The 72,089-nt window shown below is 35.5% G+C and overlaps 1 long non-coding RNA gene and 1 other non-coding gene across 2 annotated transcripts; one reads left to right on the top strand and one right to left on the bottom strand.

Moving 5' to 3' along the window:
- The first annotated feature begins 27,229 nt into the window (after positions 1-27,229).
- LOC144304008 (uncharacterized) lies at positions 27,230-46,278 on the top strand. Its single transcript, XR_013370987.1, has 3 exons — positions 27,230-27,313; positions 32,633-32,716; positions 46,191-46,278. It is a non-coding gene; the product is annotated as an uncharacterized LOC144304008 (long non-coding RNA).
- On the bottom strand, positions 37,921-38,027 carry LOC144304418 (U6 spliceosomal RNA). The gene has a single exon (XR_013371331.1). It is a non-coding gene; the product is annotated as a U6 spliceosomal RNA (small nuclear RNA).
- Positions 46,279-72,089: the final 25,811 nt, after the last annotated feature.

Below are 72,089 nucleotides of genomic sequence, written 5' to 3'. Positions count from 1 at the left end.
CCACTAGTTTTTGTGGAAAACAGTATGGAAGTTCCACAAAAAATTAAAAATAGAACTACTCTACTGGGTATTTATCCAAAGAATACCATAAAATACTAATTTGAAAGGATATATGCACTCTTATGTTTATTGCAGCATTGTTTATAATAGACAAACTATGGAAACAGCCTAAGAGTCCATCAATAGATGAACGGATAAAGAAGATGTGATATATATACATGTGTGTATATATATATATGTGTGTGTGTGTGTATACACATATATATACACAGTGGAATTTATTCGGCCATAAGAAAGAATGAAATCTTGCCATTTGCAACATGGATGAAACTAGAGACTATAGTGCTAAGTGAAATAAGTCAGAGAAAGACAAATACCATATGATTTCATTCATATGTAGAATTTAAGAAACAAAACAAATGAGCAAAGGGGAGGGCGGAGGGAAGAGAAGAGAAGCAACCCAGAAACAAACTCTTAACCATAGAAAACAAACTGATGATTCCAAGAAGGAAGGTGGGTAGGAGGAATGGGCAAGATAAACAATGGGAATTAAGCATATACACATATCATGATGAGTGCTGAGTATGTATAGAATTATCAAATCATTATATTGCACACTTGAAACTAATACAACCCTATATGTTAACTCTACTGGAATTAAAATTAATAAAATTTAAAAATGTACATAAGGAGTATAGTTGATCAGTAAGTAATGGATACAAATGAAATAGAAAAAAGTCTAGAGACCCATGGGTGGCTCAGCAGTTGAGCATCTGCCTTTGGCTCAGGGCGTAATCCTGGGGTCCCAGATCAAGTCCCACATCCAGCTCCCTGCAGGGAGCCTGCTTCTCCCTCTGCCTATGTCTCTGTTCTCTGTGTGTGTCTTTCATGAATAAGTACATGAAATATTTTTTTTAAAAAAGAGTCTAAAACAAGGAAAAGAAAGTAAGAAAGAAACAAAAAGAAAAATAGATCGTGATACCAAGATGGGAAATTTAAACACAACCATACTGATAATATTGGGAAGTATAAGTACTCTAAACCAGTTAAAATGCAGAGGTTATACTACTGAATCAAAAACAAGACCTAATTACATGCTTTCTACAAGATTTCCACTTTAAAGATAAAGACTTTGATCAGTAAAAAGGTAAAAAAGGATAGAAAAGATGTATTGTGAGAGTACCATGATAAGGAAACTGGAATGGCTGTATATTAATATCAGATCGAGTATACTTCAGAAAAAAAGAGTATTGCCAGTGATGAAAAGGGACAATTGGCAGTGATAAAAGGTCAATTCATCAAGTATATATAACTATCCTAAATATGTATGTACACAATAATGGAACTTTAAATTGCATGAAGCAAAATTGACAAACTGAAAGGGAAATAGAAAAATTCATAAATGCAATTAGTATATCAACATTCCTTCTCATAAATTGATAGGAAAAATACATAGACTCAGGAATTATATGAAGAACATGGTTAACACTGTCAACTAATATGACTTAATCTATTATGGAAAGTTCCATTCAACAAATAGCAGAATACAAATGTTTTTCAAGTGCATATGAAAAAATCAAAGAAAGCAAGATTTTCCATAGATGTTGGCTAAGTAGTATTAAATATTGTATTTAAATTAAACAATTTTGAAAAGAAATAAAATTGGCAGATTTAAAAGTACAGATTTAAGTACTTAATATAAACCTACAGTAACAGAGTGTGATATTGTCATAAAGATAGATATGTACATTAACAAAGCAGAACTGATTGTCCAGTAGCAGATCCTCTTAATATATGGATTTTTGACTAAGACATCCCAGAAAAGTTTAATGGAACAACTGGATATTCCTTTGGAAAAGAATAATCATGCACAAAAATTCAGTTTAAATGTTTTATAGACCTAAATGTAGCAAGAAAATTGTAAAATTTCTAGAAGAAAATATATAAAAAACCATGACTTTCAGAGAAGCAAAATTTTCTTAGAAGTACACAAAAGCAAAAACCATAAAACAAAATGATTTGCATATTGTATTTCATAAAAATTAACATTTTATTACTCTGAAAAAAACATTAAAAATTTTAAATGCAAATGAAAGGCTGTAAGAATATATTTGGATTCCATATATCTCACAAAGGTTGAAAGAAAGCTTACAACCATCTAATAAGAGGCCAAACAACCCAGTAAAAATGAGCAAAATATTTATGCACATACTTCACAAAAAAAGATATGCAAAGATGTATTCAACAACCAAAACCATCTGAAAAATGATAATTAAAATCCAAATGAGAGGGGTGCCTAGGGGGCTCAGGGGCTGAGCGTCTGTCTTCAGCTCATGTCGTGATCCCAAGGTCCTTGGATCAAGTCCCACATCAAGCTCCACATAAGGAGCTTGATTCTCCCTCTATCTATGCCTCTGCCTCTCTCTGTGTCTTTCATGAATAAATAAATAAAATCTTAAAAAATAAATAAAATCCAGATAAGATATTTTGGAAAGATATATCCACACGAAAACTTGTACACGGAAGCTTATAGAGGGCTTATTCCTAATAGCCAGAAATGGGCCCAAAATGGGGGCAGGGAATTAACATAGCCAAATGTCTACCAACGAATGAATGGATAAACAAACTGATAATTATATAAAAATATATATATAAATATATATATATATATTTATATATAATGCATATGACACAGCTAGGGACTTTGCTTAGTTGGAGCATCTGCTAGACATGTATCTTATCCTCTTTCTGGGACCAGCAAGCTAACCTAGATATATTTTTCTAATGACGAAAGCAGATATTCAAGAAAGAAACAGAAATATGCAAATCTTTCTGAAGCCTAGGTTTGGAACCAACATACTGTCATTTCTGTCTTATTGAACAAAGCAAGTCAATAGCCAAGCTGAATGAGGTTCAAGTAAGTGTGGAAATAGACGCTTTAAGGAAAGGAAACAGAAGGTCACCTGGCAAAGAATTTGAATCAGAGAGCTGCAAACAATTGCGCTCATTAATATATACCAATAGATCTATTTTTTCTATGTTACTCTTGTTTATAGTTTCTTTATTTTTTTATTTTTATTTTTTTTAGTTTCTTTATTTTTTAAATCTAAGTACATCCTAGTGTTGACCTCTACTGTGACTTAAATTATCTTTTTTATTATATTCGCTAGGTTGTTTTTACTCATGATCTAGAATGCTCTTGATTTTGTATGTCAATAGACAATTTTAGTGATTTGATGTTTCTATTTTTCTTACATTTTTTATATAGACAATAATTTTTCTGTTCATAAAAAAGAATTTTCTCATTCTTTTTCCATTTTTACATATGAATCACCTCTTCTTGTACTACTGCTTTGTTTATAACTTTTAATATAATTTTAACTACAATGATAAATAATAGTAATACTTTAAAGGTATGCCCTCTTCCTCATTTTATTTTAACTTGTTTAAAAAAATACAGAAAAATGTTAGTATTGTTTTTTCCACATCAGGTCCCATTTACCAAAATATTTTATCAATTTCTGTATACATTGTTTTTGTATCCAATTACATATCTGTATATTCATTTTTTTCCTTAAATAATGTTTAGTGAAAGTCTCTATGTTATAAATGTATTAGCCTTTATATATTTGAAAATGTCTTCATTTTGCTTTCACTCCTAAAAATACTGAAGCTGGATGCAGAATTACTCTTTGACAGTTTCACTCCTACCTTGCCTTTGAATTTTAAAATATTGTAACCATTGTTTGCTGGCCTCTATTATTATTAATGAGAAGCTCCTTTCCATCTGTCATGTATATTTTCTTGAAAGCAATCTTTTTTTTATAGATTGTATAATAGTTTCCTTATCTATTATGATTTACCATTTCACTGCACTGTTCTGAGTGAACTTTCATTTGTCTTTTATTAATTAAACTAACTCCACATTCAGGACACATTTTCAACCTAAAAAGTAATGACTCTTCAAACCTGGAAAATTATCTGAAGTATTGTTTGTACCTTTTCTTCTTTTGGCAATATTTTAAATGGATTTTGCAATCTCTCAATCTATCCATGTCTCTTAATTATTCTTTTTTTTTTCATTCTCTATTCTGTATTCTGTGTGAATTGGACCACTGTATAATCTTGGTTCAGGAATCTGCCCTTTGACTGCCTTTATTATAGAGTGTATTCACTTATTGTACTTCCCATTCAAGCCACTGTATGTTTTTATATCTAAGATTTCTAATTGAATAATTTGATAGGCCCTAACCTTTCCTCAGTGCCTGATTTTGTTTCAGAATTCTTTTTAAAGGAAATTTTACTTTCATTTATCTTCCTAAACGTTCTCAAAACATTTAATATCTTCAAGATCCTTTGTATAAAAGAAATCACATATGTAATAAGTAATTATTCAGATTGTTGATTTTATTGACTGTTTTAAGAAGTAGGATTTTTTGTTTGTTTTGTTTGTTTGTTTTTAAAAGATTTTATTTATCCATGAGAGACACAGAGAGGCAGAGACATAGGCAGAAGGAGAAGCAGGCTCCATGCAGGGAGCCCGACGTGGGACTCGCTCTTGGGTTTCCAGGATCAGGCCCTGGACTAAAGGTGACGCTAGACCGCTGGGCCACCAGGGCTGCCCAGGATTGTTTTTTCTTTTTTTCTTTTTTTTTTTTTTTTAAGAAATGTTTATTGCTCATTTTGAGCAAAAGATTTTTTTTTTTTCCTCTCATACTGATCAACTTTAACTGCCCAGATGTTTTGTGATTACCTCTTTCCAGGCACTAGTTTCCTGAGTCAGAATCAGCTCTAGTAATTATACCTGGGTGTTATCCTCCCTTGGGGATACGGCAGATCCTATTATACAATCAGTCAGTGATTGACTCATTTCCTGGTATCCTGGTGTCTTTCTAGGATCACAGGTTTTGATAAAGTGGAACTCTTACTAGTGGTCACATCTACTCTCACAAATTCTTTGCATATATTGAGAGAACTACACCCTAGCCTTTGGATTAAAATATTAAGCGTGGCCCTATTTCCTAAATTCATACAAGAAAATTGATTCATTTTAGCTCACAACAGCTAAATAATGGCAGCTCATTATTTGCTTCTGAACACACACATCCACTGGTCTATAGCCTTAGATCTCACTGCTTGTTTCTATTTAGTTTCTGGTTCACAGAAATGTTTTTATTTTGTATTTGAGCCTTGCTGTTATGTTTTCTCCTATACTTTTAAAATTATACATATATATATGTATATATATTATATATATATAATTTCAATAATCTTGTGGAAGAAATGGCTACCAAAGTTTCAAATGAGTGTCCCATTTCAATCCATATAAGCAATATTTTTTTTCTTCATATCTCTGTTAATAACTTTGCACATTTCTAGAGCAAACTGCAGGAATCTTTGGACAAGGATCTACAAAAATCAGGGGAAAGGTAGAAAAGGACAGTTTTGAAAGTGCTTTATCAGAGTTTTTAATGTAAAATTTTTGACAATAATGTACATTCATAAAAGTGCATAACAAATAAAAATAACTCTGAATTTTCACAAAATTAAGGCAAAACTAGCACACAAATCAAGATACAGTCTAATATCTTGCAAATGTAATCTTTTTTGTATCTTTGGCTATTCATTACATCACCCAAAATAATCACTATTTTGATCATGAATTGATTTTCCCCGTTTTTGAGTTTAATAAAAATGTAATTGAATAGTATGCATTTTTAAATTTGGATTCATTCATTCAACACTATGTTGTAGAGTGCATCCATTTATTTACATAGAGTTGTGGCTGTTCACTTTTATTACAAGATAAATTGTATCACATACATTTAACTACATTTGTTTATCCATTCCATTTTAATAGAAATTTAGATTTTCCCAGTTTTTAACTACCATGAATAGTGCCACCAGGAACATTCTTATACATACTTTTGCATTAATATGAATGTTTTTTAGTTTTCTTATACCTAGAAATATGACTTTGATCATTAAGTATGCAAATATTGAGGTTCAATAGGCAATGTGAGAAAGTTATCCAAAGTTGCAGCAAATAGCACCTCAGACATCACTGAGTTCCATTTATTCCACATTATCACCAATATTTAATTTTGTCTAAATTTTTTTCATGTTAGCTATTCTGGTGAAGGTAGTAGTATCACAATGTGCATATGTGTGTGTGCCTGTATGTGTTCATTGATATAAAATTTACATATAATGAAATACAATATCCTTAAATATATAATTCTGAGTTTTGATATATTTACAAGCCTGCGTGATCAACACCCTAATCAAGACATAAAATATTTCCATTATCACAGAAATTCCTCCCTACCTCCTTCCAAACAATCTATACCCTCTGAATCAGCACTCTAAAAAATATTTCACCATAAATTAATTTTAGTTATTTCAGAATGTCATATAAATGGAAACATAAAGTATATGCTCTTTTATATCTAGGTGTCTTTTTGCTCAGCATAATAATTTGAGACTCATCCATAATGCGTATGCCAATAATTCATTCATTTTATTGTTCAACAGGGTTCTATCAATGAATATGTTTTATACATTCTCCATTCACCCTTTACAGTCATTTGGGTTATTCCTAGATTAGGGATTATGAACAAACTGCCCTAAGTATTTTTCTGAGTCACTTTGTAAATAGGTGCTTTCATTATTTCTTGAATAAATACCTAGGAGTAGAATTGTTGTACCATTAGATACATGTCTAACTTTATAGGAAACTGCAAAACGGTTTCCCAAATAGATTATCCCACATCAGACTCTTGTCATCAAATGTGTAAAAGTTCTGAGTGCTCCAAATCCTTGCCAACACAGGTTTCCCTTGCTATCTAAAAGTAGAGCGTTCCTATGAAACCTATCATAAATCGAAACAGCATAATGGCATAAAGACGTAATTACCAGCGACTTATATGGAAAAGTTTTTGAGCATTCTCTGACTCAGAATATAACCTCTTTTTGGCTTTTCTGATATGTTAGGACATACTTTGCTAAAAGATGCACAAAATGAATCAAGATAAAGCACAGATGCTCACAGACCGGTTAAAAGCTATAGCAGCTTGATAGCTAGGTGCTGAGTATAGTTCCTGGGGAAAGGGCTTGGTAGGGCCACTCCTTGTCCAGGTGCTTGCTGCCTCTATAGTGACGCTGCAGAACAAATTCTGAATTCTATTTTTGCTTTTCACTTCTCTTATGGGAGCAAAAATCCTTTTCAGATTTCTTTTGCTTAGGGAAAACAAGGTACTAATGTAGGTCTTGCCTAAAAGCAAAGTGGCATAATGCAAACTTTCAAAACTGGAGAAACACTTGTAATTGGTTTTGTCACACTTTATCATTTTAGTCATTTTCGTAGGTATGAACATACATGCCATCATGGTATTAATTTGCATTTCCCAGTGATCCCTGGGTGGCTCAGTGGTTTAGTGCCTGCCTTTGGCCAAGGGCGTGATCCTGGAATCCTGGGATCGAGTCCCGCATCAGGCTCCCTGCATGGAGCCTGCTTCTCCGTCTGCCTGTGTCTCTGCCTGCCTCTCTCTTTCTCTCTCTCTCTCTCACATGAATAAATAAATAAAATATTTTTAAAATAATTTGCATTTCCCTGATGATTAATACTGTTTATTATCTTTTCACTGTTTTTTTAGTCACTCATTATTTTCATTTAAGTGTCTGCTCAAGCTTTTCCCCCTTCTTAACGGAATTGTTTATCTTTGTAATATTGATTTGTGGAAGTTCTACAAATATTCTCAATACGAGACCTTTGTCTGGTATAGTTATTGGAAATATTTCTCCCTTTCAATTTTTTACCAGTGTTTTGATGAGAAGTTTTTCATTTTAGTTCTGAATTTTGTTCTAAATTCCACTTTGTCCCTTTGTATGGTTATATCTTTTATGGATTAATTGTAAATTCCTTGCTTCCCCTCATGGTCACCAAGCTATTATCCTATTTTTTTGTTTTGTTTTGTTTTAAAGACATTATAGTTCTGGGGCACCTACAACTATAGAACCTATAGCCACCTAGAACCACTGGGTGGCTCAGTGGTTGAGCATCTGCCTTTTGCTCAGGTCATGATCACAGAGTCCTGAGATCGAGTTCCAAATCAGGCTCCCTATAGAGAGCCTGCTTCTCCCTCTGCTTATGTCTCTGTCTCCCTCTCTGTGTCTTTCATAAATAAATAAATAAATAAATAAATAAATAAATAAATAAATGCTTTTAAAAAAGAAGCATCACAGTTCTAACTCTTATGTGTAAGAGTTAGACACATTCTGGACACATCTTGATTTGATTGCATGTATAGTGTGAGATAAATTATGAGGTTAATATTTTTTCTTTTCATTTGTAGTTACTTTAGCATCATTTGTTGGAAAGACTCTCAAAACCCTATTGAATATCTAGGATATCTTTGTTAAAAATCAATTATTCACTTAGATTTGGGTCTATTTCTGACCACTATATGTCAATCTTAGTTTGATTGTTGTAGTATTATGGCAAACACTGAATACCGTGTCAAATAAATGGAAAGTGTGAATGCTCCAAATTTGTTCTGTTTCAAGACTGTTTTCCCTCCTCTTAGGGCCTTTACATTTCCATTTCATTAGAATTAACTACCTCTGACTGCAATGATCATTAGTTTTGACAGAACAGATATTCTTTCTTATTCCCTGGACACAATAAAATGATTGTGCTTCCTGGCTCCTAGTAGTTGAGTGAAGTTCTAAATCTAAATCTAATCTATGAATTGAGTGGAAGCGATGCTGGTATGTTTAATTAGCAAGCTGAGACCTTCAAGAGCTACCACATTTTATTTTGACATAGTTAGCTACTGTTCTGTTGATAGCAGCTCCCTCAGCCTGGGTCCCTAACTGGCTGTGATGACCAGAGTCCCCTTGACCCGAGATGTACATGTTATCAGGAGAAACAAATAAACACTTGCTATGTTAAGTGAGTCACATTTGGGGGTTGTTTGTTACCACAATATCTTGTGTCCAGTATAAACTTAGACTATTTCTTTGCCAAACCTCATTGACATCTACCCTCAAAACAGATTTCACATAATGATTTATAAAAGTCTGGAAAATTATTTATCCTAGGCATTTGGGAGCAGCCAGTTGGTTAGGCGGGTGGGCTTCGGAGCTGCCTTTTCCCTGGAGGCTGGCAAGGGATGGAGGTGGCTGTGCCCCGTTCCCTTCGGGAGAGGCGGTCCCGGGAGTGCAGTTCCAGAAGCACAGGCCCCGGATCCCAGGGCGCCCAGTGGATACAGCCGGCGATCCCATGTTCCCCCCCCCAGGACAGGTGGAGGTGGGGAGGGCACAGGACAGGGAGACTCTTCTGCCACGGGGCACCTCCGAGCTGTACAGGTCAGCGCCCCTGCATCTGCCCCCGGGAGCATCCAGGCCACTTCGGACTGGGAGACTGTGGTAGTTACTGGGGGAGCTGACTCCAGGGATAGAAATCTGGCTACCACCAGTGTTTTTTCTCCTTATTTCACCCTGTGCCTGGGAGGGGCGGGGCCGCCAGGGAACAGAGGCCTCACAACATTTCCCCCTGAGCCGTGCACCTGGCAGGGGGCGAGGCAGCTCCCCCAGGTGCACACACCTGAGAATCAGCACAGCAGGCCCCTCCCAGAGAAGACCAGCTGGAAGGACAGGGGAAGGGCAAGTTCTTGACCCAGCAGCGCTGGAAAGCTCCAGGAATGAGGGAAAATAGTATATAGGACTAGAGGGTCCTTTTTTTTTTTCCTTTCTTTTCTTCTTTTTCCATTAAAACTTGTTTTTATATCAGACTAAAAATTTCAAATATTTTTCCTCTTTTCCCACCTTAACTACAATATTTTACCAACTCTTCATTTTTAAGTATTTTTCCTTTTTGACTTTTGTGTTTCTACAATTACATGTCTTAGATACATTTTTCACTTCTGGATTCCCTTCAGTGTATTCAATTTAATTTTGGTAGATATACAAGATATGGGGTTTTTTTTTCTTCCTCATTTTGTTTTACAGTAGTGAAAGTTAGTACCTCCTAAAATACCATCAATATACACCCAGAACCAAGTGGAATACCGTGTTGGTTCATTCTGTGAGGTTATATTTTTTCTTCCTTCCCATTTTGTCCCCCTCATTTATCTTGTTTATGTTTTTGTGATCAATGTTGGGGCTTTATATAACTATTGCTGGTTTATATAAATTTGGGATTGAACATCTTCTGACACACATAACAAAAAACACTCAAAACCAAGAGGATCACCCTGTAGGACCCCTCAGATAGATTACATTCTCTCTCCACTACCACTTCCTCACCACCACTATCTCTTCTTTCTTTTTCTCTTTTCTTCACTTTTTTTTTCTTTTTTCTTCTTCTTTTTTTTTTTTTAATTTTTATTTATTTATGATAGTTACACACACAGAGAGAGAGAGAGAGGCGCAGAGACACAGGCAGAGGGAGAAGCAGGCTCCATGCACCGGGAGCCTGACGTGGGATTCGATCCCGGGTCTCCAGGATCGCGCCCTGGGCCAAAGGCAGGCGCTAAACCGCTGCGCCACCCAGGGATCCCGCTTTTTTCTTCTTTTTTGTTTTGGTTTTTGGCTTTTTATTTTTACTACTTTGTTTTAAAATTTATTTTTCACTTAGTAGTCTTTTTGTTTTATTTTGTTCTGTTCTCCTTTTTCTTTTAGTTTCTGGTCTCTGACCTCTTTGGAATCATCTAGGGTGTATTTTACTTAGGTCATGGTTGATACTTTTGACTCAGCCTGCCCCCACAGCCACTCTGCCCTGGACAAAATGACTAGAAGGAAGAATTCACCACAAAAGAAAGAACCAGAAACAATACACTCTGCTACAAAGTTACAGAATTTCAATTTAAATACAATGTCAGAAATTCAGTTCAGAAGTACAATTATAAAGCTATTGGTGGCTCTGGAAAAAAGCATAAAGGCCTCTAGAGACTTTGTTACTGCAGAACTGAGATCTAATCAGGCCCAAAATTCAAAATAGATTAAATGAGATGCAATCCAAACTGGCTGCTCTAACTGCTAGGGTTAATGAGGTGGAAGAGAGAGTGAGTGAAATAGAAGACAAGTTGATGGTAAGGAAAGAAGCTGGGGAAAAAAGAGAAAAACAATTAAGAGCCCATGAGGACAGGCTTAGGGAAATAAATGATAGCCTGAGAAGGAAGAATATAAGTCTAATTGGGATTCCAGAGGAGGCTGGCGGCGGGGGGGCGGGGGGGTAACCACAGAGTATATCTGAACAAATCATAGCTGAGAACTTCCCAAATCTGGGGAAGGAAACAGGCATTCAGATCCAAGAGATAGAGAGGACCCCACCCCAAATCAATGAAAACTGTTCAACACCTTGACATTTAATAGTGAAACTTGAAAATTTCAAAAATAAAGACAAAATTCTTAAAGCAGCAAGAGACAAGAGATTCTTAACTTATATGGAGAGAAATATCAGATTAACAGAAGACCTCTTCACAGAGACCTTGCAGGCCAGAAAGAGCTGGCGGGATGTATACAGGGTCCTGTATGAGAAAAACATGCAGCCAAGAATACTTTATACAGCAAGGCTCATTCAGAATAGAAGGAGAGAAAAAGGGCTTCCAGAATAGGCAGAAACTGAAAGAATATGTGACCACCAAACAGGCTCTGCAAGAAATATTAAGGGGGACCCTGTAAAAGAAAGAGGGAGCCCAAATAAACAATCCACAAAAATAGGGACTGAATAGGTAATACAATAACACTAAATTCATATCTTTCAGTAGTTACTCTGAACATGAATGGGCTAAATGATCCCATCAAAAAATGCAAGGTACTGGACTGGATAAAAAAGCAAGACCCATCTATTTTCTGTCTACAAAAGACTCATTTTAGACCTAAGGACACTTACAGCCTGAAAATGAAGGGGTGGAGAACCATTTATCATTTAAATGGGCCTCAAAAGAAGGCTGGAGTAGCCATCCTCATATCAGATAAATTAAAGTTAAGACTGTAGTAAGAGATGAACAGAGACACAACATCATACTTAAAGGGTCTATCTACCAAGAAGACCTAACAATCATGAATATTTATACCCTAATGTGGGAGCCGCCAAGTATATCAATCAATTAATAACCAAAATAAAGAGATATTTAGATAACAATACACTAATAGTAGGAAACTTTAACACGGCACTTTCAGCAAATGACAGATATTCTAAGCACAACATCACTAAAGAGAGAAGGTCCTATTTGGTCCTTAATACTGGACCAAATAGATTTCACAGATATATATAGAACTTTCCACCCGAATGCAACTGAATACACATTCTTCTCAAGTGCACATGGAACTTTCTCTAGAATAGACCACATACTGGGTCACAAATCAGGTCTCAACGGATACCAAAAGATTTGGATTGTCCCCTGCATATTTTTAGACCACAATGCTTTGAAACTAGAACTCAATCACAAGAAGAAATTTGGAAGAAAATCAAACACATGGAGGTTAAAGAGCATCCTACTAAAGATTAATGGGTCAACCAGAAAATTGGAAAAGATTAAAAAGATTCATGGACTCTTAATGAAAATGAAAATACAACCATTCAAAATCTCTGGGATACAGCAAAAGCAGTCCTAAGAGGAAAATACATCGCAATACAAGCCTCCTTCAAAAAATTGGAAAAACTCAAATACACAAGCTAACCTCACACCTAAAAGAATTGGAGAAAGAACAGTAAGTAAAACCTACACCAAGCAGAAGAAGAGAGATTATGAAGATTCGAGCAGAACTCAATGAAATAGAGTTTAGAAGAACTGTAGAACAGATCAACAAAACCGGGAGTTGGTTCTTTGAAAAAATTAATAAGATAGATAAACCCCCAGCCAGCCTTATTAAAAAGAAAAAAGACTCAAATTAATAAAATCACAAATGAAAGAGGAGAGATCACAATCAACACCAAGGAAATACAAACAATTTTTAAAGCATATTATGAGCAGTTATATGCCAACAAATTAGACGATCTAGAAGAAATGGATGAATTTCTGGAAAACCACAAATTACCAAAACTGGAACAGAAAGAAATAGAAAACCTGAGCAGGTCAATAACCAGCAAGGAAATTGAAGCAGTCATCAAAAACCTCCCAAGATACAAAGGTCCAGGGCCAGATGGCTTCCCAGGGGAATTCTATCAAACATTTAAAGAAGAAGTAATACCTATTACACTAAAGCTGTTTCAAATGATAGAAAGGGAGTGAATACTTCCAAACTCATTTTATGAGGCCAGCATTACCTTGATTTCAAAACCAGACAAAGACCCCACCAAAAGAGGATAATTATAGACCAGTATCCCTGTTAAACATGGATGCAAAAATTCTCACCAAGATATTAGCCAATAGGATCCAACAGTACATTAAGAAGATTATTCACCATGACCACATGGGATTTATCCCCATGATGCAAGGGTGGTTCAACATTCATAAAACAATCAATGTAACAGATCACATCAACAAGAGAAAAAAACAAGAACCCTATGATCCTCTCAATAGATACAGAGAAAGTATTTGACAAAATACAGCATCCATTCTGGATTGAAACTCTTCAAAGTGCAGGGATAAAGGGAACATTCCTCAACATCTTTAAAGCCATTTATGAAAGGCCCACAGTGAATATCATTCTCAATGGGGAAAAACTGAGAGCCTTTCCCTTAAGCTCAGGAACATGACAGGGATGTCCACTCTCACTACTGTTATTCAACAAAGTACGAGAAGTTCTGGTCTCAACAATCAGACATCAAAAAGAAATAAAATGCATTCAAATTTACAAAGAAGAAATCACACTCTCTCTCTTTGCAGATGTCATGATACTGTACATAGAAACCCCAAAAGACTCCACCACAAGAATGCTAGAACTGATGCAGCAATTTAGTAATGTGGCAGGATACAAAATCAATGCACAAAAATCAGTTGCATTTCTATACACTAACAATGAATCTGAAGAAAGATAAATTAAGGAATCAGTTCCATTTACAATTGCACCCAAAAGCATAAGATACTTAGGAATAAACCTAACCAAAGAGGTAAAGGATGTATACCCTAAAAACTACAGAACACTTCTGAAAGAAATTGAGGAAGACACAAAAAGATAGAAAAATATTCCATGCTCATGAATTCAAAGAATAAATATTGTGAAAATCCCAATGCTACCCAGGGCAATCTACACGTTCAATGCAATCCCCATCAAAATACCATGGACTTTCTTCAGAGAGTTGGAACAAATAATCTTAAGATTTGTGTGGAATCAGAAAAGACCCTGAATAGCCAGGGGAATACTGAAAAAGAAAACCAATGTCAGGGGTATCACAATGCTGGATTTCAAGTTGTATTACAAAGCTGTGGTCATCAAGACAGTATAGTACTGGCACAAAAATAGACATATATATCAATGGAACAGAATAGAGAACCCAGAAATGGGCTCTTACGTCTATGGTCAACTAATATTCAACAAGGCAGAAAAGAATATCCATTAGAAAAAGGACAGTCTCTTCCATAAATGGTGCTGGGAAAATTGGATAGCCACGTGCAGAAGAATGAAACTAGACCATTCTCTTACACCATACACAAAGATAAACTCTAAATGGATGAAAGATCTAAATGTGGGACAAGAATCCATCAAAATCCTGTAGGAGAACACAGGCAACACCTTTTTGAACTTGGCCACAGCAACTTCTTGCAAGATACATCTATGAAGGCAAGGGGAGCAATAGCAAAAATGAACTACTGGGACTTAATCACTATAAAAAGCTACCACACAGCAAAGGAAACAGTCAACAAAACTAAAAGACAACCTACAGAATGGGAGAAGATATTTGCAAATGACATATCAGACAAAGGGCTAGTATCCAAAATCTATAAAGAACTTATTAAACCCCTCACCCAAGAAACAAACAATCCAATCATGAAATGGGCAAAAGACATGAACAGAAATTTCACAGAGGAAGACATAGACATGGCCAACAAGCACATGAGACAATGCTCCGCATCACTGGCCATCAGGGAAATACAAATCAAAACCACAATGAGATACCACCTCACACCAGTGAGAATGGGGAAAATTAATAAGACAGGAAACAACAAATGTTGGAGAGGATGTGGCGAAAGGGGAATACTCTTCTTGCACTATTGGTGGGAATGTGAACTGGTGCAGCCACTCTGGAAAATTGTGTGGAGGTTCTTCAAAAAGTTAAAAATAGACCTGCCCTATGATCCAGCAATTGCACTTCTGGGTATTTACCCCAAAGATACAGATGCAGTGAAATGGCAGGACACCTGCACCCCAATGTTTATAGCAGCAATGTCCATAATAGCCAATCTGTGGAAGGAGCCTCAGTGTCCGTCGAAAGATGAATGGATAAGGAAGATGTGGTCTATGTATACAATGGAATATTACTCAGCCATTAGAAAGGACGAATACCCACCATTCGCTTCAACGTGGATGGAACTGGAGGGTATTATGCTGAGTGAAGTAAGTCAATTGGAGAAGGACAATCATCATATGGTTTCACTCATACATGGAATATAAGAAATAGGAAAGGGATTATAAAGGAAAAGAGGGGAACTGAGTGGGAAAAATTAGAGATGGAGACAAACCATGAGAGACTCCTAACTCTGGGAAACGAAGAAAGGGTAGTAGTAGGGGAGGTGGGTGGGGTGATGGGGTAACTGGGTGAGGGGCACTGGGGGAGGCATTTGATGGGATAAGCATCGGGTGTTGGCAAATCGAACTTCAATAAAACAAATGCAAAAAAAAAAAAAAAAAAAGGACCAGAAATATCTCTCATTAAAATAAGGGAAAAATAGGTAAACGTCAACTGGCATTCTCTAAGGCTTCTATCTGTGGTACAAGTGGAACCCCATTGGCTGCAACAAAGAAGATCTCTCTGGTTCATCCTTCTTTTATGTCTGCCAGACCTCTCAGGCTTTCTAAGATACTTTCAGGAGGGGATCCCTGGGTGGCTCAGCAGTTTAGCGCCACCTTAACCCCGGGGTGTGACCCTGGAGTCCTGGGATCGAATCCCATGTCAGGCTCCCTGAAGAGAGCCTGCTTCTCCCTCTCCCTGTGTCTCTGCCTCTCTCTCTCTCTTTCTTTTATGAATAAATAATTTTTTTTAAAAAAAAGATACTTTCAGGAAATTCAGTGTGTCACATGTTTTTTCACCACTCATCTCATGTTCTGCTTCAGCCATCCGTACCAACATCCTGAATGAGAAGATAATTTGCTTCCCCAGGTATTGTCTCCAAGTGGCCCCAAAGCTGCAAAGGTGCCAAATGAAATGGCATTCATCATTGCACAGAAATAAGAATTCTCTCTTCCTCAATTCGGTACCATACTGTCACCTATACCCAAAGCAAAACTTGTCACTTGAAGTCTGGGCTTTCCTTCTTGCCAGTTTCATCTTCAATCAGGAAAACTAGTATAGCTCTTTTCTCTGCAAGGCTCAATGCTAGTCACTGGAATGGGGTAGAGGATACATGCCATGTGCTTATGGGTTTGTTCTGTTTTTCGTTTTTATAGATTCCCAGGTACTCAATGCAAGTGTGTCCTCAGCAAGCTCTAGCTCCCCAGTGCCTGCACTCATACAAATAGATGACTAGATGGCCTGGGCTGCCCCATCCTCATCAGACACTATAAATGCCTGAACCTCTGAGGAGTCTGAGCAAGAATGACTACCAACAAGTAAATAAATAAGAGGGGCTGGATGGATAAGCCATCCTTATCCTATGCAGAGATCTGGAGATATAGGTATATCTGAAGATAAATATATAAGGATAAATGTAAATACAACCTCTCTTATCTGTTACATCAGGGAACTCTAGATTGTCTGGCAATTACCATTTTCCTTATGTTTTCAAGTGACCTTTGTGAAAATGGTTATACCACAAGTCAGGGGGATCTGAGTGGGTTAACAACACCCACCCAATAGTAAGAGTTACAAACAGCTTTCATCACAATAGGTATAGATCTGATTCATCACTTTGAATGACTCTTAGTATTCCATTATGTGAATTGGAGAAGGACAATCACATTGATCATGCCCAACAATGAACATTTTGATTGTTTTATATATCTTACTATGATAAAAATAAATATAATCCACAAAAATAAATATTTTTAAACACTGGGATCCTTTTCCTCAGAGTAAATTAGAGATAAGACAGATGGCTTAACATTATGTAGAATTACATTCATATACATACTTTGTCCATATTTTTATTTATATTCCAATATAATGAACTTTCAAAGACAGGGTTGATTATCTTGTTGAGATACAGTCTCATAATATCAACAATGCCTTTGCAGGATACTTACTAACTATGCTTTTGGTGAGTATCATATTAATAATATTAAAAATTTGAAATTTACTGAAATTTTATAGCGAAATGACCTTTGCTTTTTTTAATTCTAAGATTAATTATTCATTCATGAGAGACATACAGAGAGAGTAGAGACATAGGCAGAGGAAGAAGAAGGCTCCCTGCAGGGAACCCAATGCAGGACTCGATCCTGGATCCCAGGATCACAATCTGAGCCAAAGGCAGAGGCTCAACCACTGAGCCATCCAGGTGCCCCTGACCTTTGCTTTTTTTTAACCAAACTAACAAAAATACAAAACCGTTTTGAGAAAATCATTGAAAATCTGGATTAAACTATCATTCTTTCTAGTATAAACTAGAGTGTTTTTTTTTTTTTAAAGATTTTATTTACTTATTCATGAGAGACACACAGAGAGAGAGGCAGAGATACAGGCAGAGGGAGAAGCAGGCTCCATGCAGGGAGACTGATGCGGGACTTGATCCTGGGACTCCAGGATCATGCCCTGGGCCAAAGGCAGGCACTCAACCTCTGAGCCACCCAGGGATCCCTAAACTAGGGTTTTAACCTAATAATATCTAATGGACTTAATCTGCAGTTTGTCTTTTGAATTTGAAAATGCTTTATTTTCTCTTGTTCCCTAGACAGTGTTGTCATTAGCTACAGGATTATGGACCCTGTGGCTTTGCTATCCAATAGAGTACTAAAAATTGCTGATGTGGATATTATTTAATAAGTATGCCCTTGTGTATACGTAAACATACAAAATGTAATTTATGTGCATTTTAATGTGCTAAATCTCAACCCAGTTAAAGTCCCTTTGCTCCAAGGACTGAAGTCCCCGAAGTTAGCACTCTGGGCAGTGCCAAAGGGGCTAGGGACTGTCACAGATTCCTCCAGGACAGAACTCCAGGCCTCTAGATAACAGATCTGTCCATTATGCCCCTGGCTCTGTGACATCCCAATAGAAGACAGCTTCAGAATCAACGTGAGAAGTCAGACCAATTTCCATGCCCAAGAGAGTCGACAGTTAACGCTATGCAGTTTGCAAGGGTGACAGTAATGATTTTTTCATGCAGTGCATTTTATGCCCTCGTAAAATGCATGCATTTTCTAATTCTAACTTTCATGATGCGTACAAGACAGTTCTTATTACCTGAACTTTGTCATGTTTAGGGTGACATTTTCATACATTTGTGACTTAGACTCCTTTGTGAATTCTCTTACTTCTCTGCTACCCAGCCTGTCTCATAAACATTCCTGTCTACAGAAATCAGTTCAGCAAACATTTACTGGTACTAGGGTTCTAGTAAATTAGAAAATATGACCCCACGGAATAAGGAGATGGTCTGTTATGGAGGTTGGCAATTCTGCATCATGACAGAAGTATGTGAAGGGTATTTTTAAAAGTAGTAGTGCTTTGCTGTGGGTAGTGGAAGCATTAAGATAGTCTTTGAAGAAAATAATAATTGAGACAAAGCTTTTAAGAGTGACATGGAAAGTGTGGAAGGTTTTTGAGGCAGACACACAGTGGGTGCAAAGGCATGAAAACATGAAACAGTAAGGTGTAGGGGGAGTCCAAGCATGCTGATGACAAGTTTGAAGTGTAAGGAGGCTCGTCATTTAGGTGGCTCTGAGTCTTTGAGGGCTGCGTATGACAAAGTAGATTTTAAAGCTGTGAAATGTTACTGTATTTGTACTTTAAACAGATTGTGGGGGATCCCTGGGTGGCTCAGCGGTTTAGTGTCTGCCTTCGGCCCAGGGCATGATCCTGGAGTCCTGGGATCGAGTCTCACATCAGGCTCCCTGCATGGAGCCTGCTTCTCCCTCTGTCCGTGTCTCTGCCTCTCTCTCTCTCTCTCTCTCTCTCTCTCATGAATAAATAAATAAATAATCTTAAAAAAATAAAAATAAACAGATTGTGTAATCAGTAGATACTATAGACAATAAGTTGGAGCATGAAACCTTAAGGTTGATGAACTACTGTTAATCAGTAATGATAAAACTTAAAACCAGACGTTTTAAGAATTTCAACAAGGGTGGGCACCTGGGTGATCATTCAGTTAAGTGTCTGACTTTAGCTCAGGTCGTGGCCTCAGTCCTGGGGTTGAGCCCGTGTCTAGTCCATGTCTGGCTCCACACTCAGTAGGGAGCCTGCTTCTCCCTCTCCCTCTGCCCTTCTCCCAGCTTGTGCTCTCTCTGTCTGTCTCTCTGTCAAATAAATAAATAAATAAAATCTTAAAAAAAAAAATCTAAAAAAAAAAAAAAAATCTGAACAAGGGCTGTGGTTCTGAAGCCAGACATAAAGGGGTTATTTTGAGAAATGTTTAGAAGGTAAATCAAAAAGGCTAAATTAGATAGTGTTATGTAGAGATACAGGAAGAGGGTTTGGTGAGGGAGCTATAAAAAAAAATTGAAAATAAAATTCAGAAAGCCTATGGTTGTCCCCCATCCGCACAGACAGCTGCAGGACATGCCGGCTTCCTTGCAAGTCTTTCTGTACATTATACTCCTTCTCCCCAAATACTGCCTATAAATGAAGCTGCAAACTGAATATTTAAATATATCCCAGGTAACTTAACCTCAAAATATCCAATATTCGCTTCAAATATTCTTCGTCTGGTTTCTCTATACTCAGGTTAATAATCTACCCTACTTTGTTTGTGTAACACTCTCTGGAGTCACTGCTCTCTGGCATCATAGGAAGCTCATTTCTTTCAGCCTGACACTTGCAATCAGGCATTTACCACACTTATTGCTCATCTCCTTCCTATTACATTTGCTTGGTATCTTTTTTTTCTTAATCATCCCTCATTTTTGTGTGTCTTTCCCCACTTGATTACAATTCTAGAATTCTGAATTTTTAAATCTTCCCAATGAACTAATCTAATGTGAAACTAAACTAAGAGTCTGCCTTTGGATTTTTTAAATCCTCTCAGTGAAGAAGTCATATCAATTTTTTAAATTATAATTATTTTCTCTGTTTCGCTCACCAACTCTCTTTCATATTTTCTATTCAAATAATAAAAATATCTTCGAACAGTACTTTTTTGGTTTTTTTTTTCTTTTTTTCCTCTGAATTCTCTGAACCCTTCTTGGCATGTCATGAAATAGTTTCTCTGTGTTCCGCTCCCCAAATCTGCCTCATCTCTTTTCCTTCGAGTTTTCAGTTTCTTATTGCATTTTCTAACACATTGTTTTCAATATATTTTTTATTACATGTTAACAATTCCACCAGAAATCTTAGAATATTTCAAAAATAATGAATGTACATCCTGTAGATATTAAGCTAAAGTAACCACAGGTTTCCTCAGTTGGGATCCACGTGGGATACGAACAAATATTATTCACATGCACATAAAATCATGTATACAATAAAAATATTGGAATTCATTGGAATGAAAACTTTCAAATATCTCATATATAACATATGAAATATTTTGTATTTATATCTTATAAATAAAATATTTTGTATATAAATACATATATTTTAATCAACTTTATAAATAATCCCTCTAGCTTGAAAATATTAAAACTTCAACTTTTAAAAGGCTTGTTAATAAAATGCTTCTTTTGTGGATGCTACATAATTTTTTAAACATCTTCACATGCTAAATTTTTTCAAGATTTATTTATTTATTTGAGAGAGAGGGAGAGAGAGTGGGGGCAAGGAGCAGAGTGTGGAGCCTATACGGGACTCAATCCCATGGCCCTGGGATCATGACCTGAGCTGAAACCAAGAGTTGGACACTTACTGACTGCACCACTCAGGCGCCCCCACATGCTGAATTTTATATAACAAAATGATGTATTCAACTCAATCCCGTATAAGAAACTAAGATAGTCTTATTATTGTTTTCTTCGTGTTTATAGCTATCAATGTATCTGACTAAATACTTTTCTTGGAGTTTTGGAAAGGAAGTTATTTTTCTCTGAAGTGTTGCGTTCTCCCTGTTTGTGAACACTTTCTCCTTCTCTTTCCTTCTCCTCTCATTCTTTCATTGTTATAATTCAACTTTCAGACATTTGGAGTACCTCCCCTGTGTCAATCCTCTAATAACAAGAAAAAATATTAATCTGAAATAAGACTAGACAGCATGCTGTTAACAAGGGCACCAGCCTGGAAGTTGTTGAATGACAGAACTAGAAAAAGCTGCTGTCCAGGGGCTATCTGCTAGTCGGGAGCTTTTGAATAGCTGCTTCTACTACCAGGAAACTTAATCAACTCAAGCTCTTTTTTGGAAGCTGCATAAAAATCTCACATCCTTGTGAAGAGAAAAGGAAAAAAAAAATCAAGTTTTGTTCCCCCTCACGCTAAAGAGATTTTTAAATGATGATTAAAATAAGAAGAGCAGGGGCACCTGGGTGGCTCAGTTGGTTAAGTATCTGGGTCTTGATTTTGGCTCAGGTCATGATCTCAAGGTCTTGGGATAGACCCTGGCATTGGGCTCTGTGCTGACTGTAGAGTTTGCTTGTACTTCTCTTTCTGTTCCTCCCTCTGCTCGAGTTCTGTCTCTCAACCTCTCTAATAAATAAATAAATAAAATCTTAAAATTAAAAAAATAAGAAAAGTAATAAATATAAATGCGTCTTTGATCAAGTCTGTATTGGAAGGAAGAATAAGCTACAAAAAACTAAGATGAGCCAAGTTAAAATTTTTTAAATAAAAAATATATTTGGTATTAAAGTACTTGAAAATTAGTAGAAATCCTTAATTATACTCTCTCATATGTGTCAGTCTTCATTCTCAATATTTTCCCTAGCTATTATGGAAGTGGAATAAAATATCTCATGCCTGATAGACAAGTACACATGCATATGCACATGCAAATTCACATATACCTGCAAAATCTACATGAATTTTTCACTTCAGGAAGAATTAACATACATTTTGTAGGGTTATGTTAGGGCATTGGGGATAAGGATGGGAAGTGGGATCACTTATAACCAGTTTCATTATTATTTGCAATGCTAAAGAGCAGTGTTGCCACTAGAGGGCAGGGTTTGACTAGAAATCAAAGAAAAGTGCCTATACCACGTTGCACACAGACCTGTTTTATCCATAGTACACATGGAGTTATCTAGTCAGTAAACAATTTGAGCTTCACCTCTGATCTTACTTAATTTTTTTTTTAACCACAACTAACATTTATTGAGCACCTGCCACGTGTGGGGCAGCCTTTACAACCACCCTTAGAGGTCAGTGCTATCCCTCTACACGTGGGGAAACAGGTTTAGAATGCAGGAAACCTGCCCAGAGCTGCAGAGAGGAAGTGGCACAGCTGGAATTCCCACACAGCCAAGGCAGTACCTTTCATTTGGGGAGGGAAATGTCTTCCTGAGGAAGCTCTTTCTCCACTTCAAGAGGAGCATAAAGGAGGTATCTTCAGACACCTGCAGGCACTGGGTACTTCCTGTCTCCTGGAGATAAAAGGAGAGGCAGCTCTGAAAGCAGCTGCCTCCCTTCTAACCTCACAGCTACTACCCAAGGACACCCAAGGACCCACCGCCATCTCCCCTCATCCCCCAAAGAGAAGGATTTGGAGGTTTTGTACTAGAGGGAAGACTAAGCTAGGTGGTTTCTTTAAGAGACCCCGGGGTGGAAGGGGGCTCTCCTGTCCCTAGGTGGCTGCTATGCATGGGGCCAGGGCTGCACACAAGACTGCATCTGTGCCCTGGCCTAAAGCAAGGGGGACGCGGGAGATCTCCCACAGGCGCCAGGCCAGCTTAGTGGCCTGCTGCACCAGCACGTCTGTGGGGATGACGGATAGGTGGAGGCAGCAACTCATGGCACTTGATAGCCTCAGCGGGGTGGCCCTTGCTAAAGTAGGGCAAGTGCTTCCTGTAGTAGTCTCCTCTCAGCATGCCTGATGGAGGCCGAGTCATCCGAGAGGATGGAAACTTTCAAAGAAGTTTGGTTTGATGCCTATAACATTCAGTGATCCAAAGATGTGGTCCCTGTCAAATCCCTGTAAGATTATAAAGTATGTTTGTTTAGGTAGCTTTATTCCTAGTCTTGAATTCTGCTCTTTTCTCTGAAAGAGGAAAGCACTCCTTGCCTTTGACATTCACTTAAGTTCAATCAAGAAATAAAGACTCAGGTTATTGCTATAAGCCCTACACTTTGAGGTTTTCTTGTATATGTAGGAATGGGATCCGGTCCTTCACCAGAGCTTATGCAACCATGTCTTTCCTTGGGACTTCCTGTGATGGTCCTTACAGATCCTGCTTTGGTCCTGCTACTGTCCATTTCTTCCACCTGAAACTTTTATTTTCAAACTTTATACTTATTGTTAGGAAATTGGTATTCTTATATATTTTAAATATAAATTTAAAATAAATTTAATAATAAGGGCTAATATGAAAATAATATAATATCTGACTCTTCTTAACATGCACTTTCATGTTAGAATTCATTTCTGGAGATGACTAATAATTATACATTTTAATATTTGCATTTGTATTTCATTTGACCACTTCTTATTAGCTAATATTTAAAATTATTTTCTGTATGGCTGTCACTGTAAGTGTAAGGTAATTCTAAATTTAATCCTATGATATAGGCACTACAATTATTTCTAATTTACAGTTGAAATTGGGCCCAAGGGTATATTTCTAACCATTCAGACAGTTAAGAAACATGAGGATCTAGGCTATGGCTTGAGATTATTGGGAAGGTAAGAAGTAGAACTAGTTCTCCTGACTCTAGAGTTGATAATAACTACCTTTCAGGCTTTCTGTAGATATCAACTTAAGAAACCTATATTTGAGGGGAGGCTGAATGGCTCAGTTGGTTAAGCATCAGACTCTTGTTTTCAGCTCAGGTCATGATCTCAGGATTGTGAGATAGAGCGAGCCCTGCATCAAGCTCTGACCTGAGCATGGAGCCTGCTTAAGATTCTCTATCTCAAAAAAAAAAAAAAAAAAGAAAGAAAGAAAAAAAAAAGAAAGAAAGAAAGAAAGAAAGAAATTAAGAAAAGAAAGATTATTTTCCAGCTTTATTGAGGTATAACTGGTATACCACAACTGCACATAATTCATATATAAATTTGGTAAGTTGGAATGAGTATACACTCGTGTTACCATCACCACAAAAGTAATATAAATACCTAGCACCTCCAAAAAACATAGGATTTAGATTTAAATATATTGTTTTAATATTTAGACAATATTGGCTTGTTTTCTGAAACCATGTGTTCTCTTTATCTCTGCAAGTTGCCTCAGTTCAACAGGACAGGAAGTAGGAGGAATCAATCTCTAGAAGATGGGATCTAAAGAAGCTCCTTTGCAATGAAGTACTATCAAAACACCACAGGAGGGAGCCTGAATTCCACACTGGAAAATTGGAAAATTCACTCAGTAGTCACGGATTCCTCAGAGGACAATTTGCAGAGTAGGTCATGTGAACCATCCCTCCAGAGGTTTATTTTTAAGCACTGGAATATATGCTTAGTGATGTCAGGATCCAGATCTCTTCCAACCTGAAACAGTAGCCCTTACATCCCCATGTGAGAGGACTTTTGTTGCAAATATAGAAAAAAAAAAGGGGATTTATTTTTACAAATTTCTCAAGATCAATAATTGTAAATGGCTTTTATATAATGTAATTGCATCCCAAAACAAAACTTAATAATATTTATGAGGATACAAAATATAATCAGTTGCAAAGTCTATTATCCAATCAGATATAACCAAACATTCAAAGAAGAAAATAAATCCATTACAAGGAAAAATTAATCAATAGGAAAAGGCCTGGAAATGGCACAGATGACAGAATTATAAACAATGATATTTTAAAAGTTATAACAACCATATTCCATCTATTTTAAAGCCAGAAGGAAGATTCACATGTTCAGGAGAAATATGGCTAATATAAAATACACAACAATGTAAGAGAAAAATGATTAAAGGCAGATACAGTGCTGCAGAAGAAAATATTAGTGAACTAGAAGAGAGGGTAACAAAACTGTCCAAAATGAAAGGCAGGAAAAAAAAATGATCACAGCAGGAGTAAGCTGTGAGGCAAATTCAAATGACCTAATAAATGTGTAAATGCAGTTGTCGAGGGGGAGATATAATAAAAATATATTTGAATAAATAATGGTTGAAAATTACCCAAATTTTATAAATACCATATGCCTACAGATCCAAGCAGCTTAATAAACTCCAGACCAAAGACAAACATAAATAAAAACATACCAAGGCAAATCATAATCAAAGTACTTAAAACAAATGACAAAGAGATCATCTTAAAACATCCAGGAGAAAATAACACAGTACCTAGAAAAGAACACAATTAGAATGACAACATACTTTTTGATGGGGGCGGTGCATACCAGAAGATATTCTTACCAGTGGAGAAAAATCTTTAAGTATTATAATTTAAGGGCAGCCCAGGCGGCTCAGCAATTTAGCGCTGCCTTCCGCCCAGGACTGATCCTGGGGACCTGGGGTCGAGTCCCACGTTGGGCTCCCTGCATGGAGCCTGCTTCTCCCTCTGCTTGTGTCTCTGCCTCTCTCTCTGTGTCTCTCATGAATAAATAAATAAAATCTTTTAAGAAGTATTATAATTTAAAAACAAAGTAAACAAAAATACTATTACCCTGGACCTCTATGCCACATAGTAATAATAATTAGAAAATCAGTGAAATATAGACTACTTGAACAAAACTATTAACTAATTTCCAAAAGTAAAGTATATAAAACACAACGATGAATGATATTTTATTTTCAAGTATACATAGAGCATGCAGTAAGACAGACGATATTGTGGCCCAAAAAACAAGCTTCATCAAAATAAAAAGATTTCTGTCATACAAAGTGTGTTCCCTGATCACAATGGAATAGGTTAGAAACCAATAATCAAAAAGGTATTCGGAGAATCCTCAATTACTCTGAAGGTAAAAAACATACAAAAACCCTCCAAATCAAAAACAAAAATAAATTTTAAATAACCCAATGGTTCTAGAAAGACACAAAATGAAAATTCGAACACATGTGGGACTGAATGAAAATGAAAACACCACATATCAAAAATTGTGGATGCTAAACCATTACTTCAAGAAAAAATTATAACACTAAGTACCTATATTACAACCAAAGAAATGCAAAAGAATCAATTAATCCATCATCTACCTTAAGAAATTAGAGGAGAAAAAGAGCAAATGAAAGCACGACTAAGCATAAGAAAGGAAATAATAAGGCGCAGATAAAAAATTGATGGAATAGAAACAGAAAGAAAACAGAAAATTAATAAAACTAAGAGCTGGTTCTTTGAGAAAAACAATAAAATTGATAAACCTCTAGCAAAAGTGATCTGGAAAAAAAGGATAGAAGAAACAAATTACCAATATTAGGAAGCCTATATATTCTAGAGATACTAAAATAATAACGAAGCAGTAGTATAAAAAAGCATTATGACAGTAAATTTGGAAGCTTGTATGAGAATGAAAAAGCCCTCAAAATTACAAACTACCAAAACCCACTAAAAAGGTAGAAAAATTTAATATCTCCTTATCTAGTTTTGTCAAATCAAATTTTTAGGTTATAAATATTTTTTTGAAAACCCTTCAGTAACAGATGACTTTACGGTATTAGTCTGCTAGTGGGTGCCCAGCATACGGGATGGCTTAAACTACAGAAATTTTTTCTCTCCCTGAAAGCCAGAAGTCTGAAATCAAGGTGTTGCCAGGGATTAACTAGGAGATGTAGTGGAAGAGAGAGAGAGGCAGATAAACCTGCCTATAAGAGGGCAGCATTAAAAAAAAAAAAAAAAAAAAAAAAAAGGAGGGCAGCATAAGAGATACTTGTGGTGAAAAAATGGTCCATCTGTGACATCAATGCTAATGTGACATCATTATATTCCAGTGGCTATGAGGGAAGGAGCTGTTCCAGGCTCTCTCCTTGGCGAGTAGATGGTCATCTTCTTCCTATGACATCACATCATCTTCTCTCTGTGCAGGTCTCTGTGTTCAAACTTCCCTTTCTCATAAGGACAACAGTCATGTTAGATTAGGGTTCACCCTAATGACCTAATTTTAACTTGATTACCTATGGCAAGGCCCTATCTTTAAATAAGGTCTCATTCTGAGGTGCTGGGGAATAGGTCTTCAACATACGAATTTGAGAAGGGACACAATACAACCTATAATACTTCAGCCTCTGGTCCCCCAAATTCATGGCATTCTCATATGCAAAATATATTCATTCTATTCCAAGATCCCAAATGTCTTAACCCTTTCCAGCATCAACCTTTAGTCCAAAATCTCACCTACTATCACCTAAATCAGCATGAGTGATACTCATGAGTGATTGTTCCCAAGGCAAAGTTCTTCTCTAGCTGTGTACCTGTAAAACCAGACAAATTACTGACTTCCAAAATACAATAATGGGATAAGCATAGGATTGATAGTCCCATCCTAAAAGGGAGAAATTAGAAGGAAGAAAGGGGTCCCAGGTCTCAGGCAAGTCTGAAATCTAGCAGGGGAAATTTCATTGGATTTTAGGCTTGAGAATAATTATCCTTGGGCATCAACAGTATATAAACAAACAATCTAATTAGAAAATAGGCAAAATACATTAATGGATATTTCTTCAAAAAAGATATACACATAAAAACATGCATAATAAAAGGCATTCATCATCATTAGTCATTTAAGAGATGAAAATTAAAACCACAATGTGAAATCACTGTGTACCTGCTAAAATGACTAAAATAAAATATAGTTACATATCAAATATTGGCAAGGATGTGGAGCAAATGGATCACACATACATTGCTGGTAGGAATGTAAAATGGTACAGCCATTCTAGAGGTCAATTTTTGGCAATTTCTTAAAAACCAAACATGTAACTACCATATGGCCCAACAATTGCACTCCTAGACATTTATCACAAAAGATTGAACACTTATAAAAAACCTGCATACAAATGTCTATAGAGGCTTTATTCCCAATAGCTAAAACATGGAAACAACTCATATACCCTTAGTAGGTAAATGCTTAAAAAGATTGTAGATCTTCAATACCACAGAATAGTAATTAGCAATGACAACCAACCAACGGAAACAAACAAATAAACATACACCCCAGATGTTGATACATACAAGGACCTAGATGAATCCCCAATGAATTTTCTCAGTGGAAAAAAAGCCAATCACAAAAGATTACATAGGATACTATTACATTTATATAACATTCTTGCAATAACAAGTTATAGAAATGGGGATCAGGGTACTGATTGCCAGGGATTAACAAGGAGATGTAGTGGAAGAGAAAGAGAGGCAGATGGGCCTATTAAAGGGCAGCATTAAAAAAAAAAAAAAAAAAAAAGGAGGGCAGCATAAGAGATATTTGTGGTGGAAAAAATGGTCCATCTGTGACATTAATGCTAATATCATAGTTGTGATAGAATACTATGGTTCTACAAGATGTTGCCATTGAGAGAAACTGGGTAAAGGATATGTGAGATCTCTCTGTATCATTTTTTATGATTGCATGCAAATCTATAAATATCTTAAAATAAAAAGGTTAATCAAAAATTAAGAGATAACGTACTGGTCTGGATATTTTTTTAAAGATTTTTATTTTATTTATTCATGAGACGTAGAGAGAGAGAGAGAGAGGCAGAGACATAGGCAGAGGGAGAAGCAAGAAGCAGGCTCCATGAAGGAAGCCCCATGTGGGACTCAGTCCCGAGACTCCAGGATCACGACCTGAGCTGAAGTTAGATGCTTAACTGCTGGGCCACCCAGGAATCCCATAGTCTGGATATTTCTTACCAAAACCTCTCCCTTGGTCAAGAGTCATTCACATAAAGATGAAGGCAAGAATTGAAGGAGAGGGTATAGAAAGGGTAGTTCTTGGGGAGCAGATGAGGGGATGATTGCAAATGAGGAAGGGGATATACTATTAAGATAACAGAAGTTTCCAGACTTGACAACCCTTCCTTCAATGGAGGTGACAGGATTTCAGAAGGAATGGTGTCCAGATGCCCATGGGGAAGCTCAGCTTAAGGGCATACGATTACGTATGGCATAGAAAAAAAAACACCAAAAGCTTCACTAGGTCTATGCTTGATCAGACAATACATCTAAGCATGTTAACAAGTACTGCTGTTGCCGAAAAGCAAAATAAATTTCAAGTATCCTCTGGACTCCGTGAAGATCCCAAGTCCAATGCACACATTTTTGGGGTGGGGGGAGGGAAGGAAGGAATGAGAGAAACATTGGATTTTTCAACACTTATCAAGTGATAAGAACTAAGAACCTGATTTTAAATGATTTTAGAAAAATAAAGCAAGCTAATATTTTGTGTTGCTGCTGGAATTGCTGTTATCTCCCAGAAACATGAGTAAAATTCACACCTGCCAATAGATGTCACAAAATCTTTTCTTACTGATGGACTACAGAAAGGAAGTTTTAGATTTACATAATTTCAAGAATCAAATTTCCTTTCCATTCTCTGGAGTAAATGGCCCACATCGCTTTAACAAAATGGCTAGAGGATTTGGGGAGCCAGGATATGCTTACTCACTTTTGATGATGCCAAGTTGAATACTTTTACATTCTAGAAAGAGTGAGGGTTTCTATTTACTGTGTGCTTTCCTTTGAATTCCTTCATAGAGACTGGAATGACCATAAAATTATTAGCAATGGAGCTATGTCTAAAATAATTAGATAAACAGAAGAATTAAAAAGAAATCTGAATGCAGATAATAGGCATCCAAATTGTTATGCCTTACGGAGGTGAAGAGGTATATGTATATTCTAAAGCATTTTTTACTACATCAGTAATTGAATTCAAAATATTTTAATATAAAACCTTTATAAAATACTAACAGAATAAGGTTACCTGATATGTTTTCAGGCACAAGTAAACACTTTCCACGGCTTTTATGGTGAAGCTTATTTTCCCTTTGAAACTAAAATTGCTTTCAAATGGTGGGCACTTTTTCCCACATGGAAGACAAGAAGTTTGCTTATTATTTTTAGTGCCTTAATAACCAGACTTATTTTTCTTGGATTTACCTTGAGAACTGTAGTGGTTTGAATAGAGCCCCTCCAAAAATGTATGTGTACCCAGAACCTCAGAATGTGACCTGATTTGAAAATAGGGTCTTTGCCAATTTAATTATATAAGTAAAGGTCAGGTCATACTGAATTAGCGTGGACCCTAACTCCAATGACTGGTGTCCTTAAAAGAAAGAATAGTCACCCGGAAGAAGACCTTGTGAAGTCAGAGGCAGAGGGTAAAGTGGTGCATCTACAAGCAAGCCAACATCAAGAATTACCAGATATGACCAGAAGCTAGGAAGAAGTAAGGGACAATTCTTCCTGAGAGCCTTCAAAAAGAATATCACTCTGATGGCACCTTTATTTCAAACTCTGGCCTCTAGACCTGTGCAAGAATAAACCTCCGTTGTTTTACATCACCCAGTTTGCAGTAATTTGTTAGGCCTGCCCTAGGAAACTAATACAACAATAAATCTTCAGCTTCTTTTACTGGATGAGAAAATGTTTGGATGTTTGAATCAGGATATTTACTTCTGTTCTCCACAGAACATATTGACTTATTTGGTGCTTTGAGGAACAGCCAAGTGGTTCTCCAGCTGCTTTTGTAGCTAAGTGAAAAAGAAAATGTTAAACTAGTCGACCGTATTTTTAAATCATTCAGGGCCCTTCTTGTTAGAAGAATTGATTTCCTCAACTCTGAACTGCAGCCAGTAATCATTGCTGTTGATTAAGAAGAACATCCTGGTGGACAAAGAGACAATCAGCTGAGACTTACATGAAGATCAAGTATCACTCTATCCATCCTGTTTCCTAGTAATGCTTCTACCTAACTGATTTGTAAAATTGGTAATTCTGGCATTTAAAAAATACTCTGGCAATATTCTATATTTATTCACAGGCTGCCATTTTCTCATTTTTTTGTAGGAGAGGTCAAAAGGAACCAGCCAACGTATTGTAACATTTGTTTTATCAGAAATGATAAGATTTATGGACATTACCATTATATTCTAAAAATAATTCTAAAATATAAATAAGATGAACATGGGAATGGAAATCAAAGGGAGACTTGGGGAAAAAATAGAGTTGGAATTAAGAGGGCTCCTTATATCTTATGATGCATTTTCTCTGGTTTATTTTTGAGTCCATTTATCTTTGCTTAGAAAGAGGTAAATGATTGAGTACCCTTGCCCCTAACCCTTAAGAAAAGTGAGTTTGGTATATGAGTTGTTCTCTGGTAGAAAAGCAGGGGGCAGGCATCATGGTAATTCCACTCAACTCAGCTAGGTCATTCCAAAAAGAAAATAGCAGACAGTTCTCAGCTTGTGGGTACCATGTGTTATTGGAGAGGAAGGTGGAAAAGGAAGCAAGGTTTCTTGGCTCCCTACATCACCATCTTTCCTTACTGCTGCCTGGGGTTTAACACCTCACCAGTTGGCTGCAGAAGGACATAATATTGAGATAATTTTTTCTTGTAAGTCTGCTTCAATTGTGAGATTTTTGCAATCGTTTCTCAAGATTTCTGACATGTCTCATTATGCAATTTCTCTCTGGCCTCCAGAGAGTTAATTCATTTCAAAAAACCCAAAAAGTAAAGAACAACATAAATTATTGAGCTTAGCGTTGTAACACTTTGCATTGCTGAGGAATTAAATATAAATATTTATTTTGTTAGTGTAGAAGATTGGATTCATATTTCTACAAATGAAAAAGAGCTTAAAGTTTATCCCTTCAAGAACAAAGTGTAATTTGATGGAATTATAATATTAAAATTTCATAGAAAGAATACTTTTGTTTATGACTTTACAAATTGTGATTTACACTTTCACATTTGGAACAAATCGCAGAAATGGCCTACTCAGTCACTTTCACAATTCATATGCCCCTCTTCTTTCATCCATGAAAAAAAAATTTTGTTTTTCCAAAAAGCAATACACTTCAAAGAATCTCAAGGGAAAATAAGTCACTTTGAAGGAAATTGTCCATGGAATAAAGTAGTAGAGATTGTGTCCCTAGATATCATTATTTTTTCTGAGGTCTATCAGTGAGAATATGTAATACTTATTATGTCAAGCCATGTGAGAACTTACCTGTATGCTTGTATGTGTGTGTGTGTGTACATATGCATCTATGTTCATATGTGTCTTTGTGTGTGTGCAAAAGAAAGAGAGAATAAGAAAAATTCATTTGTATGAAGAGGGAAAATAAAATATTTGAGCATGTTATTTAATTTTTAATGACTTTTTTTTTTTACTCTCCTCTCCTATTAAGACTCAGGCTCCGTGAAGAGAAGATTCAGTCTGCTTATGTCACTGCTGTAGGCCCAATGAAAAAAAAATGCCTGTGAAATAATAGGTATTTTATAAATATTTGTTTAGCTACTGAAATAAATGAATAAAGGACAGTCTATAATAAAATGTAGCTCAAGGTAAGTACAAATGATATACCATTACTAGAGAAAAGAGTATAACAGTTATAGTTGACAAGATTAGAAAAAGCACATTATTTTATTGAGATGAAATTCGCATGACATAAAATTGTCCTTTTCACCACTTTGCACAATTAGAGGCCTTTAGTACATTCATAATATTATGCTACCATTACCACTATCCAGTTTCAGAACATTTTCATCATTCCTAGCAAAAACCCTGTACCAGTAAGCAATCACGTCTCATCCTCCTCCTCCTAGCAACCACTCCTCTGCTTTATGTCCATTGGAAATGCCTGTTTGGACATCTAACATAAATGTACGTTTCACAGGCTGTGGGGGTTTTGTGAAAGGTAATAGAAGTTTACACTAAAAAGTAAAATACTAATCAAGAGAAGAAGACCTAAACTTCAGTAATGGAGCTTTGTGATCATTAACTTGCCCTGACCCAACACCCTTCAGCCCAGCTCCAGCGTCTAGGGCTACAATAGGAGGTCCTACAGGAAGTAGGGTTCCAGATACCTATCTCATGACTTCCCAGACACACTTATGTCTGTAAGTTTCCTTAATAAATAATTTCTATCAAGCTAATCTTGTTGGCCTTTCTCTTTGGTCTTGTGGATTTTTGGTCTTTGGAGGTCATTTTTCATATACCTCCCGTGGGATACAGTGTTATGTTAGCTTCAGGTGTACAATATAGTGATTTGACAATTCTATACTTTACTCAACACTCACTACAGTAAGTGTGGGCACCATCTGTCACCGTACTCCTCACTACTTTTATAGAGGGACAGGATTTTAGAGTTCTCCACTCCATTAATTTTGTTGATGTCACTCACAAAACTTCTAATTGCTTTTATTTTTAATGTGACATTGATTTCCAAAGATTGAGAACATACTGACTTTTCAATATTTCTGGACATTATCACAAGATAGATTAGATGAGGGAATGGTGGCAAAGCATGTTTTCAAAAGCCAGGTGATTTGTCAATGTGTGAGGCAGTCTAGAAGGAGAAAATAGGGAGTGAAAGTGTTAGTGATTAGCTAGAGAATATGCCTCATGTAAAGAATTTCAAATCCACTGAAAAAAAATTACATCTGGACTGAAATATAAAGAGGATGAATTTTGTCCTTGAATAACCAATTTTTGACACTAGATTGTTGTTAATCTAGTTAACATTTCCCAGTGACTTTTATAATTTAGAAATCATATATAATCTTTTAATATCACTCACTCATAATTATTTTTCTCATTCTAAGTGTAGGTATGGCATTCTAGATTTTTTAGTGTAGTTTGCATGTGACAGTACTTTAAAAATGTTTGTGTTTTATACAATTTAATTTGACAGCTGCACATCTTTTTTTTCTTAAGATTTTATTTAAATTCAAGTTAGTTAACATATAGTGGAGTATTAGTTTCAAGAATACAATTTAGTGATTCATCACTTACAGTTAACATCTAGTGCTCATAACAAGTGCCCATCACATATTTAGTCTAACCCCCACCTCCTTCCAGCAACCCTCAATTTGTTCCCTATAGTCATTCATATATATATATGAATATATATATGAATATATATATATTTTTTCTTTACCAATGAACATTTTTAATTGTGATAAAAATAGCATCAGTATAAGTTGGTTGGGGAATAATGGAAAGGAAGGGCTCAGATGAGGAGATACAGCACATTCATCAGGCGGTGGGGTCTTTAGTCTCCTGCCCCCCCACCCCCAACTTGGCCTTTTACCATGGTATCCAGCACCTGGGAAGAACTTCTCCACACACTATTTCTGCTCAGGCTGTCACTAGTTGACAGGCAGGGAACAGAGAAGCAGCCAGTGGGCCTAACTCTCCTTCCCTTCGACCTTGAAAACTGAAGATGACCGGGCACATAACTCATGGTGGCCTGGTGTCGCTCCACCTCGTTGGGCAGCCACAGAAACCAGCTATACTACAACGGCCTGATTAGAGACCCCATAAATAGCTTTCCCTGGGTCCCTGGCATCAGTCATGTTGGCATTTGGGCCTGTGTCCTAAAAGGAGCTCAAGTTTGCCGGTATCAGTTGATGCTTCTCACTGGCTTCAGATAAAACTTTCATCTAATAAATAGTGTGTTAGCACTGGAGCCTGAATGAGCCCCTCGGGGCCCGGGAAAAAAAAAAAAAAAAATATATATATATATATATATATATATAACCTCTTATTTATCCATTCATCAGTATATGGACATTTGGGCTCTTTCCATAATCTGGCTTTGTTAATAATGTTGCTATAAACATTAAGTGTATATGCCCCTTGGAATCACTATTTTTGTATGCTTTGGATAAATATTTAGTAGTGTAATTGCTGGGTCATAGGGTAGTTCTATTTTTAACTTTTTGAGGAACCTCCATACTATTTTCCAGAATGGCTACACCAGTGTGCATTCCCAACAGTGTTAGAGGGTTCCTCTTTCTCCACAACCTCACCAACATCTGTTGTTTTCTGTGTTGTTAATTTTTAACTATTCTGACCAGTGTGAGGTGGTATCTCATTATGGTTTTGATTTCTATTTGCCTGATGATGAGTGATGGTGAACATTTTTTCATGTGTCTGTTAGTCAATTGTATGTCTTCTTTGGAGAAGTAAATGTTTGTTCATGTCTTCTGCCTGTTTCTTAGCTGGATTTTTTATGTTTGAGGTGTTGGGTTTGATAAGTCCTTTATAGATTTTGGATACTAGCTCTTTATCTGATACGTCATTTGCAAATATCTTCTCTTATCCCATAGGTTGCCTTTTAGTTTTATTGTTTCCTTCACTGTGCAGAAGCTTTTTATCTTTGATGAAGTCCCAATAGTTCATTTTTGCTTTTGTTTCACTTGCCTCCAAAGATATGTCTAGCAAGAAGTTGCTGTGGCCAAGGTCAAAGAAGTTGCTGCTTGTGTTCTCCTCTAGGATTTTGATGGATCCTGTCTCACATTTAGGTATCGTCCAGTTTCACTCTTCTGCATGTTGCTGTCCAATTTTCCCAACACTATTGTTGAAAAGACTGTCTTTTTTTCCATTGGATATTCTTTCCTGCTTTGTTGACCATAAAATTGAGGGTCCATTTCTGGTTTCTCTATTCTTTTCCATTGATTGATGTGTCTGTTTTTGTACCAGCACCACACTGTCTTCATGATTACAGTGTTGTAATACAGCTTGAAGTGTGGAATTGTGATGCCTCCAGCTTTGGTTTTCTTTTTCAGGATTTCATTGTCTATTTGGGGTGTGGTTCCATACAAATTTTAGAATTGTTGGTTATAGCTCTATGAAAAATGCTGGTGTTGTTTTGATGGGATTGCATTAAATGTGTAGATTGTTTTGGGTAATATAGACATTTTAACAATACTGGTTCTTCCAATCCCTGAGCATGGATTTCTTTATGTCTTCCTTAATTTCTTTTATAAGTGTTCTATAGTTTTTAGAGTACAGGTCTTTTACCTCTTTGGCTAGGTTTATTCCTAGGCATCTTATGGGTTTTGGTACAGTTTTAAATGGGATCGTTTCCCTAATTTGCCTTTCTGCTGCTTCATTATTAGTGAGATAGAAATGCAACAGACTTCTGTGTGTTGATTTTATATTGTATGATTTTGCTGGATTCCTGTATCAGTTATAGTAATTTTTTTGGTAGAGTCTTTCCAGTTTCTTACGTACAGTATTGTGTCATCTGTGAAGAGTGAAAGTTTGACCTTGCCAATTTGGATGCCTTTTATTTATTTTTGTTGTCTGATTGCTGAGATGACAACTGCACATCTTTTAGTCTGTTATCTGTCTAGTTATGATAAATACACAAGTTATTCCTTTAAAAATATAGCTCATCTATTTTGATCACAGACTTTCTTAAGTTAAATAAATTAAATAAATTTGGGGTTTCTTTACACAAAGCAATTATTTAAAGGTGCCATACCAAGTCGTGTTTGGTTCAAGAAGTCCAATTAAGGAAAGTACTTGCTCTGTACTTTCTTTAAAAATATAAATACTTCATTTTCAGTACAGTTTTATCTTAACAACAACACTGAGTGGAAAGGACAGTATTCCTATATACCTCCTTGTGTTGCACATTCAGCCTACTCCACCATCAACACCCCACACCAGAGACCTGCATTTGTTTACAAGCAATAAACCAACATTAACACGTCATTATCACTCAAATCCCATTGTTTACATTAGGGTTCACTTCTGGTATACATTATATGGGTTTTGATAAATTCATAAAGACATATATCAAACATTATAGTTATATAAAGAATAGTTTCATTGCCCTAAAAATCCTGTTCCACCTATTTATCCCTTATTTTCCTTATACTCCTACACTCACTGATCTTTTTAGTGTCTCCATAGTTTTGCCTTTTCTAGAAGGCTGTATAATTGGTATCAAACAGTATATAGCCTTCTTAGATTGTCTTCATTCACTTAGTAATACACCTTTATGGTTCTTCCATGCCTTTTCATTGTTTGACAACACATTTCTTTTTTTTTTTTTAAATATTTTATTCATTTATTCTTGAGAAACAGAGAGAGAGAGAGGCAGAAGGAGGAGCAGGCTCCATGCAGGGAGCCCAATGTGTGACTCAATCCTGGGTCTCCAGGATTAGGCCCTGGGCCAAAGGCAGGTGCTAAACTGCTGAGCCACCCGGGCTGCCCCAACAACGTATTTCTTTTTAGCATTGAATAATATTATTGTCTGGATGGGCCACAGTTTACTTACCCATTCACTTACCGAAGGACATCTCAGTTGCTTCTAGGTTTTGGCAATTATAAATAGATACTATAAACATCCATGTGCAAGTTTTTGTGTGGACATAAGTCTTCTACTCATTTGAGTAAATACCAACAAGTGTGATTGTTGGATCATATGGTAAGAATGTGCTTATTTTTGTGAGAAACTGCTAAACAATCTTCCAAAGTAATTGCACCATTTTTCATAGCCACCAGCATGAATGTTGTATTTTATTCTGTTGCTCCACATCCACGCCAGCATTTGATGTTGTCAGTGTTTCGGGCTTTAGTCATTCTACTGTATGTGTAATGGAAACAATTTTATTGTTGCTTTAATTTGCAATTCTTTAATGAGGTATGACGTGGAACATCTTTTCATATGCTTGTTTGAAAAATATGGAATGTGTCACAAACGTGCATGTCCTCCTTGCACAGAGGGCACGCTAATCTTCTCTGTATTATTCCAATTTTATTATTTGTGCTTCCAAAGTGAGGACACTGTCCTTTCTTTTGATTCCCAAGGTAAAGGATGTAATGGGTTAAAGCAAACAACAAAGGTGACATGGAGTATGACATTCATGGAAGAGTCACGTCTATTTCTTTAAAATATAAATAAGACCAGGGCTGTGAATTCAGAGGAGCAAGAGATACCTAGGAATATGGAAGAGAAAAAGTAGTAGAAAGGAGGTATACTTTCAGACAGAACCAGAAAGGCACCACAGGTTCAGTGTATGCAGAAAAAACAGGGCAGATTTTGAGGAGGAATTTTTTTAAAATGGGAAGAGGAGTTACTGGAACTTAATTTTAGAAATACTTAGCAAGTTTTCTCCTAATATCTTATTCTTTCATGTTCTCATCCAGCCCCAGTCCCAGTTTACACAGAGTTAATAAAATTTAAATTTAAAGCATGGGAAAACAGTATGATTCCACACTTATAAAAAATATCAAATTGCTTACAGGGGAATTATTATTTTAGGCTCATAACTGGATACTTATATTTTAAGATGTCTGAGATGCCATACAGTGTATTAGGCTCTGTTTTGGTGCTGGAAAATTTAAAAATGGAACAAAACTAGCTTCCTGTCCCAATTGAATTTATATTCTACTGGCTGAAGATAAAAATGAACAAACAAAAATGCAATTTGTAAAACACAGAGTAAAAAAAAAAGCAGGGTAAATTGGGAAATTACTATTAATGTGGCTCACTATTTTATATAGATTTGCTTGGGAAGATTTTTCTTTTCCTATCATATTTAAGAAGAGTTCTGAAGCAGATGATGGATTTGGCCAGGCTGTAAGAAAGAATATATTTAAAAATATTTGTTTATTTATTTTTAGAGAAAAAGTGTGTGTATGGGTGGGCAGAGAGAGAGGGAAGAAAGATTCTTAAGTAGACTCTACACTCACTGTGGAGCCTGAAGGATCCAGGTGCAGAACTTCTTTGGTATGTTTAGAGAATAGCAAAGAGGTTGCTATGAGTGAATTAATCATAAAGGTAGCTTGTACTTTGAGTTTAAATGGACAAGAAGAAGAGCAATGGAAGTTGAGGTGAGAAAGTAACAGAGGAAACTATAGAGGATTGTATAGGGCTGTATAAAATAAGGTTTTCCTAAGGGTAAGATATGAAAATGAAGTAAATCAATTTGTGCTAATTGGCACTTACAGCACATTCCATTCAAAAGAGCAGAATGTATTTCTATGCACACGCACATAAACCATTACCAAGATTAACCATATTGCATGAAAAAAAATCATTAATTTAAAAGTGTTTGAATGCACACTGAGACATAAGATATCAGATTATGTGAAATGTCACTAAAATGACACTAAGAGAAAATTTTTAGCAGCCTCTAGCTGGCCCTGTCAAAGGACCTGAGTGGAAAAAGAGACTGCAATCAGAAGCAGATTGTGTTAGGTAAGAGTTGAAGACGTTTTTAAGGCTTTTTAATGATACAGCATATCATGCAGTATGGAGATTTGCATTCTTATCATTTACTGAATTTCTAGTAACACTGTGAATTCTGGTATATCAGTTATAGTGCCTGGTTGAGACAAAACAGATCATTGGTAGGAATCATGAAACCCAGAGTGAAATGGTGGGAAATTATTCTAGAAATGGTGTATTGACACTCCTTACAAAATCAAACGTGTTCACAAACACAAATGAATAGCTTCTGGGAATCTCAGAAATACTTGCAAGTTTATAAATGATAGTAGGCAGAAGGCAACTAAAAAGAGCAAAATTTGATGGACTGTTGCGACAGTATCCAAACCTTAAAAGGCTTGGGGAATTTAGTTACAATTCTCTTCTGTAAGTCTTTTAACATCTCTCCTAGGAGAGTTATGAACATGACAAACCTGTATTCAGTCTCTGAATAATAATTGCAACTTATATTGCAATTTTGTTTATCCATTTACAACTTAATGGTCATCTGTATTGCTATCCGTTAGTTAACAGGAATAAGGTTTCTATGAAGACTTGAATACAAATTTTTCTATGGACATATGTCTTTATCCTTTTGGGAAGATACCCATTAGACCCTCTCTTTCCTGCCAGACTCTGAAACAATTGAGGAGTAGATAGAATCAGCATATAAAAATCAAAATGTCTCCCTCATTACTGAAAAATGTTATTGGATAATGTGGCCTTGTGCTGTTAAAAAGTAAAAATTTCATGATTGCACTCCAGAATTATGCAGACTTGTCCATTCTGTCATAGGTAGCACTGGATTACAGTAGATTGTTCTAGTCTGCGAAGTCAGTTTATAGTGTGGAGGAGCAGAGCACAAAGGGGTACTGTGATAATAAGATGTTTGTCCAAATGGAAACCTGAGTGTAAAAATTCAACTAAATGTAGTTTTACAATTTACATACAATCCAGTGATCACACTCTTAGGTGTTTACCCAAGTGTCTTAATCCATCTGTCTTAATTCATCTTCTATAACAAAATGCTATAGACTGTCCACCTTATAAGCAACAAACATTTGCTGGAAGATGAGGATGCCAGCATGATCAGGTTCTGGTGAAGGTCCTTTTCTGTGTTACATACTGTCAACTTCTCAGTGTGGCCTCACATGGTAAGAGAGGCTAAAGAGCTGTGTGGGATTTCTTCTATAAGAGCACTAAACCCTTTCATGCTCTCATGACCTAATGACCTCCCAAAAGTTCCATCTTCTAATACCATCACATAAACCTTTAAGATTCCAACATCTGAATTTGGGGAAAATACAAACATTCAAATCATAGCACCCAAGTGTTGAAAACGTATATCCATACAAAAACCTGCACATGCCAGTTTAAACAGATTTATTCATAATGCTTCTAAAAAATTAGAAGCAAAGGAGATGTCCTTCAATAAGTGAATGGACAAGAAAACTGTAGTAACATCCACATGAAAGAATATTATTCAGTGACAAAGAGAAATGAACTATCAAACTATGAAAAGACATGGAAGGATCTCAAATGCGTATTGCTAAATGAAAAAAGTCAGTTTGAAAAGGCTCTACATTGTATGATTCCAATTACAGGACATTCCGGAAAAGGCAAAAGTATAGCAATAGTAAAAAAGGTCAGTGTTTGCCAGGGGCTTGGGAGAAAAGGAAGAAAATTGAATAGATGAAGTACAGTTGTTTTTTTAGGGTGATGAAACTGTTCTGTATTATATAATTTTGGATAGATAAAGGTATGTATTTGTCAAAACTCATAGAAAATTATAGCACAAAGAGTAAATCTTAGAGCATGAAAGTTTTAAAAGAATCATTTAGGATGTCAGATTTCAGGATGGAACACATTCTTCATTGACAAGAGCATCCACTGTTTTATTAATGTATGAATTAACTTCACTGAAGAGGGGTAAAAAGTTACTAATCTAAGTAATTTTGGAAATAAATAGATTTGGTAAATACTGGAATTGAGCAATTAAGTAAATAAATGTCAATTGGTTGAAAGGAGGTTTCTCACTGGTAAAGAGTAGGTGTACAGAAAAGCAGGGGTAGGAGTCTAGAATAATCTACGTGGTAATGGATTAGAATTAGGAACATCAGTGTGAGCTCATGGTTACCCTGATGTAGGTAAACGGTCACACACACACACACACACACACACAGATTTGTATATACACATATAGTTCCTTGTTCCTTCCTCTGTCAAATGAGAAAACCTAGAAACAACGATATTCTAGGGCACAAAATTCATACACAAATGTAAACATCCCTCTCACATGTATGCCTAGCTGGTTACTTACCTTCCCAGGAAGTGATCATGGTTCATTTCCTGTGCCCCGTCTAATATGCATATGTAACAACTCTGCAAATAAGGTGAACATAAAGATGCACCCTGACTTTCTTGCATGATGACTGTTCTGTGTCCTTTCATATGGGGCTGATGTTTTACCTGCTGAATAAATTTCACTGGATGGAAAAAAAATTAAAAACCCAAATACTTTACAAATTATCAATGTATAGTATTTTGTTATCATTCATAATTACAAGTGAAAATTCCACTCAATGTGTAAATTTGAGCAGTAGGTTTTAATATAATAGACTATATACAAAAAGTTAACTTATATTCTTTCAAATTACACATTTTAATTAACATTTCAGATGTTACCTATTGTTAACTTTTGTATAGAATCAAAGAAGAATATTTATAATTATCTGAAAAGGATATCAAAATGCTAATATCTCCTATACTTTCCATCTACAAAACTGTATGAGGTCAGATTTTCTTCATATATCCTTCATGTATTTCAAACCAACACAATATATTGCAAGAGATTAGAATGTAGAAGCAGATATAAGAATCCAATTCTAATTAATTAAGCCAGATGTTGAAATGTTTATAAAAAATATAAAACAATGCTGCTTTTCTTATTATATTTTTATTTTAGAAAATACAATTACTTTTCATAAAAATATTTATGTCAACATGTGGTGGAACACATATTAAAACACAGCTATTTCAGTATTTTCAAAATATCTATTTATTTTAAAATACAGTAATCATTGATGATTTAGTTTATGTAAGCAAAGTTTTGTTGTGCACTCAATGATTTTTAAGAAGGTGAAGGAGTCTGGAGACCAAAGCTTTGAGAAATACTGGACTAGTATATGTGTGGCCCAAGACTTTGAAATAAGGTCCATGGATCCTAGCTAGGTTCTGCCTTTAATAAGCCAGACTGTTTCACTCTTGTATTTGCATTTATTTTGGTGGTCTTCTACCTTTATAAAGCTAGTTAAAAGCTTTAGCTGTGTGAATGAGTTCCATGGGAAGTGTGTTATCTATGACAAAGCCAGAGCTTTTGAAAGTCATGCCTGTGGTGAGGATTTAGAAGTGGTATTTGGGATGAGAAAACCTTATGCTGAGTGAAGTAAGCCAGTCGGAGAAGGACAAACATTATATGTTCTCATTCCTTTGGGGAATATAAATAATAGTGGAAGGGAATATAAGGGAAGGGGGAAGAAATGTGTGGGAAATATCAGAAAGGGAGACAGAACGTAAAGACTGCTAACTCTGGGAAACGAACTAGGGGTGGTGGAAGGGGAGGAGGGCGGGGGGTGGGGGTGAATGGGTGACGGGCACTGGGGGTTATTCTGTATGTTAGTAAATTGAACACCAATAAAAAATAATAATAATAATAAAAAAAGAAAAAAAAAAAGAAAACCTTGAGAGAAGGTTAAAAAAAAAAACTTGGGAGACACTCTTAGGGCTGCTTAATCCAACTATCCATCTTCCCAGCTTAAGTTTCATTTTCTAATTTCAATAGTTTGTTCTTAAATAAGGAATTAGTATATAGATGGAGTTATGGTCAATACTTTACTTTTCATGATACTTTTATTAGGCCTTTCACAAAATTTATAAGATATAAAAAATATTTCATCTATTTTTCCAGTAAATATGCCCACATACCTCCACTTGACACTTAGTCTGTTAACTGATGCACATCAGGTAGTCCATCAGCTTTTCTTCATAGGAAGAGGAAGTACTATATTATCAGATAAAAACATAGCAATAATTCTCACTGGGAAAGAGCTAGTGCTTAAGGCTGATGTTTCTTCCTAGCTGTATACTAAACCATAAGGAACATTTACAAGTTTTTAAGACAAGAAAATATGTATCACACACAGAGGAATTTATGATTTTTATTTGCATAAGATAAAACCTAGAGGGAAAGAATGTTTAGAACTTTTAGTATATTCAAAATAATGTGACTTTCAAGAATGAGAGATGACATAAATTTAAGAATCTTCAAATAAATCTTCAAATAATTTTCATCAAAATGTTTTATTCTACTCAAATTTGATCACATTATAGTAGTCAACTATTGATGAATGAGCATGTGATGCAAAGAGAAAGGCCTTGACTCAGTAGACTGTTATTAATTAGTTTGATTTGGTTAAACACTGTCACCATCAAGAAAATTAATGGTAATTGAGAGGAAATAAATGAGCAGATGGGTGGCTACCATATGCTCATGCCACACTCTAAATTGATAATAATTAAGTAATTATGGATGGAAAAATATTTATTCAAATGTCTATGGCATTTGAAATGCCTGTTTATAAAACCGTGTCATTTTTAATGGATACTGTTCCACTTGACCTCTGAATTAGCAAGAAGTATTAGGGCAAAGGGAAGAAATCACTCCAGTGCTTTCTAACCCAACCTCATTTATTAAACAGTTTTTAATATGTGCTCTCAAAGGGCAAATAAGGAATTAAGAAATATAAACTTTATTTTCTTATTCTTGATACCAAGACAGAAAGATATGCTCATTGTCTTGGGGTATTAACTATTGAGATGTCTGTGGATGGTGTTGGATGTGATTGTTAGCACCTCCTGGAATGTGGCTTGACTACTTTTGGTCCTCAATCTTCAGTTGCTTGTTCTAATAGGAAAATTAAGGGTCTGATTTCAAAGCATCATTCACAAATTTTGTCTTTTTGTTTCTCTTTTCCCCAGCCTAGTCTTGTATTTTTTCACTGAAAACATATGCCTTCTTTGCTCATTAACTCTCTCAAGAATTTTGTCTCACATAAGAAGACTGTTTCCTTACTATTTACTCAACAATTAGAAATATGAGCCTTCTTATTATCTAACTAGCTTGCTTCTTTTAGTGAAAAAGCAGCAGCAGCCAGCTAGTAACACTAAGAATTGCAGTGATCTTTAAAATGTTATTTTAACTGTTATTTTACTTTCTATCACAGTTCCTGCCCTGCATAAATAAACTTGACATTGATCTTCCTCAATCTTTTTTTTTTTTTATGGTGAGATAATGAATTAGACTAGAATTTAGAGAAATTCCTACTCAGATACAGTATTGATTCCTCAGACAGTAAATGAATTTCTAGTACTGGATAAAATTCAAAAACCTAGTGTCAAAGAATACCAATGTTTATCTCATTAAAGTATGTAAATAAAGTACATTTCTAATATCACAAGATGTGTCCTTGAGGCATAAAAACTTATTAGCCTCCCTCACCTGAATTTCATTAAAGATTCTGAAATGCTGTGACAGGTAATGTACTATCTAATAAACAAGCTCAGAAAATATTTCCTGCATTTGTTTGTTAAGGCTGCCATAGTAGAGTACCACAGACTGGATGATTTAAACAACATAAATTTATTTTCTCAAAGTTTTGGAGGATAAAAGTTCTAGATTTAGGGGACAGTCAGGCTTCTCTCTAGGCTTAGAGATGGCTATCTTCTCTCTATGTCTTCACAGATCTTTGCCCTATCTTTGTGTACAACTTTCCTCTTCTTATAAGGACACCAGGAGATTGGATTAGGGCCCACCCTAATGACTCCATTCTAACTTGATAGCTCCTTGCAGGTTTTATCTCCAAATAAAGTCATATCCTGAGGTACTGTAGTTTAGAGCTTCAGCATATCAGTTTTAGGATACAATCAACCCATAACATGAACTATAAGATTAAAACATTTAGGTAGGCAATTTTTACTTTAAAATATTCTTAAAAAATACAATACAATAAAATAAAATAAAATAAAATAAAATAAAATAAAGTATTCTTATATACAATTATATTCGGACACATGCAATAAATAAATAAATAAATAAATAAATAAATAAATAAATAAACAGTGATCTTACTCATTTGAGCTGTCACATGTGACTCCTCATGGATAACTATTTCACAGGATGTACACCCATCTGAGGAAGCAAGCTCATTCATGTTAGAATATTAATGCTCTGGGGCACCTGGATAGCTCAGTGGTTGAGTGTCTGCCTTCAACTCAGGCTGTTATCCTCGGGTCCTGGGATTGAGTCCTGCATCAGGCTCCCAGGAGGGAGCCTGCTTCTCCCTCTGTCTATGTCTCTGCCTCTCTGTGTGTCTCTCATGAATAAATAAATAACACCTAAAAAAAGAGATGATTAATGCTTCATGTTACACTGTTGTTGATCAATTTTGCGTTTCCTCCACATAGTTGCCTGACCTTCATCCTATATGGCTGAAGAAGGGTAGTAAATGGCTTGCTTGTTAAGATACATCTGATTCACTGAGGCTACTCAGTTTATTTAGAAATTGCAACTTGGGCTTTTTCAGTTTAGTAAAATGACAGCAAATTTACAAATATAACTCTTTGAGAGACGAAGACAAAACTCAATACTTGCTTCTAATACATTTTTTTTTCCTGCCAGGTTTCCCCAAATCTGCATTAAGAAGATCCAGTGAAAAATTTCTTTCTAAGTAACATGTTGACCGGGAATGGACTTGCTAGATATCAAAATAAGTATCCTTTATGTCTTATTTTATTTAAAAACATAAGTCAGCATAGTATTTTATAGTATTACCTCCATTTGGCATAATAAAAATCCAAAACTTAAGAGTTTACATAATTTTCCAAAGATTAACAAAAAGTAGTAAGTATAGAATTTGATTTCAAACTTAGGTAACATGACCCCATGGCCATTTTCTGAAGGTCCACATGCTACTGCTTCCACTAGTAATTAAAATCCCATCACAAATTCTAGAAGAAAGCATTCTTAAGTGTGATCTTAGTTTCAGATTTTTATTTTATGTCCTTTATCAGACTGAGAAAAATATATTTTATTACTACTTTGCTGAAGGTTTTTTCATAAATGTTATATTAAACTTTGTCAAATCCTTCTTTTCTATTAAAATAATCATACACTTTTTTCTTTTTTTTAATAAGGTGAATTATATTGAATGGTTTGCAGATGCTGAGTGACCTTGCATTCCTGAGGTAAATGCCACTATCAAAATTCATTATCAATTTGATCCTGATTGTTTTATCCTTGCATTCAAAACCAAACTTTCATTGATTTTCTGTGTCTATGTATGTTCATAAGGAATAGAGATCTATATCACTTTTTTCTTCCAGGTAATGTTCTATCTGGTTTTGGTATATGAATTAATGCTGGCCTTATGAAATGAGTGAGGAAATATTTCTTTTTTTTTTTTTCTTTGAAGGACTTTGCATAGTTTTTTCTTAAATATTTGATAGAAGTTACCATCCATGGCACTTGATCCTGGAGATTACTCAACCACCTTCTCTCTCAAACTCTGCATTTAGTTTAACATATATTCATTATTCTTGACAACAATTTTTAAATCTAATTAATTCAGGATACTAGTAGTAAACCTTATTTTAACCAAAGTTTATTTTCTTCCCTTAATATAAAATCTTACCTAAACAAAACATCACTAGATTATATTTAGTGAAATTACTATGTATTGAACACATTATGATACTTTACATGAATTATCCCATTTAATTATTACATTTACAAAATTAAAAACTTGAACAAAATCATTGCATACAAAGACATAGGCTCATTTTTTTCAATATGATGGTCATTACTCTTACTGAGGTTCATATTGCAAACATATAAATTTGTATCTTCATGCTAAGTCAATTAGAGAATTTCAACCACATCAGAGAATACTATTTGCAAGAATAGAAATCATCCTCCAGCAATGTGTATGGCACTTAAGCTAAAAAGTGGCATTTTTAACATATTTTAATAAAAATTTTTCTCTTCAATTTAAATATTCTTAGATCAATTAATTCTGATATAATAAAAATACTATATAGTTGATACTCATTTTTTCTTGTTATTTTAGATTCATACATTTAAGCCTGTTCTAAATCATTTGTCAGCAGGGAAATGAAATTAAAAATAATGAGATACCACCACACAACTATTAAAATGGCCCAAATGCAGAACAACAATAGCACGAAATGCTGGTTAGGATGTGGAGCAACAGGTACTTTTATTCCCTGCTTATTCACTCCTAACCATAGTTATTTAATAGTTCTTATAAAACGAAACATGCTCCTATTATATAACCCAGCAGTCATGCTCCTTGGTATTTACCCAAAATAGTTAAAAACTAAAAACTTATGTCCACATAAAAATCTGCACATGGTTGTTTACAGCAGTTTTACTCATGACTGTCAAAACTTGTAAGCAACTAAGATGTCCTTTAGTATGTGCATGGATAGATAAGCTGTGGTACATCCAGACAATGGAATATTATTTAATGCTAAAATAAATGAGTTATTGAGCCATGAAAAGACATGAGGGAATATTAAATGTACGTTACGAAGTGAAGGGAGTCAATCTGAAAAGGCTACATACTCGAAGATGCCAACTATACAGCAGTTTGGAGAAGGCAAAACCACGGAGAAAGCAAAGATCAATGGTTGCAAGTTTAGAGGGGAAAGTATGAATAGGCTGCTCACAGAGGGCCGTGAAAATATATTGTGTGGTACTATAATGAAAGATACATGTCATTATACGTGTCCAAGCCTATACATGTGTGTACAACTCCATAAGTGAACTATGGACTTTGGGCAATCATCATGTGTTGGTGTAGGTTCATCAGTTGTAACAAATGTTCCACTGGTGGTGAAGGATATTGGTAAAGAGCAAAGTCATGTAGAGCATATGGGTGGGAGCATATGGGAAATCTTTATACCTTCCCTCAATTTTTCTGTGAATTTAAGACTGCTCTAAAAAATGTGTCTTAATAAAAACAAAAGCAGAAACAAATATGTGAAATTGAGCTCTGGAATTTAAATTACAATGTTCACAATCATAGTTTTCTGAATCTAAGAATTATCCAAACTTAAAATTAATTACATGTTAACTTAAGGGTTACAATTTATATTACAATGTATTAGATGGTCCATATCTATTGTCCTTCCTTTGTTTCATGAATTGCTGTGGATCCTTCATGTCAACATCTCAAGCTTGTCTTTTTGCAAAATTCATGTCATCTTATAACCAGGAATTTATAATCATGCCTGAATCATCTATCTTCTATTTATGTAAAACTTCCTCACTTTATCATGTCCACTTTATTTTTTTCATTTTGCAGCCCAAAAGAGATTTTTAATTTTAAATTTAGTAGAAATTAGTGTTTACATCATGACCTTGATAAGAAATACAATACTTTATGTACAATGATGTTGTAGAAAAAGCTATATATGTTAAAAACAGATTCCTAGATCATGAAGATGAAATGCGACAGAAAAAACTTCAGTGTTTGAATTCGGTTTATTTTTTGTTTAAAATTGTTAACTCAGGGCACCTGCATGGATCAGTCAGCTAAGCACCTGCCTTTTGATTTTGGCTCAGATCATGATCTCAGGGTGGTGAGATCAAGCCCTGTCTCAGGCTTCTTGTTGGGCATGAGTCTGCTGAGGATTGTCTCTCTCTGGCTCCTGCTGTTCCCACCACCCACCACCACCACTCATGTGCTCTTTCTCTCTCCCTCTCTCTCAAAAAAAAAGAATTGTTGACCCAAAAATAGTCTCAAAATACTGTCATATAGCTTAGCATCATTTGTTTAAAGGAACTAGAATGTTTAGTAATTAGGAATATGAGCTAAAAACCTGATCTTAGAAGAAACTTTCAATAGCTGCATGTTAATATTTGGTGCTGTTAAATTTAGTAAAATTCTTCCATGTTATCATTTCCACTCATTTATTTTCATAGTTACATGGCATATATGATTGCTACACTATGTTTTTTGAATAGGTCATAAATAATACCGGGCAAAGCCTGAGTACCTTAAAAGTGATAACTTCATTGATTTAGTCCGTTGATACATGCTTGTTCATCATTTAACACTTTTTGTATCATCTGCTAAGGACCATATACGAACAATGGTAATGTAGTGATTTAAAGAAGGAAATAGTCACCATGGAGCTGGGTGGTCAGGGCATGTTTCTTTGAGAAAATGGGACTAGATATTCAAAGAAGGCAAATTCTTCATATCGCATTGTCTTCTAACACTTCTAACACTTTAGAAACCTAGTTGTCCAATTTTATGTTTTTCAATAACTTCATGTGGAACCATAAAATTTATATCAGAAGTATTTTTAAAACTTGTTCACTCTTCTTAACTACCTCTTTCTTCTAATTAATCTGCTCATCTTTTTTCTTGCCAAGCTCCAGTCTGTTCACCCCACAGAAGTAATGTAGGCAAGGAATTCATTTGAAATACAAATACGATCATGTTATAAGCATGTATGCATACACACATTTAAATGCTTTTCCGTCATTCTTATCATAAAAACTTTTTAGCAGAGTCAACAAAACCCTACATAATTTGACCTTCCTTTTTCTCTTTTATCTTCCTACAGGCTCCCTTCCCATTCCTTTTTTTTTTTCTGCCCAAGAAACCTTAAATTCATTTTATTCCACAGTATTTGACCCTTCCCCTTATCCCCAGAAGACATTTCCCCACTTTACCCCCAGTTAATGTTTGCTCACCCCAAAAGTTTCAGCTCATGAGCACTTCTTTCAGGGATATTTTCCCGACAACAGTACTGTGTCATAGGTAAAAACCATGCAATAGTAAGCTAGAAGACTTTATTCTTGAGCTATTTATTCAGTGCTTATTATGCATTAGACACTTACCTTTTCATGTACAAATTATTTTAATTTTCAAAATAATCCTATGAAGCTATCAGAGTTTTAATTTAAAAAAGGTCTTATCAAGGTAGTAAAAAGTCATAGAAATAAGTTTTTTCCCTTTATTATATACCAAGCATCTAGCACGTATAGTATTTGTTGAATTGAAGAACGAATGAATGAGTAATGGCTAAATAAATACATAGCAATAGCTCCTGAACGCTTTCTGATGTCGTCATTGAATTGTTTTTTGATGTTATTTTTTTAAAGATCTTAACAATGCTATAAGCAGCCTGAACTCTTTCTGAAGTTGACATTTAATTGCTATTTGATTTTTTTTAAGATCTTAACGGTGCCATAAGCATCTTTGTAAGTTTTAAAAACAAAGACTTTGGAATATTAAAGATATTATATAATTTTAAATTGTTATTTTAAAAATAAGATTATATATTAGAACATTAGACACTTATCAAGGTTTCAGGAATAAACAAAATGGTAATAAAAACCTTCTTAATGTTCAATCTACTCATAATATTCTATCATTCTAATGAAATGTTCTAATAAAAGAGTTCTCAGTTTTTTACATAAAATGTAAAGTTTTATTTCTCCCAATCATGAGTTGACACTTTGCAAAGGAAAGTTATTAGCTTATATTTAGTCTGAAATAATTAAATATTTATAGACTACCTATCAGTCAAGCACTATAATTCAAATAGTTTTGAGAAACATTTTATATTTATCCTCCCATAAAATTTGTGGTAAAGACTGAGTCATCACTGTCATAATAATAAAATATTCAATGATCACCTTTATTACATGTCCTTCTAGGTAAAGGGAAACATATCATCAAAAAATACAGGATGAATTGTGCTTATAATCAGCTTATAATCAGCTTATAATCATTTAGTAATTCAAGGATAATGCATAAAAACAATTAGAAAAAGAATAAATAGATTGCATAATTTTATGAACTTGTTGAAAACTAACACTAAGAATTTAGATTTCAGAAAACTTGAATAGTTTAATGTAATTGAAGTTTCCTCTCAAAAGAGAAGACTTAGACTAGACCTGGAAAAGAGAGTATTTGAATGATCAGAGGAATACAGAAGATAGAAGGCAGAGACACATAAAAAGAGCTCACTGACATGTGTTCAGGGGAGTGTAGGAAAAGGAAGTGGAGTGTATTCCAAGACAGGCAAGAACTGGTGATTGGCACATGTGGGGAATAAAATAGGAAAGTGGTTTTAAATAAACTAAATTTCAGACTATTGATGACAAAAAAAAAAAATCTTCAAGGAGATAGTTTATGCTAAAAAGCTAGTTATCTAGAGCTGGGAGTTTATAGTAAAGTTTGATGGGAAAGAAAAAGACAAAATAGATGAGCTTGAAAACCCTGAAAAGTTGCTACAAGAATTGTTGGGTGTAACTGTCCCCATATTTAAAATTCTTTAAATCAAACTTCAGTTCACCCAATAATGGTTCAACTTATACTAATACATCTTCTCCACAAAAGGAGAAGGAATCTTGTCTTTGGATTCCAGCTCTGGGTATAATTTTAGTACAGAAAAGAATGAATGTCTGGGCATTTATTGTGACATGCATGAATGAGACGGACTTTCATGAGAAAGGACTTTCTTTTTATTTTCCTCCTCCTTTCATGAGATGGACTTTCTTTTTATTTTCCTCCTCCTTTCTTTTTAAAAGCCTGTTGGGTTGGGGTTTTTTTAAAGATTTTATTTATTTATTCATGAGAGAGAGAGAGAGAGAGAGAAAGGAAAAAGAAAAAGAAAGAAGAAAGAAAGAAGAAAGAAAAGAAAGAAAGAAAGAAAGAAAGAAAGAAAGAAAGAAAGAAAGAAAGAAAGACTAAAAAAAGAAGAAAGAAATTTTCCCAGAGTTATAGCTCCCCTGGGTATGTATCCTTTTCTCTTAAAATAATGTGAAGCTCTTCTTAACATCGGATTGCTTAAAATGATTTAGGGCATTCTCTGGCTCACTAAAGTGCAGGAAAGCATTATTGTCATTACTATACCTGGAAGACAATTTGTCTGACATTCTACCTAGATCTAAGAAGGAGTTAAAGTATAATACTAATGAAAAAGTTTTTATGAAAGTATTTCTTCTACTTCAAGAGAATTATATTGTTTATTTAATTCCCTACAAAATATTTTATAGGTGTTTTTTAAAAGATTATTTTTATCATAATAGAGACAAGGAGTTAAATTAATAAGAATTATAGAGCAAAGCTGAGCTATAGAATAACAAATGAACTTAGCAGGGTGTGCTAAGGCGCCATCAGCCTTTTTCTCTTTTCCTTTTCTCCTTCTTTTTTTTAATAGCACTAATTATAGCACTCATAATTAGAAACAATGCTATATATTCTGATTGTCAAGATTATATAAATGCCTATATGCATAGAAATTTTAAACCACTATAATTTCATTCTGGATTTTGATTACTATAATTATAGTATACTAAAATAACTAACATGAGAAAATAATATCAAAGCAGATGAGTTATTGTTTTTGGTGTTAAGGTAAGTAGAGTCATAATTAATTAGGATTATAAAGTTTTTGATTGAAATTTCCCTTTTATCTTTGGTTCTCTTTTACACAAAAAGTGTGATAAAATGTGAATATGAGGAATGAGTTTAGGGTTCATAGGTCAATGTTCTTGCATTTTGTGTCTATCCTAGTTTTTCCCTACTTTCTTCAATGGGAGAAAAGCTCCCCCAAAAATGGATTTTCCAAATTAATTAATCAGATTAACTTCTTTCTATTGTATTTTGTTTCCTTTTTCTGCCTTCTCTACTTATTTATAGTATTATTAATATTTTTCAATGGATGACCTCTTTGGGGGGTGTGTATGTGTGTGTTTTATGGTTCTTATTAGATCATAAATAAACTCAGAAGCTCAGAAGAGCTCGACTCTTGAGAAAATATGAACAAAGTAGTGAATAGTACATTATAATATGTGAATAGTAATAGAAGCACCAACAAAAAAGTTTATATGGTTTGAATGATCCAATTTATGAAAATTTTCTAGTGTTTGATGTAAGGGAGCCTGGAAAATAGTATGAAGGTTATAGGAAGAGCATGAAGAGCAAGAAGGAAAGTCAAATTAAAAATTAGCTTTGACTCCATATAAGGATAACTTTTGATCATCCATAAAGGAATACAGGGCAGCCCAGGTGGCTCAGCAGTTTAGCGCCACCTTCAGTCCAGGGCATGATCCTGGAGACCGGGGATCGAGTCCCACGTCGGGCTCCCTGCATGGAGCCTGCTTCTCCCTCTGCCTCTCTCTTTCTCTGTGTGTCTCTTATGAATAAATAAATAAAATCTTAACAAGAAAGAAAGGAATACAATGCTGCCAAGTGGCTTCCTGCTCTTTACAAGGGAGCCATTTGGGAACTAAGGGTGAACCATTGCCCATGCACAAGTAGTGGAGGAGTTTGGTGAGAGGAAGGAGACATGTGTTGAGTATATATTTAGTCTCTATCCCTAAAAATTTGGCTACTTGCTTAATAAAAACAATATTAAGCAAGTCCTGAGATGGTAGAGAAATAACATGTATGTGTCAGTAGAGAAATAACATGTATGTGTCAATAATCAAACAGGAAAAAGAAAGAACTCTAGGTGTTTCAAGGAGAAAAGGATCTAAAACAGGAAAATAGATGCCTATAAAATCACTTAAAAAAAAGAGGAAAGAAAGTTGAGGCATTAACTGGACTGCTGAATTTGGGGCTATATCTTTGGTCCTGCAATCTGGAAGTGCTACTCTACTGTTCCTCCAATACAACTACCAAACATTCACGAAGTTGTTGAGTAAGCATTGAAACATGGAGTCTCACCACTGCAGACTTGCCTGTCTGTGAGAAGTCACCTGTCTACACCACAGTTATCAAAAGATAACTTCTACCTCACTTCTATCACAAATCTGTGTCTCCTGGACAGAATTAAACTTTCGTCAACAATCTTAAATTTTAAGGATTATGAAACATGTAAAATTTGTCCTTCTAAATCTTGTGATAAGGAACAAATATTGAAGAGGTTGAAGAGAGATTCCATGCAACAACGGGCAATATCTAACACAGGAGGCTGACTTGAAAACAGGTGAGTTATCCTTTCTATCCCTCTGTGAGGTCTTGTGGACAAGCATTCATGTTAAACACAGTTATTTTCATGCTCTGGGATTGGTCCAAATGCTTCTCCCACACACCTCTTTACCAGATCTTGTCACAAATATCCTCATCTTTTAACTATGTGAGTTTTGACATACTAATAATACATGATTATACTCATTTTATCAGAAGATCTTTATCTCTGTCCATCTATTCCATGAAAAGTGAACAATAAAATGGTCATTTAGGAAGGATTTTTCTTCTCCATTTCTAACTATTGACATTACGTCATGCAGGGCCATCTCAAAGTTAGGTCCTTATTTTTTCATACTCTTAGAAGTTGTTTTGTAATCATTTCATGGGGTCATTCGTATGTGTTGGTTGAAAGAGAGATGACAGTGAGTAGGTTCAGGCATGCCAGGATTATGAACAATAATCTTGCATAATTTGTATGTGATCCCAGATCCTATTCAAGCTAGCTCTGAATATAACATTATCATTATCACTTGATGCTGTCAGATTTGCTTGACTTTCTATCTAGGAAGATGAAATCATATCCAGTTAATCTTGGGTAGTTTTGAGTTGCATAGTTACTTCCTGGTGTTTCAAAATCAGGTACAGCCTATTTCAAAGGTTATTATCTAACCAGCAGCAATTTATCTAAGAACAAGTTGTATAGTTAAAAGGTGCAAAAGACTTTTGTTTCAAGAACCTGAAAATCTGTGATGTGAGTCTTCTATGTCAAAGCAGGGCCTTCCATAGGCTCTTTGAGATACCCTGACCCAGCACAGATATTTTGAAAGTATTAGATCTGCTATTATATAAAGGCCAAATGACAGGCTGCCTAAGTTGTAGCATATACCAAGATAAGTCAAATTCATAGCTGGAAGTTCTGAGTTACATAATAAATGCTTTGGAAACCCAAATGTAGCAGGCATTGCCCTAGAGAAGTTTCCTGATAATGAACAGCCCAAGATGGGTTGCCCCTTATTTTGTTAAAAACTAGGAGAAACTCTGAGCATAGATTTATTAACTAGTATTGCATACATAGAGGGCAGCAGGAAGTTCACTATTGACATAGCATAGATTGTAAGACTGAGAGTTAAGAAACTAATAGATACCAGTCAAGTTGATCTTGATAACATACTTAGGAATTGAAACTCCATTTGATAGGAGAGCAAGGCCTGTGCTGTGGAGGTTAATTCCAATAGGCTTTAACTCATTCTTATTTCAGTAAAAATTATAAATGTACTTGCTTGACACTGACCTGCAATCAGCATGAAACATATTGATTAATAGTGTTGCTTGGTAGCCATAAGTCTTAGAAGTTGCAGGGAAGTTTGTACCAACATCTACATATCATTTGATAACAATGAAACAAGTGATTTGCCCCTGTTTTCTTGGTAAAACCCCTGTATTATGTATCAAGGATACGCCTGCATGACCAGTAGGGTATAAGGAACTCCAACTGGGACTGAATTTGGGGTCCTCTTATTGTGAAGAGTTGGAACCAACTCTTATTGGTTCCAATTTATTGGAACTTATCAACTGGTCACAGTTGGTTGTTTCTTAGTCAAGAAATTTGTTATGGGAGTCCCTTACAGATGGAGGATGGCAGGAGCTCACTCATACCTGCCCTCTCCAGATATTTTGCTGTGAAGCAGCCGTGCCTGTGATGCAAACTCTTATTTTAATGCTGTGACTTCTCTACTGTACCTTTTTTTTTTTCTGCAGAAAACTGAGGATTTGTCAGTCTTGTCATTTTGGTCCTATGAATCTTTCTTAGGAATCATAATCTGCATAACTGTTACATTAGTGCCAGCCACCTGAAATTATCAATGAATGGTATATTGTTGGATGTAGGTATCAGGGAGATAATTCACATGTTTCTGGTTTGGATGAGTATAGATAGAAGTAGAGTTAGTTAATAGCCACAAAGGGGGCAAAATCCCAATTAGAAGTTTGGATGTTATTTTATCAGAGCTTAAATTCACTAGGATTTGGAAAATAGGGTTGTCTACTGAGTAATTGTAATCAGAAATTGAATGGATATTACTTTAAAATTCAAATAGATTATCATGTATCAATATTTGCTAATTTCCATAGAGTGTTCAGCACTATACTTGAACACTCAAATTTTGCTTATAAGCATACTTTAGAAAACAGTTTCCCTATCTCACTGAAAAGATTGTCTATTTATTAACTTGATGCTGTGAGATACAGATCAATCCTTTTATAGTGGAGTTTCTGCTATGCCAATGCTTAGGTCAGTGCATGGCTGGCTGGCCTGTGTTAGGTGTTCCTAACAAGATGTGAATAAAGGGTTCTTGGCTCTGACAGTCAGTAAAGACCCTCTTGAGCATCACTAGGGACAAGTTATAGGAAATCAAGAACTTCCTAATTTATACCTAGACTCTATAAAATCCTAGATGATTTTTTTAAAAAATTAAGTAACTATTGGCTTACTCTTCTCTGATTGCAAGACTGAAGCTTCTGGCTTCTCCAAACTGTCTCACTAGTCATTCATTTGCAAGGTTGATGGGGAGCTCTTAAGTTAGTTTAACTTCTCCAACAGTAAGTAGCAGCAACTTATTCTTTAAACTTCTCAATTTACAGGAGGGTTTATTCCAGTCCTAACTGTCTATATGTTAGACCTTTATTCCATCATTGTTGACAATATAGGGCATTCCCAGACATTCCTCACTCTGTTCAAATAAAGAATTCACTTACATTGTGACCCCTGGGATTTGGGGATGAAGGAACGGTATGGAATAGAATATTTCATTCAGAGACCAACCATGATTCACTGGGTCTCTGCACAGATGAACAAATTGTTCCAGAGAAGTTTGGAGAATTGAATTAGATCTCCGATATGTGCAGGTGGCAGAAAGTCTGAACTCAACTACAACGCTGTTTTCTTATGGTTTCCATTCTCTACTTGTATTACCAGAAATGAGAGATTTGGAAATTTAATTTTTTCATTACTTAGAAATATTTTCTCCCTTTCTTCTGGTAACACAGCTTTTCTAGAAAGGACTAATTTGATATGGTTTGCATGAGCTCCCCCTGCTCTCCACAACCCCCAACACACACACTCTAGATGTGAACTGGACATGTGACCCAGGCCTAATTAATCAGAATACGCATTACCCTGACCACGATGTTGAACATATGATTTAAAGCGCATCACACACACACAAAAAAAGTGGATCAGAATTTCCCTTAAAACTTTTAAAATGTACACTGGGAGAGAGGTGTTCTCTGGAACACTAAGCTGCTGATCACCTTTATTGTAGATGGGCAGAGCTCACACACAGATGGTCCCCTCAGAAACAACTGGGGGACTGGAGATGAGTGCAGTCAAGATGCTATCATATGGCACATAAAGGCATCATATTGTGCACAAGGAAGGGAAGAAAGGGAAAGGGGTCTAAGTCACTCAACACTTTACATCCCTAGTTAAAACTAAGAGGTTTGAAAGAGGTAGTCAATGCCTGGGAGGTAACTGATGACAGAAATAAAACAAGACAATTCAATGCATTGTACACTCAAATTGACATTCTTCTCTTTATCATACTTGTCTTACTCATGCCTATATTTTTACACTAATTTTTATAACATCTCTTTGAATTGAGAGGGAACCAGCATCATGCTTCCAGTTCTGCAGATGATTAGTGTAGGTTGAATTGAACTGTTTGATAGTTCGGAATAGGAAGGAGAAAGACATGTCTGCCTAGGAGCAAAAATTACTTAAATCCGTAATATTACCATTACTTATTTGTAAATACTATGTATGTGATGACTGATACATTGAGATGTTGATTTTAAGGCCACCCTCAAATAGATCCTATTTTTATTTTGGAAAGGATAATCCTGTAAGTGCTAAAAACTAAAATTTTGTTTCATCACATCAGAATCTAAGTTTTGAGGGAAGTCCATGAACAACTGTGTGAGTGCTATAGTACTTTTGATCAGTATAATACAAAAGAAATCTAACACAGTTGTTAAAAACAACAGCAACAAAAACAGAGCATTTATTGAATGCTTGGTATTCACCTCACAATGGGTTCTGCTGTGAGGAAATAGTAAACATAACACAAGAAATGGCAGCAATACATCACTTAGAGTTGAGATGTCTCTAGGTAGAATCTGGACAAAGTTGTTAAATACAATAGATGTTTTATGTTGCAGTATGTTTCACAATCTTCAGAGAGTGTGACATAAGCAGCAATTCAAGCTTAGGTTACAGTCTTAAGGACTCAACAAAAGCAACTATTAAAAATTTTATTTTCAATATTCCTACTTCTAATTTTATACCATTCCCAGTGAGTTTACAATTAAATTCAAAGGTTGGACAGAAGTTTAAAACACAAAACAAAAAAGAAATGAAAAGCTTTGACTGATAATGAAAATGAGTATTGAGTACTGAGTGTAAGGAAAATAATAAGACTTGTAATTTTTTTTTTTGAGGTTACTATGTTAACTTGAAATTCGAAGAATCTATTTTTATACTAGCTATGTGATTTTGGACATACTAGAGTTTTTTTTTTTCCTCAATTTTGTTTCCTTGGTTAGAAAATAATAAAAATTATATAGTTTATTATCTCATAAGACTTTATAGTAATCAAATAAAATAACTTGAAAGTATTTCACACATCCTATAAAGTACAATAAATACATAAGACAATTTTTTATGGTGGTGGTGGTTTTGATTGGTTTTGTTAAATAAATATCATTTTTGAGTAGAAAAGTTGACACAATGTCAAAATGAAATGATATTCCCACATCAACCAGTCGTTTACAGAAACAATGCTGAACTCCAGTGTGGTTAGAGAATGGCATGGCAAATTGAATAACATTTTATTAATAAAATTCTTGTAAAATTATCATGGTAATGTTGATAGTGGTGATAATCATAACTATGGTGTTAGGGAGAAAGAGAAGAAAAACAGATTTCCAGTGCAAAGTACAGAAAATTATTTGATAAAAATTTATTTAACGTTACTAGTCTGAGTACAAAAGTAACAAGAATAATTTAAGCCTTCAGAGTACAAAATGAAGCAAAATCAGTTTAGCATTTAAGAATGTGAGTGAGTCATGAATGGTGCATGGTGGATACTATTCACAAGAATAAACAAGTGTTTTCTGTAACTTTAGCTGATTTTAGTTTAATAGCTTGGTAACTCTGAGTGACTATCCAGTTCCTCACCCTCCTACCTTCACTTCTATTTCTCCTTTCTTCTGTGGGAAAGTTCCTTTTGGTACTGGCAACCCATAGACTTAAAAGTACTGACCTAGGGTCACATGGGTGGCTCAGTTGGTTAAGCATCTGCCTTTGGCTCAGGTCATGATCTCAGGGTCCTAAGATTGAGTCCCACGCTGAGCTCTCTACTTAGTGGAGAGTCAGCTTCTCCCTCTCCTTCTCCCTCCGTGCTCTCTCTCTCTCTCTCTCTCAAATAAACAAAATATTTTTTTTAAGTACTAACCTACAGGTGAAAAAGTGTTTATGCAACTGCATCTAATTTCCTGTTTCATCAAATTTTATCTCTGCTCTAATTACTTTTTCTCACCATCTTTTCTCTTTATAGTTTGTAAATTATACATCTTAGTTATTTTTATTTAAATTTACTCTAAATTTTTTAGTTTACTTGAAACAAAAACATTAAAAATTAATCTTCCAGAAGAAAGATGACTGCATTACCTCTCTTCCAACATGTAATCTATATTTACAGTTTCAGCCTTTGTTGGTTTAACCATTTAAATAAGACATTATAATTATCTCTACATTCAGTGGTTACTTCAAAATATGTTTTCTTTAAAGGTGGATTCATCACACTCTGGCTTACTTGTATATGACACTTCACGCATCCTACTAACATATCACCACAGTGGTTAGTTATAGATTTGTCTATATCCTATGCTACTCTGTAAGCTATACTCAATACTTCTATTTCAGAAGGCAAATATCATGGCTTCTATCTGCCAAAAGAGTCAGATTTTATGAAGGCCACCCCAAGGCCCATGAATAAAAGCTGGTGAGCCTTAGAAATGTACTAAGTGGCATGTAGTCTTGCCTGGAGAAAAGCATATAATCAAGTAAAAAAAAGATTCTATATATAATAATTCTATATATGCCTATCAAGGTGTGAGGGAAATGTGCAGCTATTTATTCACTTATGTATAAAAATCTAAACAGAGTTGAAATGCCCTTACTAGATCTTTGAATATTATGATAGCACAAATAATAAAAAATATCTGAATTAACCTTGGCTCAATTTTGGTTATATAAATTTATAAATGATGTCAAATTAGGTAAGCACTTGCAAACTTTAATTTCTCCCTCCAATATATTTGGCTATGATGACTATGTTTTGAAAAATTAATGGAAAAGAATTTTGCATTAATTAACAGAAAAGACAGTGATAAAGAGGAAGATTTGATTTGTGTTATAAACTTTGGTTTGATGTAACTGTTTTCCTTAAATATTTTAAGGAGCACATGAAAGATGAACAATTCTAAAGAAATTATTCAATTGTTTGAGGTGTACTTAAGCTATCAATTTCTATGAAACAAGCCATATCAATCTTAATGGCATAAAAAATAACCATTTAAAATGCTGAAGGACAGCGCATCTGGGTAGCTCAGTCCGTTAAGTGTCTGACTTTTAATGTTAGCTCAGGTCTTGATCTCAGGGTTGTGAGTTCAAGCCTCGCATTGGGCTCCATGCTGGGTGTGGAGCCCACTTAAAATGTAAAATTAAATTAAATTAAATTTTAAAATGCTCAAAGATACTTTTGGTCTGCAATATGAATAGAACACCATCTGGGTGATTTGCCTCTGGTCCATATCCAGGGCTTCAGCTGAAAAGACTGGAAGTGACTTAATAGCTAGGTGCTGTTAGGTCTGAAGGCTTTCTTACCCACGTCTTATGACTGAGGCTCACTGCTGGATGGACCTCAACACATGCCCTCTCCATGTGGCTGCTTATACTTCCCCAAAGCATGAAGGCTGGGCTCTAATAATAAGCATTCTAAGAAAGTAGAAGTTGTATTACTTTTTATGATCTAATACCAAAAGTCAAATAGTGTCATGTTAGTATAGTTACAAGCCCACCCAGATTCAAGGAGAGGGAGTATCGACTCAACCTCTTCATGGAAGGGATGCCAAAGTAAAAAATGTGAGAAACTAAATATAGAAGCTATAGCTCTTTGTCTCTCAAACAATGTTCTTTTCATTGTCTTTGGCTCTTGGTTTTTCCATTGAGAAAAATCCTCCTTTATAATGGAGATGAAAGGATAGCTAAATATTACTCATATTCTTACTCATCAGAAGAGTTATATTTTGCTTCAAATCATACCTTAAAACAAATTGTTGTCTTCAACTCTGCTGTATATACTTTAATAATTTGAAAAAAAATAATTTGAATCAAATGGCAACACCATTACTAAAGATTTCACTTAACTGAACTTTTAAATTCTAAACATTTTGTAGTGTATATGTTCCATTATCATACTTTTACTAATTCTATAGTTTACTGATACCCCTAAAAAGTCAACAAATCTTGTTTTGAGCATATTTATAGTACTACTATCATATTTTTATCAACATTTCTGTAATTCTATATTAATGTGTTATAAATGAATTGTTTAGCCAATATCAAGTTTTTCACACTTTATTTTTATTTTTTAAATATTTATTTATTTATTTTTGAGAGAGAGTGAGCATGAGTGGGGGGAAAATAAAAGGGGGACAATCTTTAAGCAGACTCTGCCCAGTGTGGATCCCAAGGCGGGGCTTCATCCCATGACTCATGAGATCATGACCTGAGCTGACGCTGAGTCAGATGCTTAACAGACTGAGCCACTCAGGTGCCCTCACACCTTTTTAAAGCTATTAAACCCCTTATCAACAGAATGCCTTTGTAGAGACATAATATTAAACAACAAAGAAATAAATTAGTAAAGTTAAAAGAAAAACACCCTATTTTTTGAAGTAGGTGATGGTTTCAAAGATCCTGTCTGATTGAAGTCTTCATGGTTAAGAACTCTTAAAAAATTACCCTAGGAGACAGGTTCTTTTCTTTTTTTTTTTTTTTAAGGTTTTATTTATTTATTCATGAGAGACACACAGAGAGAGGCAGAGATTCAGGCAGAGGGAGAAACAGGCTCCTTGAGAGGACCCCAATGCAGGACTTGATGCCCTGAGCCGATGGCAGCCAGCTGCTCAACCACTGAGCCACCCAGGCGTCCTAAAGATGAGTTCTTAAAGCCTCATCTACAGACCCATGGAAGATCTTTCTGGGAGAGATGCCTGGGTGGCTCAGTGGTTGAGCATCTTGCCTTTAGCTCAAGGTCTGATCCCAGGGTCCTAGGATCAAGTCTTGCATCAGGCTCCCTGCAGGGAGCCTGCTTTTCCTTCTGCCTATGTCTCTGTGTCTCTCATGAGTAAATAAATAAAATTTTAAAAAAGAAAAGATCTTTCTGGGAGTCACCAAGACTCTTTCACAGAATTATTTTTTTTGGAAATATGGTTATATTCCATAAAAATAGCACATTTCATGTGTTTACATGTAATGGATTTATTATTGCCATTTTAAAACAAATTAATAAGCAAATCTTTTAAATTATACTTTATACTTTCTTATAATTAAAATTTCAAATAATATAAATTATACAGTTATACTTTCTACACAGTCAACATAACCAAAATCTATTTCTGTCCATCAATACTTTTGTAAGACGTCATTTTAGAAATGACCCTGTACAAAAAGTCACCTCACGATATATACCATGATGAAACAGCATTATATTTTCATAGGTGGAATACCTGGATCTGTAAACTAAGGAGTGGCTTCCTTCTCAGTCCCTTGACATGACCCACTTGAGAAATCTATCCTACCTATTTATTTTCTAGCCACAGGTATGGGAATTCTAAAAGGAAAAGGAAGAGCTTTAGACCTGTTGTAGCAGAAAACCCTCTACGTTATCCAAGTAATCTTCTTTTTGTACATTTTTTTTTTTTTTTACAAACTGTGACCACTGACTATCTTTAAGGATGCATGGCATTTAGACTGAACCTAAGTATACAGGAGATGAAGTAGGTCTGAGGAATAGACTATAGTAGATTACCTCAGAGCCTTTCACATCTCTTTTTTCCATTTTTGTATTCTTAGTTCCTGATTTTGTATATTATACAATTGAAGACAAGTAACTATTTTTTTACTCTGAGCACTGCTGTGGGGTAGTGGAATCCTCTTTGCTCACTACCAGAGGGCCAAAAGCTTCCTGTGAGATAAACCAATTAATCATCAATTGACAGGTGTAGAGAAGTATGTACATCTTAATTTTTTTTGAAAGTCCACATTTTATGCTCTAGATGGGTGAAAGGGATGAGCACAACTTATTGTGTGAATTTTCCTGAGGAGCCAGGCTAAAGCTGTCTTCTGCAGGACTTTACTTGAGATGGTTTCCTTGTTTTGATTCCTCCTCTTCCCTGTCTTGCTTCTCCATTCACTTTTTCTCAGGTAGCATTTTCTTAGTAAGTTATTTGGGAGTGAATCCTTATCTCAGGGTCTGCTTTTAAAAAAACACAATCTAAGACAAGAAATATATATATATATATTTTTTTAAAGATTTTATTCATTTATTAGAGACGAAGGGGGAGAGAGAGAGAGAGGGAGAGAGAGAGAGAGAGAGGCAGAGACACAGGCAGAGGGAGAAGCAGGCTCCATGCAGGGAGCCCAACATGAGACTCCATCCCGGGTCTCCAGGATCACGCCCTGGGCTGAAAGCAGCGCTAAACCGCTAAACCACCGGGGCTGCCCTATTTTTTTAATTTTTAAAAGATTTTTTAATCTATTTGAGCGAGAGAGACAGAAGGATCTGGGAGAGGGGCAGAAGGAGAGGGAGAGAAAGAGATTCTCTGAGTGTGGAGCCCAATGCGGGTCTCAGTCTCACAACCCTGAGATAATGACCTGAGCCTAAATCAAGAGTCAGATGCTTAACTTGTTATATCTAGAGCAGTGAGTTAAACAGATGGACCCCATAGTCAGAAGGCCAAATTAAGGAGTGTTTTTTTTTTAAGATTTTATTTATTTATTCATGAGACACACAGAGAGAGAGAGAGAGAGAGAGAGAGAGAGAGAGAGGCAGAGACACAGGCAGAGGGAGAAGCAGGCTCCATGCAGGGAGCCCAACGTGGGACTCGATCCCGGGACTCCAGGATCACGCCCCGGGCAAAGGCAGGTGCTAAACCTCTGAGCCACCCAGGGATTCCCCAGGAGTCTTTATTAAAAGCTGGTGGCTCCGAAGGGGCTCATGCACTCCAAATCTTGTAGCCCCAAGTAAGCTCAGGGGTCGGTCAATAAAGGTATAAGCCGCATCCTGTTGATAGTTTCTGTTGAGCCCTAGATGCTTGCTAAGCATTGTACAGAGCCATAAAGCTGGGTTAAGCGAATGTCTAGGATATACTTCTTGAAAACCTGGGTATTGGGACATTTTGCGGTTTTAACAGACATAAGGTTACAAAAATAGCAGCTATGTACAAGATGGCATCCCTTACACTAAGCCCTGGTATCTCAAACTGACTGAGCCATTCAGGTGCAGGAAACAATTTTAATAGAATGATGTACCTGCTCATAAAACCTTTGGAAAGGCTGCACAGAATTGCCCCTCCAAGAAAAAAGACCACTTCTGACACAAGTAGGAATGAGGGAAACCAGTAACACACTGGAGTGTTTTGAATCAAAAAAACTCCACCATCATAGCCGAAATCTAGGAATGAAATATTAAGATCAGACTGATGCCATATCTATCACCAAAATATCTCTAGCAACTGAGACTAGAATTATGAGGGTATCTGCCACTGCCTCTGTCTCACCACACCCTCAAAACTACTGCCTGGGTACTGGACACTGTTGCTGGAGAAGCCCATGTATCTGTGTTCTTATTTGTCACTGATAACAGCCTGAAGTAGCAATATAATTTGCATCTAGAACACTAGCTGTAGAAGGTTCTGGGAAATGTTGCTTTTAGCCTGAAATACTGGAAATTTAAATAGATATCAAAATAGTTCATAGCACATTTACAGTACTGGTTATGTCCGTAGGATAATTCCAAGAAGCAATGTTCTGGGTCATAGATAATACATATTTAAAAGCTTATAGAAATTGTCCTATTATACCTCATAGAGGCTTTACTTGTAATGTTCTTTTGACAATTGACCATGACCTTAATAGTTAGCTACTAAGGCAGTCCAGCTTAATCTTATGCCTGACCTTTAACTCTTGTTCATGATCTTGCTTTGACTTTTTTTACAGACTTCTTATAAAAATTCCCTCATCAGACACCATTCATAGTCCTAGTATGATAATTTTTAAGAAGTATTTAATATCTTTGAAATTCACTATAGTAATAAGTTGAAAGGTCCTTCTCCATCAGCTTTAATCCAGTATTTTGTTTTTTTGTTTTTGTTTGAGGTTTTTTTAGAGTGGGAAGGCAGAGAGAGAGAGAGAAAGCAGGGATTGGGGAGGGCCTAAGGGAGAGGGAAGGAATTCCAAGCACGCTCCATGCCCAGTGCAGAGCCCGACTCTGGGCTTGATCTCATAACCCTGAGATCATGACATGAACTGAAACTAAGAGTCAGATGCTTAACCAACTGAGCCACCCAAGGGCCCCAGTCCAGTGTTTTTAATATTCTTTTTAAAATGTGGCCAACAGAACCAAAATGTTAATCCAGATAGTTTTCACCAAAACATGTTAAATAAGAAACTATCAAGACTAGAATTTAAATAAATTAAATAAGAAATTATCAAGACTTGAGATATCTTCTAGTCAGGTCTTTATACTAGATAAAAGTTTATGGTATTTGAGTCAGGCCACAGAGCTAGTTAGGTACAAAGGTGAACCTACAACCCAGCTCTTAACTTCTGGTAGATTTGATTTTCTACTACATTTTCACTGACTTTATATGAATGGCAAAAGTCTTATCTACAATATTGCCTTAGCTTCAAGGTTCTAAGAATCTCTGTATCAAAATGCCTTTTAAAACCTTTCTTAAAATTATTCTCTAAAATCTTTTAACTTATAAAGCCACAGCTCCTTGATGTGGTAAATAAATCATATGAAATAAAATTATTCAAATGTTTCTGAAGTAGATAAAAGATCAGAATAATTATTTCTATCCTTGTAGGACTGTACTCAATCATAAACAGTTAAAAAAAATAAAACTTTTTTGTTTTGTGTGGTTTTGCTTTACTTCACAGCTCAACTTCCATGCAGAAGAAAACCAGTTCTGAAAGTCTTCTTCTTTGCTCTCATTTCTCACAATTCTCGTGGCACTTCCAAAATGAACTAGTATTGGTACATGTACAGAGTGGCTATACTGCATTCTTCAGGTCATGCTGTGCTGTGAAATCTTTGTTGGAGTAGGGAATGAAGACAGAACTAGCAAAATAGCTGAAATACTTAAAACATAGATTTACAGCTGACCCTTGAATTACACAGGTTTCAACTGTTGTAGGGCCACTTATATGTAAGCAGTTTTTTTTTCAGCACATACAGTATAGTACTATAAATGTATTTTATCTTCCTTGATTTCCTTATTAATATTTTCTTTTCTCTAGCTTACTTTGTTGTTAGAATTCAGTATATGATACATATAACATACAAAATATGTGATCTTCAAATGTGTATGTTATTGGTAAGTGTACTAGTCAACAGTACACTATTAGTAGTTAAGTTTTTGGGAAGTTGAAGTCTTTTGTGGATTTTTGATTCATGAGAATTAGGGCCCCTAACCCCCACATTGTTCAAGGGGTAACTATACTAATTACCTACTGCTGGGTAACAAATGACTTCCCAACCTAGTAGTTTAAAACAAAGAGATATATTTATTATTTTTCAGTCAAGCCGCTCTCAAATTTCTGAACAACGGAGTCTGTTTCTTATTTTAATATAAATAAAAATTTTTTCATTATCCATTTATTAATAATTTTACCAAACATCTGTCATAAATATATGGCCTATACACTGATTCACTACTGCAAAACTTTCTGTTGATATAGGCCCCCCCTCTCAGTCTCCCATTTCTTCACTAAAGAGCAGGGTCTCTCCTCCTTCTCCTTCTCCTTCTCCTTCTCCTTCTCCTTCTCCTTCTCCTTCTCCGTCAACGTCTCCATCTCCGTCTCCTCCTTTTTTTAACATTAGTGATCACGATTAGACTCAACACAAAATGTCTGTAATGACATTGAGAATATCTTATTTTAATTAGCAGATGATAAAAGAATGCTTTTTATCTCTGACCACCAGAGAAGGACCTTCCCATGACTACCTGGATGATTTGTTTAGCCATCTTTTGAGGTGGTCCTTCAGAGTCCAGGCAGCTGGCCCTGGGCAGAGAGTATGAGTAGGGCTACTTCATTTGCATAAGTGGCTTCGCTGCACGAGCAAAGAGTGAAAATGGGGCAGAGGTTCCAAAGGCCAGGAAAAGAGAATTGAATACTGTGTAAGAGGTTTTCTTTATAGTGGGCAAAGTCAATCCCTTCTGAGTCCGTTCTGTACAATTTTCAGTAACTTTCTCTTTCTTCACACGTGTCTTGTAGAGTTTTATGTGTTTATTGGCTTGTTATGAAAAATTAAAGCAATAAATATCCTTTTTAGAAATTATGGCAAAAATGAGAGAACTTTGCACATGAATTTACATACTCAAAAGATTTATTCAATCGTAGCTTCTTCTGGAAGGCAAAATAATCTTACTCATTCCTTGGAACACTGAATAACCTGTCAGTTTTTCCATCTCTACATTTCAGCTTCTTTCTATCATTTCAGAGAAAGATATAAGAAGCAAAGGGATAATTCTTATACATGGTATATCTTCTATATTGTTTCCAGAAGTAAAAATGCAGAAATTTTTTGAATGGATCTTTACTTGCTTTAAAGGCTGGCTGAAGGGAAAAGTTTTAATTTTACCCAGTGGGCCAGGTAGAAGGGCAAACTCTAGTAAGAAGTGAACAGTGTCAGTGGAGGTGTAAGAATCTCTGAAATCGTTGGAAGAAAATAAAATGAATGTAATCTTGGGTTATACCAAGAGATGGCTCTGAATCCCTTATCTTATACCTTCTGTCCTTTCCTCATCTATCATTCCTACCCCAAACTTTAAATCTACATTTGAAGCCAAGGAACCAGGGAGGATGGCTTCAAATTATGTTATTTATTTAGCTTTATTTCAAGTGGGTTAAGTAGATTTTGCAGAGGACATTGGAACTTAATCATTGATTGTGCACTGAATCCTTAAAAAGGCACATTTTAAAAACCAAGAGACTGGCTTATCAATGTATTTTGGTACAAACTTGTGAATAGGGCAGCCTGGGTAGCTCAGCGGTTCAGCGCCGCCTTCAGTCCAGGGAGTGATCCTGGAGACCCGGGATCCAGTCCCATATCGGGCTCCCTGTATGGAGCTTGCTTCTCCCTCTGCCTCTCTCTCTCTCATGAATAAATAAATAAAAAAATCTTTTAAAAAATCTGTAAGTTAGACATTGCCTGCACTGATCCTCTCTTCTTTCTTCTTCTCTTTTCTCTTCTTTCCTCTTTTCTTTTCTTTCTTTTATGTGGCATTAAGAATGTTGTAAGAATGTAATAGAAAACGGGGAAAATCTGCATAAGAAACTGATTCGGTGACACTGGTATGTTCTAAAACCCACTCAAATAATTATGTGGAGTTAAAGATGGCTTCACTAACAACTAGAATTGTAACTATATTATAGCACGGTTTATTTGGAATTTAATTTATATACTCCCTGAGAATAACAGTTCCAAAGTACAATGTTATAAAAAGAAACCAATTTTGGGTTTTTTGTTTTGTTTTGTTTTGTTTTTTAGTAGCCTGTGACTTAAAGGAGTGTGTTTACAATGCTTAGTTGGTTTCTTTTTATATCATTGTACTTTGGAAAAACTCAAAGTACAAAAACAATTTCATTAACGACTTTCTTTGTTTCTATAATAGAAAAGTAAAGATATTAAAAGGATGCTGTTAGAAATCGAGGCCTTGGGACACTTCGGTGGCTCAGAGGTTGAGCGTCTGCCTTCAGCTCAGGGCGTGATCCCGTGGTCTGGGATTGAGTCCCTCGTTGGGCTCCTTGTGGGGAGCCTACTTCTCCCTCTGCTTCTCCTTCTGCCTATGTCTCTGCCTCTCTCTCTCTCTCTCTCTCTCTCTCATGAATGAGTAAATTTAAAAATCTTAAATAAAAAAAAGAAAAGAAAAGAAATCGAGGCCTTCTCTGGACACCAAATACTAGAAAACCCTCACTCAACTTGTCATCAGGAAATCTGCCATGCAGTCCTTTTTCTATTTATAAACCACTTCAGTTATCGGGCAAGTTACCAAATCACATGTATTAGTTTCCTAGGGCTGTTGTAATAAGGTGCCACAAACTGGGTGCCCTAAGCAACAGAAACGTATTATGCTATGGCTCTGGAACCCTGGAATTCTAAGAGCAAGGTGTTGGTAAGTATGGTTCTTTTTAAGGGCTGTGAGGAAGAACCTGTTCAGGAAGCAGTGGCTATCTTTGACTATCTTTGGCATATGGAAGTATTACTTTGATTTTTGCTCTCACTCTTCCCATGATGTTCTCCCTGTGTGCATGTCTCTGTGTCCAAACTTTTCCTTTTTACAAGGGCACAAGTCATACTGAATCAGAGCTCATTCTCATGACCTCACCTTAAGTAATTACATCTGCCATGACTGTTCTCAGATACACCCTTAGGTACTGTGGGTTAGAACTTCAACACATGGATTTTGAAAACAAAATTCAATCCATTACACACTTGAATTGGTTTTTGCTTCTCTAAAATGTTGGATTGGATGATATTCAAGTTGTACTTGGATAAGAATTCTAAAAGTATCAATTCAGTTGCATGATTGATATATACAAAATTATTAAAAGATGAACTGTAATCAACTTAAAATATGTTTAAAATGAATACAATAAAAGTATAAAATATTGTCAATACAATGTGAATTAGCAAATTGAATTTTATATATTATAATCTTATATGCATTTTTTTGGTTATTCTTCTGTGTGTAGAAATTGCATATATCCTTCCATCTCCTTCCATCATTGTATATCTCTTTATCTTCTAAATGTGTGTTGCAAAGTGTTGTCTTTAATTTGAGGGGAAAAAAGAAACTATAAAATATAATGTTTCTGTCATTTGTGATTGCTCAAAAACATACAAATAAACTAGAAGTTCATCTTTGCCTCCTAAATCTATATTGTTAGAGATGGGCAATGAACTACCTTTTAGAAAAACAATTTGACATCTAATAACATAACTAGAATATGTGCCTGCATTTCTGAACAATAGCTACTCTGGAATGTAGAAGTATTTGTCAAGTGGAAGTGCTGCTATTCAAGCTAACTAAACTAGACTATGTCAAAGGAATCTCTCAATAAAGTAAATATATTCTATATTCAGTTGTGGTAGACAGAGTCTTAAGGTGGACTCCTGATATTTGTGTCCTCTTGCAATCAATGCCCTCCCATTAAGTGTGAGTGGTATACGTCACTTCAGAGCAATAAAATACAAAAAAAAAAAAGTTGAAGGGATACATAGGATTATGTATACATGTCCGTGTGATTACATCATATAAGATTGTAGGGCATGTCTTTTTGGAATCTCTCTCTTTTTTTCTAATATTGGGGAAGCAAGAGGTCCTGAGGGTGAACCCCATGTGGCAAAAAAAATGCAAGCAGCCCTCTTATTGAGGGCCACCAGCAAAACATGCATGCATTCAGTTATACAATTTCAAGGAACTGAATGCTTCCAATAACCATATAACCATGTGAGTTTGGAAATAAATCTTTCCTCCACTGAGCCTCAGATAAGACTCTATGTCTGGCTAATGCCTCAGCTGCAGCCTTTTGAGTTCCCGTAGAAAGGGATCCAGCAATGTTGTGCTTAGATGCACAGAAAATGTTAGGTAATAAATGTTATTGTTTGAAACATCTAGATTTGTGATGATATTGTTAGACAGCAATTAATAAATACATCAGTGAATTTGCTTTATTTATTAGTCTTTGGAATATATGGCCTAAGTTGACTATAGAAAGATAAATGTTTGGAATGCCACTAAGTACTCTGCCCTGTACTAAGTACCCTGTATCCCTTATTTCATTTAATTTCCAGGTTGGGAGTGTTTTATTCTAAAACAGTAATTTTTTCTTTCTGTTTGAATGAATGCTAAAGGATGCTCAGTAAGCACATATGCCTTACTTATAATTTTTAAAAAATTAATAGTATTAAAAATAAAAGCAAGTTACCCAAGCTTGGAGAGAATTTACACAAACACTGTATATTCCCTATCGGCCTGTGCTTATTACTAAATGTAACATTTATCAGACTAATGGGAAGGAGCATGAGTATTGATTATTCTAACTCAAATCAATACTTACTTTAATTCTAGACACAAAGCCCAAGAGAAGATAAAAATGGTCAAGTATCCCACGCGTCCTGAAGTTGAGAAATAAAGCTTAGATG

This window comes from Canis aureus, chromosome 33 (genome assembly GCF_053574225.1).
Source record: "Canis aureus isolate CA01 chromosome 33, VMU_Caureus_v.1.0, whole genome shotgun sequence".
NCBI lineage: Eukaryota > Metazoa > Chordata > Mammalia > Carnivora > Canidae > Canis > Canis aureus.
Note: the sequence above shows the minus strand (reverse complement) of the source record. Positions and strands in the feature narration are given on the sequence as shown.